Source organism: Cibotium barometz, chromosome 62 (genome assembly GCF_041138505.1).
Source record: "Cibotium barometz isolate CiBa-2024 chromosome 62, ASM4113850v1, whole genome shotgun sequence".
In the NCBI taxonomy this organism is placed as follows: Eukaryota; Viridiplantae; Streptophyta; class Polypodiopsida; order Cyatheales; family Cibotiaceae; genus Cibotium; species Cibotium barometz.
In genome coordinates, this window is record NC_141107.1 from 22,253,374 (window position 1) to 22,325,462 (window position 72,089).

General features: G+C 43.1%; 3 protein-coding genes across 4 annotated transcripts; all 3 read right to left on the reverse strand.

The window, feature by feature from the left end:
* Positions 1-9,261: 9,261 nt before the first annotated feature.
* On the reverse strand, positions 9,262-56,792 carry LOC147604252 (MICOS complex subunit MIC10-like). Of its 2 annotated transcripts, XM_086795741.1 has the most exons (3): positions 56,576-56,788; positions 9,557-9,735; positions 9,262-9,472 (listed from the first exon to the last, which is right to left on the reverse strand). In XM_086795741.1, exons 1-3 carry the CDS (start codon positions 56,706-56,708, stop codon positions 9,467-9,469), a joined length of 318 nt encoding a protein of 105 aa, XP_086651867.1. In that variant the 5' UTR covers positions 56,709-56,788; the 3' UTR covers positions 9,262-9,466. The 2 variants fall into 2 exon arrangements, with proteins under 2 accessions (XP_086651867.1, XP_086651866.1); XM_086795740.1 differs by lacking the exon at positions 9,262-9,472 and having other exon boundaries at positions 9,479-9,735; positions 56,576-56,792.
* On the reverse strand, positions 23,366-24,178 carry LOC147604253 (uncharacterized). Its single transcript, XM_086795739.1, has 2 exons — positions 23,944-24,178; positions 23,366-23,838 (listed from the first exon to the last, which is right to left on the reverse strand). Exons 1-2 carry the CDS (start codon positions 23,986-23,988, stop codon positions 23,416-23,418), a joined length of 468 nt encoding a protein of 155 aa, XP_086651865.1. The 5' UTR covers positions 23,989-24,178; the 3' UTR covers positions 23,366-23,415.
* LOC147604254 (uncharacterized) lies at positions 43,781-46,503 on the reverse strand. The gene is made up of 2 exons (XM_086795738.1): positions 45,016-46,503; positions 43,781-44,892 (listed from the first exon to the last, which is right to left on the reverse strand). The coding sequence occupies exons 1-2, from the start codon at positions 46,437-46,439 to the stop codon at positions 44,031-44,033; spliced, it is 2,286 nt and encodes a 761-aa protein (XP_086651864.1). The 5' UTR covers positions 46,440-46,503; the 3' UTR covers positions 43,781-44,030.
* Positions 56,793-72,089: the final 15,297 nt, after the last annotated feature.

A 72,089-nucleotide genomic window follows, 5' to 3' on the forward strand; every position in this document is an offset into this window, starting at 1 on the left:
AGATTTTTTGAAATTTTTGAATTAAGGTTCCTATGGACCAATTAGATTAATCCAAATGTAGGGAGGAGATAAATTGAAGAATAAAAGGAAATCCCCCCAAAAATGAGTAAATACTCACATAAGATGAAGAGTTGACTAAGGACAAGGTTATTAGTTAAAAAAGAAGAGATATTTAGAAGAAATGATGCATTTTTGACACCTCACTGTGGGGGAATTCGCCTCAGTAAGGAGGCACCTATTTCACATGTGTGGTTGAGTTTTAAACTCACAAATAATGAGATATTTTCATCTCTCCTCTCTCCTGCTTCAACTAGATCCAAAAAGTAACCTAAACTGACGTAAAAATGGTCAAAAATTGACCAAATTGATCTGGAAAATTCTAGAATTAGTTTGCTTGGTTAGAGGCTCATTTTTCCTATAAATGAAGCCTCCCCCTTTATAAATGGTTAATAGTGTTTTATGCACTGTTACTCTACTCCAGAGCCAAAAACAGTGAATTTAATTATAATTCATTACTTTTTGACCCTTTCCTCTTCAAAAGAATTGGTGGCCACTCTTGTTGCAAACAAGAGTAGATCCCTCGAACCATCAAGCCAAAGGAAAGCTCACAAAAATTCATGTAAGCTAAAAATCCTACTTTTTCTTTATTCCATTAAATGGTTTTCTAATTTTTTATTTTCTTTAAAATAAAAAATGATGCTATGCCTTGTTGAAAAGGCTTTCCCCCTCTTTTCATTCTTGAATTCAACCTTTCTTTATCCTAGATGTGTAATCAAATTGTTAGAATTAAACTTTTCATATTATTTCTCTTTCAAAAGTGGAATTTGATTAGTTTAGAATGCTTTAAACCATTTGGGATAATTTCTAAGTAACTTGAGAATGAAAAATGGTCAGCCATACAAAGGAGGTTATGGCAAAATTTTCTTGAATATTGTGAAATAAGTTTTATCTTTTATTATTCAAAAAGAGTAATCCCCACCGCTTGTGTATTCTGAAAGTGTTATTTTTATTCTATGCATAGAAAAATGCATATTAGAAATATTTTTATAATAAAAGTGTTATTTTCATTAGAATTAATTTATATGCATAGAAATATGCATATTGGGAATATTTTGATTATAAAAGTGTTACTTTCATCAAATTTGATTTTTATGCATAAATAGATGCATAAAAGAATTTTTTAATTATAAAAGTGTTACTTTCATCAAAATTAATTTTTATGCATAATTAGATGCATAAAAGAATTTTCTTTTATTATAAAAGTGTTACTTTCATCAAAATTGATTTTTATGCATAAATAGATACATAAAAGAATTTTTTTATTATGAAAGTGTTACTTTCATCAAATTTGATTTTTATGCATAAATGTCTTCTGGATGCCCAGAAAAAAAAGGACAAAATGAACATGAAATAAACTATGAAAGTACTGAGCTAGTGGGGGGGTGTGATGGATGGAGCACTACTGCTAGAGGCTCAGTATGCAACCTATATGCGCAGGGTATACAAGAATGCAATGCAGATCTGTCTAGCTCCAACCAGTACCATAATGGGGGTGTAATATGTGATACATATGCGATGGCGAGGCAAAAATACTTCGGAGCATGATCTCCGAGTGTGAGTGTAAGTGAGCTAGCCGCTCTTGGATATGGTGCTGATGTCGAGCCCGTATTCATTCTTAGTGTTACTATGAAGAATAATGAGAACTGCATTGAGGAAATTTGATCCTAGAACTAGATTGATAAAAAACTTCACCTTCCTCGGTTCCTTCAAAAATGTGGAATACAAAACATGCCAACCACAAAGAGGAAGCGCTGGCCAATATCCCCTTTGCTAAGCTTGCAGACTTGTTTGTTTTCAAGCTCTATGAAGTGATCTCAGAGTGTCACCATACGTTCAAATCTTTTAAGCCATTTTTGGAAGGGTTTTTCGTTGTGGGCTATGTGCTCGAGAATTTTACATGGCACCCACAAGCCATGATCATCCTGTAATTCCAGTGAGTGCGGCATTAGGTGGGTCTCCATGTAGGTGAGCATTCAGCAAATAGTTTTGAGTGCAATCGGATGGTGGAGGTCCAGTCAACCACGCGAGTGAACATAGCGTGTAGGTGCATGGCCTCAGGGAAGTCAGTCTCACATAGAAAGTCCATGAATTGCTCTAGGGATGTCATATGAGGAGGGCTATTTAGGTGCTTTGGTGCTCTAGGGGTTGCACATAAAAACAAATGACACGTGAAAGGGGCCTCGGGTATTTATAAAAGGTTTGTGTCCTATCACACTGGACCCAAAAAAAACCCTAAAAGGGCCTTGGGTAGTTATAGAAGGTTTGTATGAAAATAAACCAACCATACCACAAAACCACAATTTCAAGAAACCAAAATGCCTATTCATTAAATCAAAGTACCGTAGAAAATAAATGTATTTATAAAACCCCATAATGGAGTGAGATTATAGACCCAACTCCAAAATGGAGTGAGATTACAAAACATCTGCCCAAAAAGCAGTGAGATTACTAAATGGACACTTCCAGCTTAGGTCCCTTGAGCCAAAGTGATGTTATACTGCCCCCAATTTGAGGACACCTTGGTGCTTTCTTCTAGCCGCCTTCCAACCTATCCAAACATACCTCATTGTAAGTGAAATACGATAGTTATGAGAAAATACATTTCTTTAAAGAGAAAACAACCCTTACCTTCCTCCCTTGCAATTTGAAGAAAGCATTGCTAATTCCCTCGTATCCCAAGATGCATAGATGATCACAAACATTCAATAGGCTCCAATGCTTGCTTGCTTGGACAAACTCTATCCCCACATTTGGTAAGCATATCGAGAGAGCCATGGGCTCCACAACCTCCTCTTGAGCTTGTAACGGAATCCATCCTCCCTTCTTCCTCATCCATTGCTCATAACAAAATTGAATGTACAAAGTGGCATGTGCTCACAAGAATTGAAAGGAGACACTGGACTGTACTACATTGCACTTGAAATTCTCCCCTTTTTACTCCACCTCCACAAGGTCCCATCCTTGGCTAAGTAAATTTACCATCTCTTCAACACCCACAACCTTATACATGTACATGGTGGGCGTTTGTGTGCACTCAAAGGCCTAAAACATGTGGGCAAACACATGCATAGGGCAATCCCAAGTAAGACCCATTGATCTTGAGGCCTTGGTGTACTTCAAAGAGGCTTGTATATCACTAGCCATCTTTTCCTTAAGAGCAATCATAGTCCAAACATCAGGCATTGACCATTTAGTGCTAGAGAGAGGAGGGGAGGGGATTTCTTCAAGCTTACCAAACTCGTTGGCCTGTGTGGGCACTACATAGTTGTGTGTGTAGAAAAACACTTTCCGACGAGCAAGGTTAGAAGGGGAAATGTTGGAGAGTATTCCATCCCCTATATGAACATGAACGGCATAGAATGTCCCTGTTAGACTTTGTACAGGCTACTCCCCAATGAAGTTGGAAGGGAAAATATCTGGAAACAAACAAACCCATCAAATGAGGTTGAAAACAAGAGACCATGTAAACCAACCTACTAGAGACAAATCCATACAATTACAAGGGAAAAGAGGAGTGTGCGGTTGGGGCCGCAATGAAATATCCATTGTTGAGTACACATGTTGTACAAGGTCCACCAACCCATCACGCCTTGAGTCCTTGAAACCTAGTAGATGCCCCTTCCAATGGTGCTCAACAACATCTCGACATCTAACTCAATGGGGTCTAGTGGCAGTTGGTTGTAAATAGACCCAATCTCCCTTCTGAAAATGTATCCCAAGCCAAGCATCGTGCTCACCCCTCACATTGTGCAATAGCATAGACTCTATTGTACCGCTTGGCCTTTTCCTCGATGAATATGCACTATCCTCCATGGTTTAAGCATAGTAGAGAGAGAGAGAGAGAGAGGCCTGAAAAAGATGAAGGTCTAAGCATAGTAGAGAGAGAGAGAGGGGGGTCACGCGTGAATAAGATGCAGGGTCTAAGCACTGTTGAGAGAGAGGGGGGGAGAGGTACAGAGAGAGATTATTGTAGGCATGAATAAGCTGCAAGAGTACGCACAATAGAGAGAGAGAGAGAGAGAGAGAGAGAGAGAGAGAGAGAGAGAGAGAGAGAGCTATGTAGATTAGAGTTGCTAGTTTTGGGGAGAACGAGAGAGAGATATATAGATATTTGAGTTGCTAGCAACCATATGATGGGATTTCCATCATAATATCTTTGTTTTTTAAAGCACATGCACAGGCACCCATCTTTAATGAACATTCTAAATTGGTGGCTGATGCTTTTGGTGTTGAGGTTTCTTTCATTGTGCAGACTTAGGTAACTTCTTGATTCGCTTCGGAATCCAAGTGTTGGTATTACCTTGGTAGTACCCTTGTGCTTGCAGTAATCTTTTTGGTACCCACACTTGTTGAGTTGTTGGAGTTCTTTCTCGCATAGGCTTTTGTGGGACAATGTTGTGCAATACATTTATTCTTCTTTGGCCTTTGAGTCTTACCTTGAGGAAGAGGCTTTGATTGTTGAGGCACCCAAATTGGATTGGTACCTTTGTAGTAGCTTTAGGCTATAAGTAGCTACTTTTCCACCCACATTTTGATACCATTAAGATACCTTGATCTTGGTTGTCATGGTGGAGTTTCCTTTTTGGCTGAAGCAGAAAGTTTGTGGCCTTCCTTCACATTGGCTGGTGCTCAAGTTGCGGGTTTGAGACTCATGGGCATTGTTTTCGATGAGGCTGGAGTCTTGTATGGAGTGCTACTGATGTTGAGGCTTTTGAGCATGCAGCATTCTCCTTTGGTGAGGTTGGTTAATGAAGAGGCGTTGGCTACAGGGGGCTTTTCCCTTATAATTCTTGTCAGGGGATAAGAGTGGAATGCTTGAGGAAGTTCTTCAAGAGTGACTGTTTGATGAACAAGTATTGACATTGGAAATAGAAGCTATTTATCTTGTTGGTGAAGATGGAGTCAGAGGACTAGATGGTAAATCGGAGTTGGTGAAGATGGAGTCAGAGGACTAGATGGTAAATCGGAGTTGGCTGTTGATGTAGAAGTTAGGTTTTCATGTCGAGGGGCTTCCAAGGAAGAGACTTGTAGCTTTTTGTGTTTAGCATCATAGATATTCATAAGGGTTAGATCCCCTTCCTTCTTGTAGTATGGTATCGTCAACTTTGTGTTGTTGACCATTATGATGACCCTATTGCTAGCAAAGCATAGTGGTGCTTGGGTAGCAATAGTCCATTTAGGCCCCAAGGTCAAATCTTCTTCCCAACACATACTCAACCACAAAGAACTTACAAATAAGGGGGTTAGATTATATATACATTGTTTGTTCAAAAAGTACCCCAAACATGGCATGTTGATGTCTTTTGTGAATTGAATTTTTTCAGGATGAGTGTTGAGTGTGGGTGGTTGACCTAACAAATCCCATAACTCGAGGGTCATGAGATTGTGTTCTCATTCTGGATAAAGCTTGCTTGGTGGTCTGTGGTGATTTTATTATAAAGTTCAAATCCAAACATAACCCTTGGGATATTCTAAGTAAGATATGTTGGAAGTTCCAGCTCCTCCAAGGCCTCTTTCCTCCTATAGGAGCAATTTCACAATGCCTTCAGGAGTGTTCAAGGTGATTGTTTGCATTAGAGATTTTTAGGACTTAATCCCGATTAGGTTTTAGCATTGCCTTTACTTTTAAGGGTTTTAAAAGATATTTTTTTAGAGCACTGATCACAACATTGCAAAGCTAAGACGTGCATTTACTCGATCCTTTATTCATTCTCTCATATATGTACTTGAGTCATACCATTAGCAACATCATGTCATATCATACCATGTCAAATCATATCATACCATTATATCAAAGCATATGTACCAAAGCATAGTTAACAAGAACCATATCATTAAAATCATCATTCACAATCAATACACCTTCATTCAACCATCTATTTACATTGTCATATTTTTTTAAGTGTGACCGTGTGAATCATATCATACACATCACATGCAAGGGAATTATCCTTGCGAGCACTCTTGAGCGGTATACTAAGTTCCATCACACAGTTTTCTAATTACTAATCTAAATAGATTCATGTATGCTTGCAAGCATCCATGCACATCTAAATTATATTTTATCTCAAAAAAGCTTAATTTTCTCTGAGTAGGTCAATTCAATGTTCACACCAACTTTAGGGTCAGAGCAGCTCAATAATCAAATCTCACAAACTCTTCTTAATTGGCTTAATTTATCACTATTTCTCCCTTTGAGAATTAATAGATATTAAGCATACTATGTAAAAGTTATGAAATTTAACCATATAGAGATCTTAATCATGTCTAAGACATCATCTTCATCAATTTAAATCTCATCCATCATTAACCCATCTACTAGTATGCACTAATCTTGGTCCAAAATATCCTGATTAATTTTTATCTAACAAAATCATTTTTAATGATTTAATTAATCATGTGTGCCACTCCAACATATCATTTTAACCAAAAATACAAAGTTGTGAGTTTCTATATTAATTCACTAATATCTGTTAAAATATATTTCTTTATTCATTTATCCAACCTAAGCTTATGATTTTGGTTTTTCTTTGTTTCCTTTTCACATAAGAGTGTCCAAACCTGCATTTGTGGATTTAACAATTTAATTCAAGACTCCAATTAGATTTTCAAGGCTTCTTGCAATTCTGGTGTAATTTATTTGTTTAAAAATGTATTACTAAAAATCTCATTTTTATCCAAAAATCAATTGTTTGACTTTAACCTTTTTTTTGTTGTATCCAACTTAAATCTTGCCCTTTCTAACGAGTACCCACATGACCCCATTCGAAACCCGGCTTGCGAAAAATGTTTATTATCAAATTCAATGAAACTTGGTCACCCAGTGTAATTAACACAAATTACTTTCCAAAAAAAATTATGATGAAGGAAACCACATAAATTTAGAAGAAAAAATACATTAAAAAGCACATTCTCTCTCTAAAAATTTATGTTAACTAAGATATTAATCCATCTCTTGAGGGAGGAGCCAAGTGCTACTTGGATGGTGGTTATTGATGCTACCGGTGCAAGAAGTTCTCGGTGTAGTCTAGCCCTTAAACAGGTTTGTATTGTAATCTTCCCAAGTAAAATTTAAAAATCTCGATTAGAATTTGATGTTACCTTTAATTTTAAGGGTTGAAATTTGTACATTTTAATTCTAAATCTATAATGATTTTCAAGTCTAAATGTTGGTTAAGCCTAAGCATTGCCTTTGATTTTAAGGGTTGGAAAAAATATTTATTTTTTTTTGAGCACTGGCCTATACCCTTTTAAAACTAACTTGCCCTCATGATCATCCCATTTGCATCACATGGTTTTGAAGTGTTCTCAGGTGAATTCCCATCCTCTCTCTGACCTGATTATCCTTGTCACCCCCCCTCGTGGTCAGGGGTCGTGGGAGGATTAATCCTAGCCCTCCATTTGGCAAGCATTAAAAGCAGTAATCACACCTCAGAAGTAGCAGGATTTTGACGAATCGGCACCCGGAATGCCGGAATGTGGAATGCAACAGGATTTTGACAAATCAGCACCCTGAATGCGGAATACAACAGATTTCACCACCTGAATGGCACCACCTCAGCACTCGGAATGCTCACTGCTTCTTTGTTGATCCAATTCCCAAACTCCATATGCAGGCCTGCATTGGTCATTGCTCCTACTAACAAGTTCTTTGTTGATATGTCTTGCGCCCACCACTTCCTTGATTCAGTTCTATGCTTTTGGCTATGAAATCCCTCTCAACATACTCGTGTTTGTGCATTCCTTGGCGTCGTTCTTCATGTTTCGACTTGGCCACTTCATAGTCAAAATCTCTACCCTTCCAAGGTGACTACAAGGCGTGAACAGTACTCAACAAACTGTTCAGTAAGATAAAAGCCAATTTTGATTTTGATATGGGTTCTCCTACTGCATGAAGTTTTGATGCCACTACTTTTACTCTTTTTCCCCTCCTCTCATCTTCAAATTTATTAGCTCTCTTCTCAATGTCAACACAGTAGCAAGATTACTTGACTCAGATGTCCTAGACTCCATGTCCTACTCTGCCTTTTGTGTTTGTGCATGTCCCACTCTGCCTTTTGTGTATGTACATGTCGAACTTCCTCGACTGGCCTATAACCTAGGTGCTCCCTTTGCTGATACTTCATCATTCCCCCCTCAAAATCAAATCTCTCCTGTAACAATATCCCCAAACCCCTCTTCAAGTGTCATTTTCATTCTCCATTTGCAAAGTGGTTAATTATGTCCTATGTTGGATATCATATTAGATTAGTGCCTAATCACAAGTCTTGATGATTTCTTGTGTTGGCTACCATTGCGCTCCTACCTATGTTAACTTTTCTTGCAGTGTTGGTGCTTGGCCAGATCCTATTGTGTAGCAAGTGGTGTGTGTGGGCCCAGGCATGACGTATGCTGTATATCATATTAGATTAGTGCCTAATCTTGTGCTTACGTGCCTTAAGTAGTGATGTAAAATGTGATGCTTGGCAATGGTTCCCAAAAAGAGTTGATGTTTTCATATTACCTTGTGTCATATATATGATGCATGTGTTACCCATTTTTTGGTGGTCAATTCTTGAATTCGTTGCAACTACTTTTTGTCTCCTCTATTTACGAGGGCAATGACATAATATAATATCATAGATTTCTATGAAAGTGCGTCAAAATTTGATACTGCGGGATACAAAAAGCACAGCAATTCATGAAAGAGAGACAAGTTTTATGAAAAATGTCATAAATTTCTATGAGAGAGTCTTTTAAAAATTGACAATGTGGGATACAGAAAGCACATGATGGTACGATAGCCACTCCAGCAAGGGCTACCAGGAGCATTGGTGTTCTACCATACACTATGAAGCTTTTTCCTAGAGAAATGATGCACTTGGTGGCTTTTATAATTAATGGATATAGAATTGCAAGCAATTGGGCCAAATTCACAAATTAGGAATGAAGAGAAAGCATGCTAGAGCGTGTGAGAAGCCCCCAATTGTAATACAATGATAATTTAGGGAGCTCACAAACACAAAAAAAAAAGAATGTATTTTTCCACTACATGTGCCATGCAGTATTAGCTAGGATCCTTTCCATTGCCATTATTACACTTTCTTCCCACCAAAAGAACCCACAAACAAAAAAAACAAAAAAAAACAAAAACCCCACCAGTACTTCAATGCTTTACTGCAATTCTGGTCAGACAAAATCAGAAACCGCCAGCCCATGACAAGCTACAAGCTACAGGGTTTAGATTTCATAACACATCATCATCACTGCTTGATACTAGAGAGCTGCAAACAAGTTACATTATATTCTAGAGCTTTTTTTTGAAGCCTCAAGAAGCTATATCCGCAATCCAAAGATGTTAGTTACTCAACTACAAGACTGGTGATTCTTTAAGTGGCAGAGACCACCCACACTCAACCTGTCAAAATTACTCCTGTCAAGAGAGGAGGGACTAATCAGAATTATCCATGTGAAATGGCAACACTTGAGGTGGTTTCTGCGGGATACTCGGGCATACCTCTGGTGCTACATGGGGTGCTGCAGCTGATACTGAAGGGGTAGCAGGCTGGGAGCCACCCGAGGGCAGTGGCCATTTGGGTAATGCACCAGCCATGATATGGGAACAATCTGTGTAGGCAGATCCAAGGCCTACACCCGCAGCAAAAGCTACAGCTGACCATCTTGTCACAGGACTCCCTAATAAAATAAGTAAAATAGGCATAAATTCACAATAAAAGGATACAGTTCTGAGCATAGAAGAAGCTTTAAGGATGATAAACCAAAAAGTGAATCAGCAAACACAAGCATCTATGCCACATAATCAACACTAAGCATACCGATAAATGTAGGTAAGAACAAGAGAAAAACATCAGGAGGTGCCTGCCCACAGCAGCCTCTACTTGTACTGCTATAGCCATGAAGCTGACTTTAGCAAACAAATCTCAAGAGACTCACTCATGCAAGTATATGATTAAAAAATGTAATCTGATTGATCTACTACACTTAATTTGCAAGTAGTGTGCCTTATAGGTTGCCATTCCTATGAATGATATTTTTCTATGCTCCAAAGTTGATAACAAACGAAAGATTTCTCTGTAAGAAGCCTAACTTTTGGTGGGGGAGGGGGTAGTAGGCGCACAAGCATGCATGTATGCCATGTGTGTTTGTGTGTGCGCGCACGTGCATGAGAGAGAGAGAGCGAGGGCTAAAGGTGGCTGGGTAGTATGAGAGAGAGCATCAATATAACATGATACAGCTATTAGCAAGGATTTTATCTCTATTCCATGATCATGGATGTATTGTAACAGTTTTTGTCTCATAGACCCTTTGGTCTTTTGCACACCTTTTTTTAAAGACAAATTTACAAACCCCCCCCCCTCCCTCTCTCCTTGTTATGTAGCAGTGGGATTGAGCTAGAGACCTGCTCATCGAGACTCCAACCCCCCTCACCACTATGCCAAGCAGGGTGATAGTCGTTAACAATATAAATCTCTTTCTTTTCTTTCTTTCTCTACACTACACTCCTGAGTAAGGGGGAGGGAAAAAGCCAGAAGTGCCCACATCAATGTTTTATTATTTCTTTGAATTCTGGGAATTTTATTCACAATTGGCCTGCTAGTTGTCAAACCACCCTAAAGAACTGAACTTTTACTGAGCAAGTATCTAACAAAAAAAACACGTAAACCTGCCGACGGATTGGTGGCCCAAGTGGTGGAAGGTCTCACCTGGAACCGGGGAGGTCTCCTAGGTTTGAGCCTGAAAGACACACCTGTCTATGGACATGTTTCTACACCGCCTACGCGCGGGGGCTTCTCTACGCATCTACAAGCGGAATATATTCCCCAACGCAGGATCTCTCACCCGGGGGGGGGGGGGGGGGGGGGGGGGACACGTAAACAAAGCTGAAACTAAACTTGCACACAGGGAGCATATTATTGGAATATTTTATCTTGTACAAATTTCACAGGCTAAATATAGCCAGATTTGCCATGATACAAAATGAAAACATAAGATGTAACTTGGTCTCGAAGTTGTCGAATAATGCTCTCCAAAAATTTGAAGTAAACTTGGGATCCCTGTCTATTGTTATCGTCCTTGGCAATCCACCTATGGGGTACCAATGTCGAATGAGCAGGCACGGGACATCTTCGGTTGTGGTCGTTTACCTGCACGGGATCAACATGCAAAACTTACTGAACTGGTCCACAATGGTCATGTACTGTGTTCCAAATACAGCAGGAAGGGGTCCAACAAAGTCCATACTGATGTCTTGGAAAAAGCCTTTGCGAACTAGCAAAGATTGAAGCCACCCTACCTATTTCATATGAGGAACCTTCATTTTCTGGCAAATCTAGCATGCTTGGACATGTTGATAGACATCCCTTCTCATCTTAGGCCAATAAAATGATCACTCTAGCTTCTCCAGTGTACTATTGATATCTCGATGACCTCCGACAAGAGAGTCATGGGCATCGTGAAGAATGCCAGTCGCTTTTACCTTGTATGCACAGCCGGTTCTTGTAAAATAACCAACCATCTTGGATGGTATACTGACCCAATTCTAACTAAAGGGCCAATCTATATTGAGTCTCGAATTCTAAAGAATCCTCATAATGCACCTTTATACTGTCGAAATCTTTTCCCTGTATTTCGCGCACAATGGACTCTTGCATATTTTGGATGGTACCGTTGCGACTTAGCAATGGGATTATTCTTGCCAGGAATGTATTCAATCATACCTCCAAAATGTAGGAAGATATGACTCCATCTAACTTGTCTGTCACTCCATTGGCCACTAGGCGTGGTTTGTACCCATTTAAGTGCCTGATGATCTATCTTAACTATGAACTCCCTCTCGTAAAAGAAAGGTTTCCAATACTTAGAGAGTCGTACACAGAATAACTCTTTCCTGCATCATTTAATTTCTGGTTATAATAAGCCACTGGGTGCCCTTCCTATTGGAGGAGAGCTCCTACGGCTAAATTGATGGCATCGGTAATCACCTCAAAAAGATCATCCCATGAAGCGAACTGAGAACCGAAGACTCGAAGACAACTTTCTTCATTGCATGGAATGCCTGGAATGCTTTGCCCGTAACGGACACTTTTTGCGGACGCATCTTTGAGAAAATCTCTAAGAGGTGTTGCAAGGTCGGAAAATTTCTCCATGTGTGAACTGTATTCTTGACAGAGACCTGCAAACGAGGGGATCTCCAAGGCATTTTTTTTCGAGGAAAAAGATCCTTCAATTAGTTAAAGAAAAAATAGCCACAAAGGGCTAGATACAACCACAAAGGGCTACATACAAACTCGCCTCCTTTAAGGGCGGGAATTGAATGATCATGAGGGGAAGAGACGCTTCTCCTCCGGTTGCCCACTCTGTGAGGAGAAGGCTATCTCATAAGGAGGGGGGAAGGGGGGGGGGGGGGGGGGGGGGGGGGGGCGGGAAAACAACCACACAGGTGATCTGTAATGCCAAATGCGGTCACCTCCTCTATTTGTGATGAAAGGGCCGAGCCTCCAAAAGTCGCAAGAAAGCTTCGCACCGCTTCCGCATGCAGTATGAACCTCCCTGTAACTTCCTTCACTAACCGCAGAGAGTGTGAATGATATCAAGCCATATGCTCCTGTACCCTCGATGGCCTCGCTGCATCTAGCACACCAAATGTGCCAGGCTACTATGCTACTGCGAATCTCCCATCTCTTGCATGACCCTGGCCCCGCCAGTCGCTTGTATGTGGGGCTGTGACTGGTACTGTTGCAATACGATGGTGAGAGATCTTAAGGCCTAGCCCTCCCCCATCCTCCTCATAAGCCCTAACCACTACAGCCTCTGTGGCCCAAGTGACAGTGCCCCATGTGATGATCCGGGTCGATGCCCTGTCCATAGCAAAGATGCAAAGAATCCTCTGCCAAATCTGCCGAGCCTTTGGGCAATCCCAAAGGCAATGTCTCTGAGTCTCCTGGGGGTGGCCGCACCGTGGGCAAGCCGCTGGTCGACCACCAATAACCAGCCAAGTACCGACCGCTAAACTCCTATATGCCATCAACCAAAGAAAGAGGGTGATCTTACTTGGCCGAAAGCTGTCCCACAATCTCTTCCAAAAATCTGAAAGGAAACGCTGTGAGAGGCCCTAAGATTGCCAATGTGTTGCTATTGCCGGTGTGCCATCTATCTCAAGCATCTGGATCCTACGGCCTAGCTGCGCAGTATATGCAAAGAAGGGGGCATCAAGAGTCTCCTCCCAGTCCGTTGGATCATGCCGAGTCCACTCTCCCGGATCCCACTGTAGGCACGTGAGAGGTCGGAACTCCCATATCCATAACCGCCATAATCTTTCCCTGGCCACCTTGGCCGGTGCTAGATCAATATGCCATTCACGTGCCCGAAAACTAATCACCCTCACCCTCTGCAAGGTGCGGCCACTAAAATCCTCCAAGGGATGCTCAGATCTCTCTAGTCTGCCATGGGATCCAATAGAGAAAGTAAGCAGACCAATGTCCTCATTTGCTCCGTGGACCACCACTAGGATATCGTGTTTGCTAAATACGCATAGCCACATTGGGAGAGTTGGGTTTGGGGGAGTCGCCACTCCTCAGGGATAGCTGAGTCGATGTCGATGCTGAGCCTATCTCTACCCCGGATCCCTGTCAGGCATCTCCCCTGCACCTTCGGGGGTAACTGCCTGTGGGGGATCCAATCTCCAAGAGACCTAGCTGGTCCCATGCTCAAGGCGCCCCAACAAACATTCGGTCGGACCCCTAGCATGTGGCCGCTGGGTAAACGGATCAAGGGGTTCCAGACCAAAGGCTGTCCACGCCGCTCCTTTGATGCAACTGGAGTTATCTGTCTGAGGGCGGCGGGCCTAAGGTGCTCCCAAGCACGAAGTAGGCTAGTTGCAAACCTGTCCTCAAAAGCCAGGCTAAAACCATGAGCTCACATATCTGAGAAGATCCATCTAGTACTCGCGGCCAAGGGCCCCCAAGACTCGGAGTGCGGGCTAAAATCCGGGCCAACAAGAAATCCTTCCAAGACTCACCACCGGGAAGGAGGCCTCTATCAATCAACTTGCCCAGCAAGGCACAGCTCTCAATAGCCAGGTCAATGAGGCCTAGCCCCCCTCTGCGCGACGAGGCTGAATAATCATTCTCCATGCCACCTTGTCCCTAGCTGGCCTCCCATCACTTTCGGCCCATAAGAAATTCCAAATCAATTCCAAATCAATCGTTGTACCTAGCCAATATATGCCCGAGAAAAGGCCAGCACAAAGTGATGTACCACATGGTGGCAAGAAGTACCTAGTTCGCCGCCAGCACCCTACCTATCACATGCACTCTACACTCATTGCATGGTGACAAACTGGCTCATCATCAACAGTGCAACACTTGTACATTATTAGAATCCAATAGGATGATATTTGTCGTACGTCGTGACCCCATTGTACATCCTCAGTCCAGGATAAGTCAGGCACGAGCTATGTAGGTCATTTCTCAGCCTTAGTGGGTCAGTCAATCAGTCAAGTCCCTTGACCCACTTGGAGAGAATCATTCATGCATGTAGAGTCGGTAGAAGCCTTAGGGTTTGCATCAGAAAGCACTCTGCATCCTGCATAATATGCATTCATATGCCTGAGCATCATTTAGAACATCCCAAAAACCTTAGGGAATTTACTAGGATTTATCTGGTATTGTTCCCATATTTTATGCTATTTATTTAGCATTTAATGTCATTTATAAATATAAACTTTATTAAATAAATGACCAGCCAACTTGACCAACCCCTAGTTAGTATAAATAGGCTTGCATAGGGCTTACTTCAGCATTCAGTCTTCAGTGTGCTAAGAGCTTTCCTCCTCAGTCCTAGGAGTACCCTTGCCTTCAGCCTAGATTGAACTCCTGCTCCTTGGTAGTTGGTGCCTTCTTGCAGCCCTTCTTGAAGCCCATCTAGTAGCCCTAGGCGCAGCCATCAGACCCCTTCAGCCAACAGCCAACAGCCAACAGTCCTTGTAACGCAGCAGTTCAGCGCTTCAATCCCCTGCAGACCTAGGCGCAGCATACAGTCCATAGGCGCCTGCAATCAGCACTCTTGCAGGCCTTAGATCAGCATCAACCTCTGCGTTTGTGCATACAGCATAACCAGCAGGTACATAGACCAGTACAGCCCTGCATTTGCAGATATCCAGCCTTGTAAACTTGCGTTTCAGTCATACAACAGGTGTAGATCTGCATTACAGCCCTACAACAGCCCTACAAACCTGCGTTTGCAGATTCCCAGCAGTTTCAGCCTTGATTCATCAGTCTACATCAGTATCCAGCATTCAGTGCATCATCCAGGCATACACCAGTCATCTGGTAAAGGTATTCTATCATTCATAAGCAACAGTCCACCGCCTTCTTTTCTCAGCCTCAGGTGTGCAGCCCTTCCTCATGCCCTTGGGAAGAGTGCATAGGCTCGAGATCAGTTCATTGAGGTGTTTCTACAGCCGTGTATAGTTCAGCCAGGCTTCAGATCCTCCGAGATCTTGCGTTTGGCTTATCTACAATCCAGAGTCATTCATAAGCAACAATCTACCGCCTTCTTTTCTCAGCCTCAGGTGTGCAGCCCTTCCTCATGCCCTTGGGAAGAGTGCATAGGCTCGAGATCAGTTCATTGAGGTGTTTCTACAGCCGTGTATAGTTCAGCCAGGCTTCAGATCCTCCGAGATCTTGCGTTTGGCTTATCTACAGTCCACAGTCATTCTCTCTAAAGTAATAAAGCAAATACTATCTCATTATTGGGATAGGGGGGCCTTCAATGGGTAATTCGAGACCCAATCTGGTGTAAAGTTCTCATATCTCTTTAAAGTTTGAAGTATTAAAGTGGATTGCTAAACTCATGAAACTCAGGATACAGAAGACGGTGTGAGCATTTGTGTGACAGGATCCTTCCAATACAAAGACTTCCGCTGCATATCACATTGGTATCAGATTCAAATTGTCCACACACACCGTATCCTAGCGTGGGGGCATCCTTGGATGGTTAGATTGCGTTCCGGCACGACCATCGACTTCAGCATCATGTCTACAAAAGAGAGTACTCATCAGCCGGAAGACGTATTCCCCGAAGGAGACCATGTTCTTCCACCTACATCAGACACCATAGCTCTTCTGAGAGCTCAGAAGAACCAGCTGCTCATGGAGCGTCTCCAACTCTTAGAGGCAGCAGCAACACGTTCTTCTCCGCCTCCAGCAGCACCCGACTACATCTCCCTCTTCTTTCAGATGGAACAACAAAGGAGAGAGGATGAGGCCCAAAGGAAAGAAGAAAAAGCAGAAAGACGGGACTATGAGGAAGCCCAACGCAGGATCGACGAAGACCGACGTCAAGCTGAACTCGCTGATCGGGAACACCAACGTGAGCTTGATCGAGAACGTATGTTACTCGAGCACCAACGGGAAAAGGAGGCCATACACTTGAGGTATCAGCAGCTCTCCTCAGTCTCCCCAGTCATAGGTGTCACCTGCCCGCAGTCCGCAACAGCATCCACCACCGTCATTCGCAGTCAACCAATCTTCAGTAAGTGTGATCATTCATCAGTTAATCAATTTATTCATCAATTTAATGCTCATTTTCCATTAGCTAGGATCACAGACCCACAAGATAAAGTCCACTTAGCGGCTCCCCATCTCACTGGTGAGGAAGTCACTTGGTGGCAGCATTGGTCTAGTATTCATACAGACCAAGCCACAAGTGTCACAGCCTTTGATTGGGACATCTTTGTCCATGACTTGAAGACCAGATTTCTCCCGCCCCAGTACATGACCGGTCTGAAAGATGAGTTCTATGGACTCAGACAGAACGGATCCCCAGTGCTTCAGTTTTCCAGTAAGGTTATTACTTTAGCACAGCAGTGAGGTTATCTGCGCAGGCTAAGATGGAGCAATTCATTCGTGGATTGGACTCTAACATTCGGTTCACAGTTCGTAACTTTGAACCAAGTACATATGACCGGGCTCTAACTCTCGCTCAGAATGAAGAATGAAGCTAAACGGAGGCAAGCCCAAGCAGTCATCTCAGTCCAGTACAAAACCCCAGCAGCAGCAGCAATCAGCTGCACAGACAGGGAAAGGTAACGCTTCTTCTAAAGATGCTAAGAAGGACGGCAGTAATAACTCCAGTTCAAGGGGTAAGAAAGATAAAGAATCTAAACCTAAGAAAACCCCTGATGAAAAGACTAAAGCAGGCATTACTCGAGATTATCTTCCTCCAGAGGAGCAAAGGAAGTACCAGTCAAAAAATAGATGTTTTTTTTGTCATATTATAGGGCATGGTAAGAAGGATTGCCACAAATGGCAAGCAGCAGCACAAACCGCCAAAGCTCCTTCCGCCACAGTTGCCACAACCTCCCTTGCTCCTCCAGCCCCGCCTACTACCTCAAATGCAGTTCAACTTTTACCTTCTATGCATCCTATGTCATCTGTGGTATTTGATGCTAAGTAGGAGAGTGAGAGCGATGCTGCTCAAAAGAGCCTCATCCGAGCTTATGGCTCTGCCCAAGGCCCACAGTTTGTAGTCCTTTTCGATATGGGTAGTTCTGAAGACGCCATCTCTCCCCAGTTGGCTAATAAATTCTTCGAAAAGAATTTCAGCCATAAATATCCAAACCTGATGATAGCCACTCTTGAGACCTATCTTCGAAAAGAACTTTGCACCATTGAGTCGCTCAAGGATATACTCAATCCTAGGCATTGGGAGCCTGTTTTTCACTGTGAGCTGATGGAGTGTCCTGAAGTCCATGCACAATCAAGCGGACTTGTCTTTCTTCTACACAAATAAGATAGGTGCAGCAAAGGGCAAGGATGAGGACCGGATAAATCCAGGTCAGAGTAGCTGGGAAAGCTAATGCTCCAGTTCGCCCTCTAATGCCTTACAAAGGCAATAGGGAAACTTACTTGGCGGTTCTATCCTAGGGACCAACCATAGTCACAAGAAACATTTCAAGGTTTTTTTCATTTCGAGGTTTTTGGGGTTTTGTTTCGAAAGGTTTCGTCCCTCAACTAAGAAACCGCGAGGTTTTGAAAAAATCAATAATTTCATAAAAAATAAAAACTTAAAGAACTTATAGTAGCCATCTAAAAAAATACTGTAATGATGGAAAAATGGTCTCTTCTCACACATCTCGGGAACCATTCTTATTTTGGTGAGGCATTATGGCAATTTAGCTTGATTAGATGCCACAAGTGGTTCAATCAAGGACTCTTAAGAAATTGAAGAAGAGAAGGTAGAAATCGGGAAAGATTTAAGATATTGACGGAAGAAAAAGGGGATAGAAGAGACGAGAAAAAGAGAAAAGGAGAAGAAGAGCAAGGAAGAAGAAGAGGAGAGAAGAGAATGAAGGTGAAAGAACTGGCAGAAGGTGGAAAAAGGGAAGGAGGGAGTGTCACCATTTGGTCCCTTCACCAATCTTGACCAGTGTTTCACACACTGAGCGGAGCCAAGGTGTGAATGGGGTTTTTCCACAAAAGAAAGCTGGAGCATTCACCGGCATATTTTGGCCTGAAAGATGGCAACAAAGTATGAGTACTAGGGATTTTATTTGTTGGTTTGATTTTTAAGGCAACAGGTTCTCACATCATTAAAGCATTCACCGGCATATTTTGGCCCTGGATCCTTGGACAGAGGGAGGCGCCTAGCATAAACTTGGCCAACAAGTTGGTAAAGCACATCAGTTGATATTTTGGGCATATTCAGCCACTTTATCAGTTGATATTTTGGGCATATTCAGCCACTTTTGGCAAAAAGGGGAAAAGCACGGCTATTTATGGCCTAGTCGACTTCTTTAAAAGTAGGAGGAAGGATGCACATGAAAGACAGGTGGCCGGCAGCAGTGGAAAAACGTTCTCTCCCCTGAGCGACTGGCCGAACAGCAGCACCATTCTCTCTCCTCTCCTAAGCGCTGGCCATACAGTTCAGCAGTAGCCTGTTTCTTGTTTCCTCTGAGCACTGGTCGTACAGCAGCTTTCTCTCCCTTCTCATGTGCTGGCCGTGCAGCAGGACAGCATCCTTTCTCTCTTGATGTGCTGGCTGTACAGCAGGGCAGCACTCTCTCTCTCTTCTTCCGGAGTTGGCCACATTTCTGGGGCTGTTTTGGAGGAATATGAGACAATTTTGAGAGCTCTACTGGGGCTGATTTGAGGCTATGTTTTGGGGCTGTTTTGGCACGGAGTTCGGGACTGTTTTTGGCTCAATACTGGGCTGTTTCATGGACTGTTTATTAGGTGATTCATAGGACTGTTTTGAGACAGTTTTTTGGATGGCTTTTGGTGTTGTGTTTCTATCTTGGCACTCGATAGATATTTGGGCAAGAGATTTGCTGACGCTTTGTGGAAAATCCAGTGCTATATGCACCCGCACCTTGGTTTATTGTAAAAGCTTCTCTCTCAATAAAGAAGTTCCTACAGGAGGCCGGCCGTTCCGGCTCAGTGCAGTGTTATTATATTGTTTATGGTTATTCCACTTGTGTTTTCATGCTTTGTCTACTATTCGAAGTATTGGTCTTTTGTTCCGGGTCTCCGCATTTAGTGACAATGGTATCAGAGCATAGGCTTTCTCGGAAGCAAGAGGCTTTCTTCCAACAGTGAGAAAGAGAAAAGATCAAAAGTGGAGACTACACTGACCAACAGTTTTGCTATTGATCTTGTGTGGAAGCATTCATGGGCAGTAGATAGCTTAGTATAAGGATTTATGGATTCACAGATTTTATCCTCAAAGTATGGAGTTGGTTTTATGTGCCCGAGTTCAGCACTTTTTCCATATGGATATTGTGGATTCTATAATCAAGCTTACAGACAAGTTATATGGAGCTATATCTCAAGATATCTTATGAGGGAAAATTTCTTTTGGCTTCATGACGAACCTGGCAAAGAAAAGCTAAGTATACTTTGAGTTTTGCAAAGTTGATGCTTTTTGGCAATTTATTGTAAGTGTTTTTGGACACTTAACCCTTGTACGCCCGTACAAGGAGAATTGTGTGTTGTTTGCCTTGAACTGTTCCACGTAAACATAATGGTTGGAAAGCCTGGTTTATATGGTTTTTCTTACGGATATGTCCAAGGACTATGGACAAAATTTCTGGCATATCTTTGTTCGAGGATTTATACATATATGATGGTTTGGCGCATCTATATGATTATCGTTGGCTTGGGGATTTTTGGGCTTTATATACAGCTCTTTGGCTCCTTTTGCTTGGATGGAGTGTTTTTGGCTCCCTTTATTTGGGATGCAGTGGACTTGTGGAACTCATGGATCGAGGATTTTTCTATGGATTTCTATTGGCGGCCGAAATGCTTGCAAAACTATATGCAGCGGATATGTTTATGGAGCACCAGGATATTTATACCTGTGACTCATTCTCATCGTATGTTCTACACTTAAGTCCACCTCTCCTTCCAAGGTTCGTGATCAGAATACCACCACGGAGTGCACGTGGTAGAGTGAACTTAAGCCCACCTCTCCTCCAAGGTGTGTGGTCATACGCAGCAGATATGTTTATGGAGCACCAGGATATTTATGCCTGTGACTCATTCTTATCTTATGTTCTACACTTGAGCCCACCTCTCCTTCCAAGGTTTGTGATCAAAATACCACCACGGAGTGCACATGGTAGAGTGAACTTGAGCCCACCTCTCCTCCAAGGTGTGTGGTCAGAGTACCAGCATGGAGTGTATGTGGTACAGTGAACTTGAGTCCACCTCTCCTCCAAAGTGTATGCTCTAAGTGAGTGCATGTGGTAGAGTGGACATGACGCCTTGTTGATTGGGGACTTATATATACCTAGATGAATCTAGGAACATGCCCAAATTTACCTTTTAGGAACGTGCATGTTATATACTCATGGTAGTCACCCCACAAGACTATATAACTATCAACTCCATTATGCATAGTATGGACTAGATACTACGACATCCCAACTAACGCCATCAGTGCCTAATAGTGGGTGTAGAACTCTGTATCAAGATATGCTCTCACACACGCACTCCACACACACACACACATAAGAGCATATATTCACACAAAGCCCTCCGTACTGAGTTTCTGTCAAACCTCTACCTTGTTGGTTGGGGACTTATGTCTATACCAAGGGTCATGTGATCTAACATCTTGTTGGCAAGGGACTGTGTCTATGCCAACTATGGATGGATTCATTCATGGAAGGATGGTAGCCCTAGTGTGTCACATGCACTCTGCACTGTAGTGCATGGTGACAAGATAGCTCATCATCAGTGCAACATTGTACATTATTAGTACCCTTTTAGAATGATATTTGTCATACGCCGTGACCCCATTGTAATCCTCAGTCCAGGATAAGTCAGGCACGAGCTACGTAGGTCATTCTCATCCTTAGACACTCAGTCAGTCAGTCCAAGTCCCTTAACCCACTTGAAGAGATGCATTCATGCATGTGGAGTCAGTAGAAGCCTTAGAGTTTGCATCAGGACATGTGTGCATTTATGCATAGCATTCATCCCATATGCATGTAGGCCATCTAGACCATTGAAGAAGCCTTCAGATATCATCTAGCAATCATCAGAATTTATCTAGTATTATTCCCATATTTTACATCATTTATTGGGCATTTTTTACATCATTTATATATTTTGCCTGGACAAGTGCAGTCGGCCAACTCTATAGCCAGCCGACCAGCACCCCTTGTCCATATAAATAGCTCAGCATATCATCCATTTATTCATTCAGATCATAATCACCATCGAAGTCCTCATCGCTTGGAGCCTTCAGCACAAGGACCATAAGCGATTGCAGAATTCAGCACATCAGCCTTCAGCGTTTTCCTCAACAGCATCTAGGAGCATCAACACTTGAGCAATTCAGCCTCTATGCAGGAAAACGCAGCATCTACAGCATTCAATCTTCAGTACCACTTGTGTTTTCAGCATTCATACAGTTTTCAGCACCCTCATATGCATCGTTTTGCTACAGCCACTTGGTGAAGGTAAAACTCAGCATTCATACATAGTCTAGAACAGTCCCAATCAGCCCCTTCTCTCAGCCTCAGATTTGTAGCCTTCCTACATCCATTGGGAAGAGTGCATAGGCTCGAGATTGGTCATCATTGGTGCTTCAACAGCCGTGTACAGTTCAGCCCGACTCTTGGTCTTCCTAGATCTTGTGTTTGGCTTATCATCAGTCCACCATCAGTCTCTTCAAAGAAATAAAGCAAATACTATTCCGGTAACGGGATAGAGGGCCCTTCAGTGGGTAATTCAGGACCCCATACGGTGTACAATTTCTCTCTCTCTCTCTCTCAAATCTCTTAAAGTCTGAAGTCTTAAAGTGGATTGATAAACTCGCGAAACTCGGGATACAGAAGATGGTGTGAGCATTTGTGTGACAAGATCCTCAAATTACGAATACTTCCACTGCATGTTACATTGGTATCAGATTCAACCTGTCCACACACACCGTATCCTAGCGTGAGGACATCCTTGGATGGTCAGATTGTGTTCCGGCACGACACCAACTTCAGCATTATGTCTACAAAGGAGAGTACCCATCAACCAGAAGACGTCTCCCCCGAAGGAGACCTTGTTCTTCCGACTACAGCAGACACCATAGCTCTACTCAGAGCTCAGAACCAGCTTCTCATGGAGCGCCTCCAATACCCATCAACCAGAAGACGTCTCCCCCGAAGGAGACCTTGTTCTTCCGACTACAGCAGACACCATAGCTCTACTCAGAGCTCAGAACCAGCTTCTCATGGAGCGCCTCCAACCCTTGGAGGCAATAGCAGCACGTCCTCCTCCGCCTCCAGCAACCCCCGACTACATCTCCAACTTCTTCCAGATGGAACAACAAAGAAGAGAAGACGAGGCTAGACGGAGAGAAGAAAAAGCAAAAGCTTAAGCAAGAAAGCAGCAAGAAAAAGCAGATAGACGGGACTATGAGGAAGCCCAACGCAAGATCAAAGAAGACCGGCGTCAGCAGGCTGAACCAAGGTGGTAAGGTACGTAGTGTACGGCACGCTATCAGTACGTACGAAACGTACTTCTGTACAGAACAAATTTTAAGGTACGTAAACAGTACGTACCATTTGTAAACAGTCCTAGAAACCTGAATATTTTGTAGACATAGCAACCAAAATACTTAAAATAAAGACTGAACCTCATTACTTAAAGTTTAAATCAATTATCAGTTACCAAGCCCATTACACAATACCTCATGCTAACAGTCATAGTGATATAAGCAAGAACCATGAAAGTCATAGATGATAAAGAGAGTACAAATATCATGTCTACAGCACATGTCCTGGTCCACAAGTGCAAAAAGCAAAACAATGAAACACTACAGTTGTCTAGACTCTAGAGTCTAGATGCAAGAGTCTCAAATCTCATCATCAGATGAAGATGATGAGTCTTCTGAAGAGAGCATGCCTCCATCATTGATACCATTGCCCTCTTCATCGAACTCTGGCTCAGCAGCAACAAGCTCCAGTGCATCCTCGTCACGTGCCTCGGGGATCAGAGTGTGAATGAGTTCGATAGCCTCATTTGCACGCCTCTGCTGGGTGCAACGAACTGGAAGCTTTCCCCTACGAATGCTCTCTCGTCTCACAGAGCCTGGATCTGGAGCTGCCTGGCGTAGAGGAATGCTGAGAGATCGTGCACGTGAGCGGGTCACACAACGATCCACGCTCTCAAGCTCTCTATGTAAAGCTCTCAAAATCTCCTCTTGCTCATCTCTAATCTGCCGATCCACAAGCTCCGGGCTGGGTTCATCTACCATTTTGAGTAGTGTTGGATCAACCTGTTTAAACATGCCACAAATTGCATATTGGACAATGGATATTCATTGAACTAGAAAAAAATTTCTACTTCTAAGTTCTTCTTGAGTCCAAATTTCAATTTATACCTGCTTCGGTGACCCCAAAGCATGGTAGCTTCGCACGAGCCTCATGTTAGCTCTGCAATACACCAACTTCTCTAATTGAGAAGTACTAAGGCAATTCCGAATCTTAGTGTGTATAAGAGAGTATGAGCTCCAGTTCTGCTCACATGCTCCAGCTGAGCAATCCTGTGCAAAAATGAGTGCAATGCGAGCAAATTTGTAAATCTTTTAATGCTAAAACATCAAGCTTCACTTCCGAAGACTATACTTTAGAGATTAATTACAAGTTACCTCAGATAGAACACGAAGAGCAACTCGTGAAAGGTTTGGAAGACCAACCCTTCCATAAGAGTGCCACCATGTCAAAGGGAAGTTCATGGCTTCCTTCCTCAATGACACAGATCTCGCAAATGAATCACCAATACCACTCATGTAAGTAGTGAACTCTCTATCGATCTGAAGTTGCTCCTCCTCTCTCTGAGAACATCCTTCCAACATACTCTGACTGCTTCATGCTCAAAGCAGTATTATTCCATAGCTCTGGCAACCTGTAGAGAGGATGGAGCATGGCAGCCATCGCATGGATGGGACGGCTCATGAATGTCCACCGTTTGTCTACAATGTCCAAGATCTCACCTCGGCTGAAAATGAGAGATTGAAAATACATGTCTTAGGTTATAGTGCTAAGTGTACACATGTCAGTCCTGACTCCTAACATGTCATGAGAATCGAGAATCGAGAAGTCATAAAAATCAAAGAAAGAGGAAGAAATTAGAACTATTGCTTACCATTGAGCAGTCATCATGGAGCACTGAGCAACATGGTCTTTCATTTGCATAAACAAATGAAAGACCAGCCCCAAAGTTGAGCCCTCCATGTCTGTAAGTCGGAGAAGGACATACACAGGCTTAAGTGCAACTGAAAGGCTATGAACTTGCTGCCAAAAATCATCATCCAGGATCCGCCTCTGTAAGTATTTTGTACGCTCATCCTCTGAATGTGCATCTGTCACCACCTTGGATCCACAACTGCTGATGATAGTGAATCTCTTATCTTGTAGAGCCTATCCAAGACCAAGAATATGTAGGCAAACCTGGTCTTGGAGAGTCTCACCATATCCAAAGGGCTATGGCTCCGAAAGATGGCAAGAGCCTAATGCTTCTTGCGGAAGAAGGTGGTGATCTTTACAGCATCTGCAACAATGGGCTGCACCCAACCAAGCTTCCCAATGTCTTCCATAAGTAAATCAAGACAATGGGCAGCACATGGAGTCCACACTATATGTGGAAACTCTGCCTTGACCATTTGACCCATTGCCTTGCAGTTAGAGGCGTTGTCGGTCACCACCTGCACAACATTGTCCTCCCCAACCTCAAGGATAGCCTGTCGAATGTGGCCATAAATGAACTCCCCTGTGATCCTGTCGCCTGCTCTCCCTGCATCCACGGCACACAAGAAATAGGTGCCCAAGCAAGATGACACAAGGATATTGATTATGTGCCTCTTGCGAATGTCTGCCCACCCATCTAAAATAATAGTGCATCCAAACTCCTGCCAACCTGCTTTCACAGGAGTGAGTGCCTTGTCTATCAAGGCCTTCTGCTCATCCAACATGGATGTACGCATCTTCGTATACTCAAGACCTGTCCACGTCTCAGTAGGCCCTACCTGCGCAATTGCTTTCACCATTCTTTTCCATTGGTCTGTCCTTAACACATTGAAGGATATATTACACTCAATAAGAGTTCGACAAATCTCCATTTCTACCACCCTTTGCCGCTCCTTTACCCAAGCTTGTGATGAGATACAAGAACGCAGAGTGGATTGCTTTGATGCCTCCCCTGTATCTCTCGCATCTTGTGGCAGGAGGTCCTCATCATCGGCAATACGTGCCCTCTTCCTGCCTGTGGTGGATTGGGCTGAAGCCGAAAGACTTTCACCCTCATCTACTGTACCTGAACCTGTAACATCTCCAATAAAAGCATCATGGAGAGCATCTTGCGTACTTTCACCACCTCTAACACGGCTTGCACCACCCATTGCAGGACAATTCTCCGCAATCAATTGGTCCCTCACAGCTTGTGGTATTTTATCACATGGACCACATTGATTGGTGCACCCGATACCTGTCATGTGCTTGATGACGCGAGTTATGGTGCTAGTGTACTGCTCCCCGCAATACTTGCATGCCCATAGCCGAGTACCTGACCCTTGCTGAGAAGGGGTGTTAACAACCCTCAGGACATTGGTGTGGATTGCCCAGTTCGGGTTAGTCTTGCGCGGCATGATGAAGTCTGGGCGTGAGAGAGAGCGAAGAAGTTTGCTCTACAGAGTTTTGCAGGTACACATAGGGGACACGATTTTGCAAGTACACACAATGCCCAAATTTTGGTCGCTTATCTACAATCGCATGGTCGCCACACGCCACACAATTTTTTTTTAAATATTTCCGTACGGATCCGTACAGTACGGTACCGTACAGTACGGTACCGTGCCGTACCGTACCGCTGTACCATACTGTACAGATCCGTACGTACGTACGGCATCAACCTTGGGCTGAACTCACTGCTCGGGATCACCAACGAGAGCTCGATCAAGAACGCATGTTACTCGAGCACCAAAGGGAAAAGGAGGCCATGCATCTTAGATATGAGCACCTCTCTTTAGTTTCCCTAGCCTCAAGTGCCACCAGCCACCAGCCCGCGACATCGACTACCGTGATTCGAAGTCAAACGAATTTTAATAAGTATGATGGTAAGTATGATCATTTAGCAGTTAATCAATTTATTCATCAATTTACTGCTCATTTTCCAAGGATCACAGATCCTCAGGATAGAGTCCACATAGCGGCTCTCCACTTTATAAGTGAGGCAGTCACTTGGTGGCAGCATTGGTCTGGTCTTCGTGCAGACCAGACCACAGGTGTCACAGCTTTTTGCTGGGATACATTTGTTCATGACCTTAAGACCAGATTCCTCCCGCCCCAATATATGACCGGCTTGGCAGATGAGTTCTATGGACTCGGACAGAACAGGTCTCCAGTGCTTCAGTTTTCCGGAAAGGTTATCACTTTAGCACAATAGTTAGGGCTATCTGAGCAGGCCAAGATGGATCAATTTGATGTGGGAGAAACAGGAATTAGGGTTAGAGTTCATTCATGGGAGACATACACAGAGAAGCAAGGGAGAGAGAGAGAGAGTTGTGGGGATAAGTCAACTCATCAAGTGAGTGTGTGACTCCCCTATCACACATGTATATTGCACTAGTACACATAGTGCACTTAGTACATTAAAAGTACTAAGTGTACTATGTACTATAACTTATGGGCTTGTACACACTATAAGGGTGGGCATAACGCCTTTACCCCAACAACCTCCCACTTAAAGGCAAAGTGCCCTTAAGTAAAGGAAAAGAAAAAATCAGCATGTACATGATAATATACAAGGCCATATCAAGGCTGAAACTGGCCTCATCCAATGCCCATCAAGTGTCTGCAATGAGCAAACCACTCCGGAGGCAAACTCTTCGTCAACAGATCAGCCGGGTTGTCATCCGTATGAATCTTAACAAGCTGAATTTGCTTGTTCTCTATCACCTCTCTGATGAAGTGATACTTCACATCCACATGCTTCGTCTTTGCATGAAAGACAGGGTTCTTTGCCAACTGGATGGCACTCTGACTGTCACAATGTAACAATGGAATATCCCCTGTATAGCCCAAATCAACCACTAACCGAGATAGCCATAATGCCTCCTTGCAAGCCTCTGTGGCTGCAATATACTCGGCCTCTGTAGTAGATAAGGCTGTGCACTTCTGCATCCTGGATATCCATGACACAGCACCTCCTGTGAATGTAAATACATAACCGGTAGTAGACTTCCGGTTATCTGGATGACCGGCATAATCCGAATCCGTGTAACCATGCACTAATGCATCCTGTTTGCCAAAACAAATGCACATATCCTGTGTGCCCTTCAGGTATCTCATGACACCTTTCACTGCTTCCCAATGCTTCTTGCCAGGGTTGGCCATGTATCTAGAAACCACTCCCACTGCAAATGCAATGTCCGGCCTAGTAGCAACCATGGCATACATGAGACTGCCACAAGCTGAAGCATACGGAATCTTGGCCATATCAGCCCTGTCTCTATCTGACTGTGGGTTGTCCATAGCACTGAGTTTCACATATGGAGGCAAAGGAGTACTAGTCTTCTTCCCCCCGTCCATATTGAACCTCTGCAAGACTTTGCCAATGTATTCCTTCTGAGACAAATACAACACATGCTGATTTCTGTCCCGAAGTATCCGCATACCCAAAATGTGATTTGCATCACCCAAATCCTTCATATCAAAGGTTTGATGCAGCCTCAGCTTCAAGGTATCCATCTCCTTACGAGATTTTCCGGCAATCAACATATCATCAACATACAAGATGAGGATCAATAGACTGCCATCCAAAGCTTTCTTGGTGTACAAGCAGTGATCTATGTCACTTCTCCTGAATTTCTGTGATTTCATGAATGTATCAAATTTATGATACCATTCTCTTGGTGCCTATTTGAGCCCATAAAGACTCTTTTTCAGCTTGCATACAAGCTTCTCCTTTCCACTTACTGCATAACCCTCTGGCTGCTGCATATATATCTCCTCATGGAGATCACCGTGAAGAAAAGCAGTCTTCACATCCATCTGAATCAAGTCCAGATCATCATGCGCAACCAAAGCCAACACAGCTCTAAGTGTGGTCATTTTGACCACTGGAGAGAAGATCTCCTCAAAGTCCACACCATATTCTTGCTTGAAGCCCTTAGCCACTAACCTGGCTTTGTATCTTGGCTTTGCATCTGGTGCAACTTTGAGCCTGTATACCCACTTGCATGGCAAAACCTTCTTGCCTGCAGGCAAATGCACCAACTTCCAAGTTCCATTTTTATGCAGAGAATCCATCTCTGACTTCATGGCACGCTCCCATAGAGCCTTGTCTGCCCTCTGTAAAGCCTCTTTATAACATGAGGGCTCCCCACAATCAGTGAGCATCAAGTAGTCAACCCCTGGAACAAACCTGTCAGGGGCTCTGGAAGGTCTTGTGGACCTCCGTACCCAATGACCATCATTTGCAGGTTGCTGTCCAGCCTGCATATCACCCATTGGTGGCTCCTGTTCCATGCCATAAGGCTGAAAAATCATGCCCAGTATCTCCTCTAACTGTGGTATATCCATAGGGATATCTTCTGCCATCTTTGGCTGTCCATTTGGACCATTTTCAGCACCATTTAAGGGCTGGTTTTCCTGCTGTAATGGCTGATTTACAGCCCTTGGTTGTTGTCCATGATGTCCATCATCATCAAAGATGACTCTGCCAGGCTCCTGTTGCCTTGCAGGCTCCTTATACATGCATGTTTCATCAAAAATGACATCATTGCTGCGTATGATCTTTCTATTTATGGGATCCCAAAGTCTATACCCCATTTCACCTCTGTCACCATATCCTAGGAATATGCATTTGTGAGACTTAGGATCAAGTTTGGTGCGCATTTCCTTGCGTATGTGCACGTACGCAACGCAACCAAACACTCTCAAGTGCTTGTATGACGAAGGCTTCCCTGTCCATACTTCCTCTGGCACTCTCCCACCAAGCCTCGTGTTAGGTGACCTGTTTATAAGGTGAACGGCTGTCATAACAGCTTCAACCCAAAAACCATGAGGTAATGCAGCATGTGACAACATAGAACGGACCTTCTCCTGTATGGTCCTGTTCATCCTCTCTGCTGTCCCGTTTTGTGGAGGATCATAAGGAGTAGAGAGTTCCCTCTTGATGCCTTTAGCATCACAAAAGTCCTGAAACTGTTTGGACATGTACTCTCCACCATTGTCGGAACGCAAAGCTTTCAGTGTTTTGCCAGTTTGATTCTCAACAAGAGCAACAAACTTCTGAAACACTGAGAATGTATCACTCTTCAAACGAAGAGGATAGACCCACACCTTACGTGTGGCATCATCAATAAAGGACACAAAATATTTTGCCCCTCCCAAAGAAAGCTGAGGCATCTCACATACATCTGTATGCACAAGCTCTAACTGAGCATCTTTTTGTCCAAGAGCTTTCTTGTGGGGGCACTGTAGTTGCCTACCATATATACAATGCTCACAAAACTGAAAACTTGAAAACTTTAGAGAAGGCAAGTAACCCAAACGAGACAATTGCTCCATTCCCTTGACACTCATGTGTCCCAACCGGCTATGCCACATAGAAATTTCCGGCAGCTCGGTTGCATTTACATTAGCATGGTGACAAACACCTGCATGCATAAAGTAAAGAGTAAGATCAATTGCTGATCATACATGGTACATTGAGACACATGAAGGCATCCAGAGTGTTCACGATGCTTCCCCCTGGCCACATATACATCAAATACATGAAAGCCCCTTGATTTACAGGCACATTGAGTGCTTGTAAGGCATCAGCACATTATCCACAGCATCAAATGCGATTGCCTGCATGCAAATCAACCAAATCGGCACAAAAGCCCCTTGATTTGCACTGCAATTTGCTGCAATTTTGCCCAAATGTGCGATTTTTCACATCATACAGCATGTATGAGTGCTTAATTGCACAATTACATCAAAAGCCCCAAATTTCGACATCCAATTTCCTGCAAATTGATCCTGATTGTGACCAATTTCCTGCAAATTGATCCTGATTGTGACCAATGTCACCCAATTTTGCCAATTTTGCTCAAAATTGAGCAATTTGGGCACCTGTACCTGCTCAATTGCTTGAATTGATAAGAAATTCCCAAAATATTGAAGGCAAATACCTCTGAAATTTCTGATTTTTCTGAGTTTCTTGACTTGCAGGCTGAGACGGAGGCGGTGGTGGCGGCGACTTCGGCGGCGACTTCGGTGCTGGGCAGCCACGTGGGCTGGCTGGGTGGGTTGTCCTGGGCAGCCTGGTTGTCCTGCGTGGGTTGATTGGGGCAGCTGGTTGGGTAGCCCTTGTTGGGCTGCGTGGGCTGTCGTGGGCAGCCACGTATGCTGGCTGGGCTGTTGGCCGCCCCCCCTTTGTGCTAGTCGCCTGTGTTCGCTCGACTCTGGTTTGACGCCTTGTAGCGCTACGAGTCTATCCGCCTCGTGGACCAGCCGACGACTAACGCTTAGCAGCCTTCGCTCGCGTATATTACTCGCTCACGTCGTGTTCGCCTGGCTGCTTAGCCTACTGTTGACGCTACACGCGACTTGGGCTGGCTTTCGCTTTGCTTCGCCGTGCGCCTTCTACACGCCTGAAGTCGACTTCGCTTGCGTATCTTTACGCCATCGCTCCCAGCTGCAATCGCCTATGGCTCAACGCCCGTCAACCTTCGTTCCACGGATCCAGCGCTACACGTAGCTAGCCGTCGACCTTCAATGTTCGCCTCCTTCCTGCGTTACTAGACTGGATGACTGTAAAAGCCATCAATGCAGGAAACCCTATTCGAGCAGAAGAAGAGATGAATAGCACCGCCTTCTAGGCTCTGATACCAGTTGATGTGGGAGAAACAGGAATTAGGGTTAGAGTTCATTCATGGGAGACATACACAGAGAAGCAAGGGAGAGAGAGAGAGAGTTGTGGGGATAAGTCAACTCATCAAGTGAGTGTGTGACTCCCCTATCACACATGTATATTGCACTAGTACACATAGTGCACTTAGTACATTAAAAGTACTAAGTGTACTATGTACTATAACTTATGGGCTTGTACACACTATAAGGGTGGGCATAACGCCTTTACCCCAACACAATTCATTCGTGGATTAGATCCCAACATCCAGTTCGCAATTCGCAACTTTGAACCTAGTTCATATGACCGGGCTTTGACTCTTGCTCAAAATGAAGAAATGAAGATAAACGGAGGCAAGCCCAAGCAATCATCACAGTCCAGTACCAAACCCCAGCAGCAGCAATCTGCTGCGCAGCCAGGGAAAGGTAATGCATCTTCTAAAGATGCTAAGAAGGACGGCAGTAATAACTCTAGTTCAGGGGATAAGAAGGATAAAGAATCTAAGCCTAAGAAAACCCTTGAGGAAAAGGCTAAAGCAGGCATCATTGGAGGTTATCTTCCTCCAGAGGAGCAAAGAAAATACCAGTCAGAAAACAGATGCTTTTTCTGTCATATCATAGGGCATGGTAAGAAGGATTGCCACAAATGGCAAGCAGAGCAAGCCTCCAAAGCACCTTTTGCCACAGTTGCAACAACATCTCCAGCTCCTCCAGCCCTGCCTACTACCACAAATGCAGTTTAGCTTTTACCTTCTATACATCCTATGCCATCTGTGGTATTTGATGCTAAGCAAGAGAGTGAGCGCTATGCTGCACAGAAAAGCCTCATCTGCGCTTATGGCTATGCCAAGGGGCTGGCAGTTTGTAGTCCTGTTTAACATGGGCAATTCTGAGGATGCCATCTCTCCCCAGTTGACTAACAAGATGAGCTGCACATTAGTACCATATCATTTGGATGTGGAAGGGTTCACACTTGGTCTCCGCACCCACATATCTCAGAAGGCACAGCAGTTTGCCTTTGAAGTTCGGAAGGCCTCATTCCAACGAGATTTCATCGTCTCTCCTCTTTTGGGATGTGACATGATCTTAGGAATCCAACGGTTTCGCCAATATGAGTCTATTCTCGATTAGGGGCAGGACACTTTTACTATCTGTAAAGGTTTTCTTGAGCCCGTCATGATTCGTGGGGATAGAAGCATTCTTGGCATCCCATTGATTTCGCACCTCCAAGCCCGACGAGCTATACGCAAGGGAGCGGAAGGAGCACTACTTTATGTTCGTACTCAGACAGCCTCTATCTCATCGGTAGCACCTGTCCCACAGTTAGCAAACCTCCTGTCCAGACATCAGGACATAATGCTTAGGGACGATCTTCCGCCCAGTCTCCCTCCATCACATCCTAAGGACCATCATATCGATTTGGTCCTTGGATCAGAACCTCCTAGCAAGTTCCCCTATCGTCTTTCCAAGACTTTAGAGGACAAGCTAGAAAGACAGTTATATGAGCTCCTCCGAGCCGGATTTGTTCGGCCTTCTTCCTCACCATTTGTTGCACCCATCCTATTTGTCCAAAAGAAGGACAAGTCTGCACGCCTTTGTGTAGACTACAGGGCATTGAATAAACTCACCATTAAGAATAAGTTTCCTATGCCAAGGATTGAGTACATTTTGGAGCGTTTTGACAATGCAAGCATTCATCCCATATGCATGTAGGCTATCTAGACCATTGCAGAAGCCTGCAGATATCATCTAGCAGTCATCAGAATTCATCTAGTATTATTCCCATATTTTACAGCATTTATTGGGCATTTTTTACATCATTTATATATTTCGCCTAGACAAGTGCAGTCGGCCAGCTCTGTAGTCAGCCGACCAGCTCCCCTTGTCCATATAAACTACTGAGCATATCATCCATTTATTCATTCAGATCATAATCAGCATAGAAGTCATTGCTTGGAGCCTTCAGCACAAAGAGCATAAGCAATTGCAGAATTCAGCACATCAGCCTTCAGCGTTTTCCTCATCAGCATCTAGGAGCATTAATGCTTGAGCAATTCAGCCTCTATGCCGCAAAACGCAGCATCTACAGCATTCAGCCTTCAGTACCACTTGCGTTTGCAGCATTCATACAGTTTTCAGCACCCTCATATGCATCGTTTTGCTACAGCCACTTGGTGAAGGTAAAACTCAGCATTCATACATAGTCTAGAACAATCCCAATCAGCCCCTTCTCTCAGCCCCAGATTTGCAGCCTTCCTACATCCATTGGGAAGAGTACGTAGGCTCAAGATTGGTCATCATTGGTGCTTCTACAGCCGTGCACAGTTTAGCCCGACTGTTGGTCTTCCTAGATCTTGCGTTTGGCTTATCATCAGTCCATCGTCAGTCTCTTCAAAGAAATAAAGCAAATACTATTCCGGTAACGTGATAGGAGGCCCTTCAGTGGGTAATTCGGGACCCCATACGGTGTATAGTTTCTATCTCTCTCTCTCTCAAATCTCTTAAAGTTTGAAGTCTTAAAGTGGATTGCTAAACTCGCAAAACTCATAATATAGTACACGGTGTGATCAATTGTGTGACAAGATCCTCAAGTTACAAATACTTCCGCTGCATGTTACATAGTGAGTGATTCTGTGAACTCATGGAAGGGTGGTAACCCTGGTGAGTGTTTCATGAACTCATGGAAGGGTGGTAGCCCTGGTGAGTAAGGACTCGTGGAAGGGGAAACCCTGGCGAGCATGTTTGGTTTCATGGAAGGGTTGTTGCTCTGGCGAACCGTATGGACATGTGAAGCATGTTTGGCTTGGGCATGCGTATGGATCATAGGAGTGGCAGTCTTATGCAATCCGATGGCATGGCAAGATGTTTGGTGGCTATGTGTTCTACTTATTTTCTTTTTGCAAGTACTTAAAGCTACTTATGGATTTATAAATATTTGGGACACAATTGGCTCTTGTGCTTGTGTCTCATTAATATTAGAGTTGTTGACTCGGCTTATAGATTTATGAATATTTGGGACACAACTGACTCTTATGCCTGTCTCTGGTTATTATCAAGAGTTGTTGACTCTGGATATGGGTAAAGTTTCTTTCTAGATACGGTTGGCTCTTGTGCCCGTATCTGACTTCAAATCGTGGCTCTCGATTTATGGCTTTAATCATAGTCACAGGGGACGGAGGGGACGGAGCCTTGGAACGCTGGGATCGCGAAACGGGACGGCGCAGGGACGGAGACGGACGGACGTCCCCCGACGGACGTTTCTCACAAGGGACGGCGCAGGGACGGGGATGCCTGTCGGGGACGGCACTGTGCGGGGACGGCAAAGAGCCGTTGCGCCTGCCGTTGCTGCGTTTTTGGCCGTTGCGCCTGCCTGCCACCTGCTGCCTGCTCCTTTCGAGCCGTTTATGGCTGTTGGGCCTTGGCTCTTTGAGGCTTGGCCCTCTCTCTCTCTCTTGCCCTTGAGGCTTTCCTCTCTCTCTCTCTTGCCTATCTATATAAGAACAAGCCTCTTGCTATTTTTCTTGAATGAATTTGTGCCTACCCGTTTCTAGCCGTTTATGGCTGTTACTTCTTGTTGCTATTTTTCTTGAATGAATTTGTGCGCTCAGCGCACAAAATAATAGGATGTTTTGTTGCCGACCATTGAAAAAATCATCACGATTTTTTTGAGTTCGTTTCAAGCTTCGGGGGTGCTGCCCCCAAACTCCCCCGCCAAGGGGGGCCTAAATGGCTGCCGCCGGCCCCCTTGGATCCCCCCGGCGGCGGCAGAAATTTAGAGATTGTGGTGTAAGAACATGCTATCTATATGGTGCTGTCTCAAACACATTGCATAGACTGTCCCTCTAGCCTCTAGTCTTCAGCACTTTTTTGTCATTGACTCATTTGAGTCCATCCATGTATTTTGCCTCCTTAAGGCTTAGTCCTGACTCCTGAGTCCTGACTCTTGAGTCATGACTCATTTTGTATCTACTTAATTATTAATATGACTCAAAAGCTTACCATTTTAGTGTAAATTTGTGCTCATTTTGATGTACTTCCAAAGTAGAATAAGTGTAGAGTAGAAAAAAAAAAGTTATTTTTTGAGTGCCGTTCCCTTCCCCGTCCCCGTTCCCTACTTATGGCCGTCCCCCGTCCCGTCCCCGTCCCCCGTCACCGTCCACCGTCCCTTGTGACTATGGCTTTAATGCATGGATTATGAAATATTATAAATTGGCACTGCATATGCTTTATTTGAAGAATATATATATATATATATATATATATATATATATATATATACTTTCATAAGATCAAAAAAATCTGAACTTACATATTGAGAGATTTGAGAAAGAAATAATAGTGAAGAAGGACAAAGACAAAAACAAAGCATTTGAAAGATCAAAAAAATAAATAAATAAACTAACAAACCTAGCTACTAAGGAGAGGAAATCAAAAGATAATATCAAACAAAGACTTTTAATTAAGACATTAACAAAAACAAAAAACAAAAAACAAAAAACAAAACAAACAAACAAAAAAAACAAAACAAAATAAAAGAAAAACAAAACAAAACAAAAACAAAAAACAAAAAAACAAGAAACAAAAAAACAAAACAAAACAATTACATGAATGAAAGAAACTTTTTTTTTTAAAAAAAACACACACACACACTTCTTCTTAATAAGAACTTAAACCTTTTGAGCGGAGATACTAAACAATGACACAAAATAGCAAAACAGAAAACTATAAACTCTAGACCTAAAGCACTAAGAGTCAGAACCAAACATTAAGCTAAACTTTAAAAAAGACTTCGACTCAAAAGTGCAACCATTAACTCCAATGTCTATCCGAACATCACTCCGAAGCAGTTCGAGGGCGAGCTGCGATAAAAAGCAACGTACCCAGGAGATTGTGGACACGTGGTTACATAAGTGGCAAGTCCACTTCCAGTTTCATCTATATGGCAATGATAAAAAGATTCAGTTAGCAGCAGGTTTCCTCTCGGGCAAGGCTTTGCTCTAGTAGAAAGAACTCAGACCTAAACCGACAACTTGGGCACAGTTTGAAGAAGTCTTCAAGGAGGAGGATGACTACAACATCGTTGCTCAGTTTGCCAGTTTGACCATGACCTCGCAAAACCTCACTTATGAGGTCTACCTCCAAAAATTTAGACTCTTTTTTTTCGACTGGCCTTTTGGCCCAAGATCCTCCCATAGTTACCAAATTTCACTGTCAATAGACAACCTAGGCAAACGCCTTCACCACTTGAGCTATCACCTCATTGACCAGAAATTTAGAGACTTGCCGATGAAAGCTATGAAGATGAATTCTACTAATCTATTGGGTTTCTTCATAGCAGGATTACCTGACTTGTACCGTTTACAGATCAAGAATAATAACTGTAAAACTCTGGATAAGGCTATTCACTCTGTGCATATTTATGATGATACGATGGTCTCTTCTAAAACCAAGACCGTAACCGGACATGGGAACAAGTACAAAAGGAAGTTCTCCACACCGATAACTAACACGACAGAAGGAAAAAGTCTTTGGACCAACCTTTGAAGAATTCTAACTCGACTCCAGCGAAGAAAAACCATCTCCTCAAGGCTTTGAAGCTCAAGGAGGGACATTGCTTCATTTGCGAAGAAAAAGGACACATGCGTAATGAGTGCCCGAAAAAGAAGGGTGCTAAGACAAACGCAGGACCCAAGACGAAGGCAGCCAACCAGTTGTCTTTGACAGGTACTTTCAGTCAATGTGCTTTCTCACCCTAGTTCATGTTTCGATTGTCTGTTCAAGGTTTTCGGCTTACATGATCTTCTCCGAGTTTATGGAGAAGTGTACGACCATAGAATACACATTCTTTTGGACCTCGGAAGCTCACACAACTTTATCAATTACAAACTTGTGCAAAATTTGAGTCTAGACACGACGCCTATTGATCATACCTACGAGGTATGCCTACCTGCGGATCGGCAAGAGTGGGATCGGAAGATGGAAAAGCTACCGATCCGGATTCAGGACTACAGAGATATTCTGGAGTGCTATGTTATGCGCCTAGTACATGTAGACTTACTATTAAGGATTGAGTGGTTTAAGATCCTTAAGGTCCAGATAGATTGGTTTAGTCATTCTTTTTCTTTTGAACATAGAAACACCCAATTTTGCATTCAAGGTGATTGTATACATCTCTCTCAGGGACCTCTTGTAAATATAGTTGATTTCGGAAATATAATGGATTTTTCTTTGTATATTGCTTTCCATTGTGTTTTCATTCCATTTTCTTCATTTCTCGTCCCTGTGATGGAAGTTAATGAATTAAGTGTGTTTGAAAGAAAAGAATTAAAGTTACTTGGCTCATTTCAAGATGTATTTCCTAAGGAGCTACCATCGGGTTTACCACCCGAAAGGCCCGTTAATCATCGTATTGATCTAGTCCCTGGTGCTCAACCTATTAGCATTCCGCCATACAGGATGAGCCAGGCTGAGGAAGATCAGTTGGCTAAACAACTCGCAGACTATTTGAGGATGGACCAGATCCATCCAAGTAAATCACCTTGGGGTGCACCTATGTTACTTTAGGAGAAAGAAGGAGAACACCTAGCGAATGTGTGTAGATTACAAGAGATTGAACAAAGTGACAATCAAGAACCGTTATCCTCTCCCTAGATCAGATGACTTGATTGACTTTTAGTGGGAGCGAAGTATTTCATGAAAATAGATTTACGTACTGGCTACCACCAAATACGTATTCATGAAGGGCACGTCGAAAGAACTGTCTTTCGGACTAGGAATGGCCATTATGAGTTTCTCGTATTACCTTTTCGGTTGACCAATGCTCCAGCCACTTTCCCGCAAATTATGAACGATATTTTTCGTGAACATTTGGGAAAGTTCGTGGTGGTATTCCTGGACGATATTTTAGTTTACAGTTGTACTCTCGAGGATCATGTTAGACACCTCACAATTGTCTTTATTATTTTAAGACATTGTCTTTATTATTTTAAGACAGAATCGATTGTATGCTAAATTTAGTAAATGCGAGCTTTTTATGACACAAATCATTTACTTGAGACATAAAATCACACGAGACAAGTTGAGCACTGACTATGACTGAATACAGCAGGTTTTGGCTTGGCCAATACCGCAGATGGTGAGACAACTTCATTCTTTTCTCAGTTTTGTTGTTTTTCTTTGGAAATTTGTGCGGGAGTACTCTCAGCTCACACTGCCGATGACCGACTTGTTGAAGGGTCGTGGACGTAATTCGAATCAGCCTATCACTTGGAATAACGATTTGGATACGACCTTCAAACTTTTGAAAAATGAAGTCAAGGAAGCACCTACCTTAGCACTGCCCGATCCTAGTCGGCCTTATGTTCTTGAGACCGACGCGAGTGACTATGCGATCGGGACCGCCCTATACCTGTTGCTTTCGAGAGTCGAAAGCTGGATGACACTCAATCTCGTTGGCCAACCCTTGAGAAGGAGCTTTAGGTTGTCATTTACGCTCTCAAGGTTTGGAGGCATTATTTATATGGCTCCAAGTTTGTGGTATTGACTGATCATCAGTCAATCAAGTATGTGTGTGATGCGGATGATTTGAGAGGATGAAAAGCTAGATGGACAGAGTTAATGCAAGATTTGATTTTGAGATACGCTATCGCAAGGGGTCCATGAATAGTGTAGCAGATGCGCTTAGTCGGATTAGAGAGATGAATACTTTGTCGTTCACCGAGATTTCCACTGACTTATTTTAATCATTGAGAGGGCTTTGATGGACTGATAGTTATTTAGGTCCATATTGGCAAAGGATCTAGGATAGGAGCTCATTGATTGACCAAGACTCGATGACTGAGCAGCTTACGATTCAGGTTGCGGGAGGCCAGTGGATGATTCGGAATGGTTTACTGTTCCGTAATGACAAAATTTGTGTACCGTAGGTCCCGAACATTAAGTCCAAGATTCTTAAGGAAGTGTCACAACGCCCCCTCTGCTGGACACCCCGAGATACACATAAAGAGAATGTGGAAAAGGGAGAGCTTCAAACCCTAACAAGCAAACACACACACACACACAAGAGAGAGCAAGACACAAGAGAGAGAGAATGTGGAAAAGGGAGAGCTTCAAACCCTAACAAGCAAACACACACACACACACAAGAGAGAGCAAGACACAAGAGAGAGAGAGAGAGAGCTGAATTTTTTTCTATCTTCTTCTTCTCTACTCAACCAACATAACATAAAGATAAGAGTACACACTATATGGATTAGTACTCAACTACTACAACATACAAGGATCGGTCCATAATGTGAACCCCACTAAATGAGCTAGCACTATAACTATGCCAGTCTCTAGTAATCCAAAATGGCTGTCACACAGCCTGTCATCCCACTGGCCGCATATCACCCATAATCTCACCAACCATGCTAGTGGTGTAGATGCGGAAGCTATCACCCAGGCAGGTCATCAATGTCCGTCGTAGCACTAGTTGAGCTCGATACCTCAACACTCCACCTCGAGCTCAACTCCACACACTACACTCCAAGTAAACTCCTAAACATGTGGTCCAAGTAAGCTCCTAAACCTGTGGAGCTTCTCTGTACCCAATGCCTTCATGAAGATATCACCAACCATGCTAGTGGTGTAGATGCGGAAGCTATCACCCAAGCGGGTCATCAATGTTCGTCGTAGCACTAGTTGAGCTCGATACCTCAACACTCCCCCTCGAGCTCGACTCCACACACTACACTCCAAGTAAGCTCCTAAACATGTGGAGCTTCTCTATGCCCAATGCCTTCATGAAGATGTCAGCCACCTGATCCTCTATGCTGACATATACCAGATCTGTATCTCCTGCTAGAACCTTCTCCCTCACAAAGTGATAATACAAAGTGATAATGCACCTCAATGTGCTTCGTTCTAGCATAATATACTAGGTTACTGGCCAACTGTATGCTGCTCATGTTGTCACAATATATGACAACTGCCCTATCCACGGGCTCTCCCATGTCACCAAGTAGCTTCTGAAACCAAGCTACCTCACAAGCTGCCATAGTAGCACACCTGTACTCTGCCTCTATACTCGACAAGGCAATTTTGACTGCTTCTTGCTGCTCCAACTCACAGCAGCACTCACAAATGAGAACATAAAACCACTGGTAGATCTCCTATATGCAATACTACCAGCCCAATCAGCATCTGTGTACCCATGCAGCTGTATCTCTACGCCAGCCTCATAGAAAAGTCCATAATCAACTGTGGACTTTATGTACCTGAGGATCCGTCTAGCCGCATCCAAGTGTGGCTTCCTAGGGACCTGCATAAACTGACTCACAAGTCCAACAGCCTGGTCACGTAGATCAAACTACCCACTATGTGTCTGTATGTAGTGGGGTCCTCCAAAAGCTCACCTATATTTGCGGAAAGCTTTGTGTTCTGGTCCAATGGCACTGAAATAGGCTTACAGCTTGTCATACCATACTTGGACAACATGTCCAAGCCATACTGCCTCTACAATAACAAAATGCCATGAGGTGATCTCACCACCTCTATGCCCAAGAAATACCGCAGCTTACCCAAATCCTTCATCTCAAACTTCTGCTTTAAAAGCATCCTGACATCATGTATGTCTACATCACTATCACCAATGATAATCAAGTCATCCACATAGATGACTAATAGCATGATCCCTCTATCCGTCTTTTTCACATATAGTGAAAAATCTGCATTGGATATCTAAAATCCAATGGTAACAAGATACTCCCCGATCTTGTTTGACCATGCTCTAGGTACCTACTACACACAAAATCTAGATGTGCATTACTCTCATAACCTGGTGGCTGCATCATGTACACTTCTTCTTGCAAATCACCACGCAAGAAAGCATTCTTTACATCCATTTGATGTAAAGACCAACCCTTCGTTGCAGCCATAGCAATGACAGCTCTCACGGTTGCCATTCTTGCAACTGGGCTAAATGTCTCCTCATAGTCTATGCCATAAGTCTGCGCATAGCCCTTGGCAACCAATCTTGCCTTGTACCTGTTCACTGAACCATCAGCATTGTGCTTGACTTTATACACCCACTTATATCCAATTGCCTTCTTTTCCTTAAGCAAAGTCACTAACTTCCATGTTGCATTTGCATCCAATGCTGCCATCTCCTCATCCATGGTATCTTCCCATTTCTTATTTCCAATTGCCTGCTCAAAGCAAGTGGGCTCAACCTCCTGTATTGCTTTTACAATGTAAGCATAATGATGGGTTGTATTGTATATCCATCATATCTCAGCCTGTCAACAGGGTATCTAACCCTCGTAGATCTGCGTACACCTGGATCACTGCCAAGTGTCCTCAAAACAGTCCTAGTTCTCCTTACACCAGGAGTAACCACAGACGGAATGCCAAGCTCCTCATCAAGGCTCTGCTCAGAGCCACTAGAGTCACCATCCACATATGAGTGGCCTACTGATCTAGCTTTTCCTTCCCTTTCCGTGATACATGTATACCTACATCATTCCTCAACTGCCTAACCATGGACTAACATTGGATCCACTGCTCGAGGACTCCCCAGGTCCACTCAGCACCTGTGATTGTTGCTCTACATGTGGTGCAACATAAGCAGTTCTTACATCTGCATCTTTTGTTGCCTTCATTGCCAGGTGTCCTCAAAACAGCCCTGGTTCTCCTTACATCAGGAGTAACCACAGATGGAACGCCAAACTTCTCATCAAGACTCTGCTCAGAGCCACTAGAGTCACCATCCACGTATGAGTGGCATGCTGACAGATCAGGCACAAAAGGTTGATCTACCTTTTCCTTCCCTTTCCGTGATACATGTGTACCTGCATCATTCCTCAACCTGCTTGACCATGGGCTAACATTGGATCCACTGCTCGAGGACTCCCCAGGTCCACTTAGCACCTGTGACTGCTGCTCTACATGTGGTGCGACATCGGCACTTCTTACATCTGCATCTTCTGTTGCCTTCACTATTGGTGCATACCAGCTACTCCTCTCATCGAAGACATCTCTGCTTACTCGCATCTCACGAGTGGTAGGGTTATAGCATCTATAACCTTTTTGCTCCATAGCATAACTAATGAAGATGCATTTCTCTGCCTTTGGATACAACTTTGTTCTCACTTCATCAGAAACATGTACATATGCAATACACCCAAACACTTTCAAGTGAGACACATCCAGTCTTATGCCTGTAAACTTATGTTCAAGAGTCATACCATGAACAGCTGCAGTGAGTGTCATGTTCATAATGTACACAGCAGTTACTACTGCTTCTTCCCAAAAGTAATGTGACATTGCCACTTCTGCAATGTGCCTGTTTTTCCTTTCTGCAACACCATTCTGTTGCGGAGTGTACCTACACGTAAATTGCCTCTTGATTCCCTGCTTTCTCAAGAAATCGCTGAACTCATTGGAGAAATATTCGCTCCCACCATTTGATCTTAGGCATTTTATTTGCATGCCTTTTTCCTTCTCGACCAAGGCTTTAAATCTTTGAAAGTGAGAAAACACCCCACTTTTCTCCTTCATGAAATAAACCCACACTTTCCTAGTGTGGTCTCATCAATGAATGTAACATAGTACCTACAACCTGTAATTGTTGCAGTCTTGGTCGGTCCCCATATATGTGAATGTATGACATCCAATGGCCTTGCACTGACATGCTTTTCATGTGGGAAAGCATGTTTAGCCTGCTTACCAAGTTGGCATGCTTCACATACCTTATGCATACCGTCAACCTTAAACTTTGGCAAACCTGCAACAATATTTTGGACCTACATAGACTTTAGTCGCTGTACATTCACATGACCAATGCGCTTGTGTCATATGTCAATATCTGCAATGACACCTATTCCATACGCAAACATGGCTGCCTTTATCTCAGGCACGTTCACATCCAAAGTAAACATCCTACCATTTCTGTTATCCTTTGTAACCAAGCGACACTTATTTTTGAAGTCTTCCACAAAACATCCTTGAGGATTAAACCTCACTTGCAGACCCTGCTCAGCCATCTGTCCAACAGAAACCAGGTTCTTTGTAATCATAGCAGCCAGGTACGGGACGGGACGTATAATACGGCAAAGTATAATACGCGTATTATACGTCTTTTTCGCGGGGCCAAAATAAAAAACGCCGTTTTTTTAAAAATAAAAAACACTAGTTTAATTACATTTGGTCGAGACATGTCACATACATGTTACAAGTTGAAACTTGAAGTGTTGAACTTTAAGACTCAAGACTGGAGTTATAACTTATGAACTTATGAACGTTTAAACTTTAAACTTTAATTTTGAAAGACAAGGAGAGACTTGAGTTATGAATCATTATCATGCTTAAAGAGATTAGAGAATACAAGATAATCATGAAATGTACTGAGTACTCATGAATCTAAAATCACAAAATGGGAATCTTGAATCCTGAATCCTAACATAAATAAGGACGAAGCCGCAAGTGGCCCGCAACATAATAACAATGAACATATGTCATACATAAAAATGAGCCACTAGTCTGTAGATACTGGAATGTGGCATACAAAATGTGACTCATGAGTCATTCATCAGAGTCAAGAGTCGGACTCTGAGCTAGAATCATCCCCACCATGGTCACGGTCATGCTCATCCTCCTCACTAACACTCCAATCACTAATGCTGGCCTCTCCCTCTGGCTCGGGCTCTGCCTCTGCCTCTGTCCCTGCCTCTGTCTCAAGGCCCCTGCCCCTGGCTCTGCCTCTGCCCCTGCCTCTGCCTCTGCCTCTATCCTTGCCTCTGCCCCTGCCTATGGTGCCGGTCCTCGTGCGAGTCTGATGTGCAAAAGAGGCTCTCTCTGCTGCAAGGAAAGCCCACACTTCATCTTCTTCGTCACGAGGGTGCACTAGCTCCTCCATGCGAATCTCAACCTTGAAAGTGTCGGGATTGATCTCATTGATTGCTTTCATTTTTTCCCTCTTTCGAAGAAGCTTCAGATTGGAATTGACAAAGACAAGACGCTTTAATTGTGCAGGCAACAAGCAATTTCTTTTCTTTGTGTGTATGGCCGCAAACAAGCTCCAATTTCTCTCACAAGCGCCGGAGGAGCAATCTTGTGAGAGAACCCTCATAGCAATGCGCTGTAGCTCGGCACAGTCACCACCATACTTCTCCCACCAACTGACAGGTTTAAGCTGGGCATCTCGAAGACTAGCTCGTGGTGAGCCAAAATCAACATCATGCATGTCGCGAAACCGAAGAAGCTGGGTCTCGAGAAGATCTTGCGTTATTGGGTCTCTCTCCACTTTGGTGGTGTACTCTCTCCATCCCACATTTAGCTCGCGATCATGTCTCTGAGCATCTTGTCTCCAAAGTGGATGCAAGATGTGGCTAACAGCATGAATTGGACGATGAAACCAATCCCATCGTGTTTGCCATATCTCCTTGATTTCATCCATCCTTTTGACATAGAAGGTTAGAACAAAAGACAATAAATTAGAATCTAGAATACATTATAAGAAAAAAGACTCAAGAGTCAAAAGCAAAGAACGACTTACATCCTACAACTTGCAAGTAGCATACCTATTATCATCAAAGAGGTTGCTTGCATTGAAGGCCGTGCCCACCTTCTCCATGAACTCGTAGATGAGGCCCATGGTGCATCCCTCCGAGTCGCTAAGGCGTAGTGCTGCGACGATCAATGGCTCCATGAATGCTACAATGCACTCCGCATCATGCCAAAAGACTGCCTCATAGATGAGATCCTCAAATCTTTTGCCCTTTTCGGTGCGGCTACCATCCCATGAAATCCATCTGTCATCCGTAATCATACGCCGCAAACCACGTCGACATTTTACCAATTTTTGGAGGACAATGAAGAGGTAGGCAAAGCGGGTACTTGAAGGCTTTGCGAGCTCGGTCTCACAATTTGCCCGATAGATACCAAGAGCTCGTTGCTTTCTTGTCACATAGTTTACCATAAACTCAGCCTTCTTCACCACATCCGCCACCCATGGTATGGCTCCCACATCTTCAATTAGAAGATCAATCGAATGCGAAGCACAAGGAACCCAACTGATTTGTGGATAGTCTCTCTCCACTAGTGCGCCGGCAGCCTTGCAATTGGATGCATTATCTGTGACTACTGCAACCACATTCTCGCTTCCCACTTGTTCTATTGCTGCCTTTAGATGCCCATAGATAAATTCAGCTGTATGTGCCTCCCCAGAGCCATCTATGACAGTCAAGAACATGGTGCCGAGACAACAAGAGACAAGGATATTTAAGAGTGGGCGGCGTTTGGTGTCCGACCACCCGTCACACATAATAGTACACCCATACCTTGCCCATGCCGCCCGTATTGGTGCTAGCTCCTTCTCAATGTCCATGACCTCTGCCTTCAATTCTTTGGTGCGAAGAACCTCATATGATGGAGGCTTGAATGTGGGCCCCGCATCCGCCACCGCACTAAGCATGTGTAGAAAAGCCGGCTTGCGAGCATGGTCAAAGGGCACATTGCACTCGAAGAAGTATTGCCGAACTCTTCGTCTTGCATTCTCATGCTTGATTTTGGCCCAACTTTGTTGAAGAGACTTCTTTGGTACATTTGGAGGTGGAGGGCTTGGGGTGAAAGATGGATGTGCACCACCGCTATGTGGATGAAAAGAGGCTAGAGCTCGAGAAGAACCGGCAACTGATGATGCGGGAACATCCTGTTGTGGTGAAGTCTGGGAGGAATCTATGATGGAAGGTGCCGTACCTTGAACCTCAACTCGGGCTCTCTTTCTGGCACGAACAACACTTGGATCTTCACCCAATTTCTGAATGACATCATCGGGAATGTCGCTGGGACACACATCAACTCCCTGGCCAGTAATGTGGAGAAGGTGAGCTCTAACACGTGGTGCACTGCCGGTGTAGACAATGTTGCAATGCTTGCACCGCCAATTTTTGTCGGCCTTGTTCTCGATCACTTCATCCCATACTGCTAATTTCTTTCTCCCCATGTTGTGTCTCACACAAGTGCCGCCGCCTGCGTAGCCTGTAGGTAGTAATAAGTATGCATGTGTGAGTGTGCCGCCGCCTGCGTAGCCTGTAGGTAGTAATAAGTATGCATGTGTGAGTGTGTGTGTAGATAGTATGTAATATGTATTGAGACGAGAAAGAGAGAGAGAGAGAGAGAGAGAGAGAGAGAGAGAGAGAGAGAGTTATGTTGCTGCCTTGGGGGCCTGAGCAAGGGTGGGTGGGGAAAGGGGGCCGAACACACATGCGGGAGTACAGTGCGCCGTACCGGCGGCCAGCACTGCGAACGGCGAACTAAGCGACAGAGGGGGGAGCAGCGAGCAGGGGCGAACGACCCCCTGCGAGCAGAGATGAATGAATGAGAGAGAGAGAGAGAGAGAGAGACGTACCGGGTACCGTACCGGAGAAAGGGGGGCGGCAGCGAGGAAGCGAGCGTGAACGTGGGCGTGCAGGTTCGGGAAGCAGCAGAGCGCGCACGCGGATCACAAAAAAATCCAGGCATAACGTTAAACGTTAGCCTGGCAAATTTTTTAATAAAAAAAAAAACCTCACGTTTTTTTTCAAAAGGACGTTTTTTATCCAAAAAAACGTCCCGTCGAGTATTTTTTATAAAATACGCGTTTTATAGCTGCTATGTTTGTAATATTCGGAACATGAAGTACATCAGCCAAGTACTTCATTTTGCCATCCTGCATAGACAATGGCACTTTACCAACATGCGCAATGGGATGCGCAGTATCATCACCTATTTCCACATAACCTGGTTTTTTCATTTTTTGCATATCTCTAAATCACTCAGCATGACTGGTCATGTGGTTAGAGGTGCCAAAATTCACATACCATATATCTTAAGATCTTAACACATCCCTTGTTATGGAACTAACCATGTGCTGCATCACAAACAGCTGCTCACTTCTGTCATCACCTCCATGTTTGCTAGATGATACATAGTTGCCTTGCTGCAACTTCCCACTTTAATGTCATTCTGCTTTTTGTAGCAGTCCTTTGCCATGTGTCCTGGTTTGCCACAGTAATAGCACTCTATTATGCTATTTGCATTTTAATTTCTTTGCCAACCGCCTCGGCCTCTTTGGCTTCCCCTGCCTCTAGACCGGCCTCTTCCACCTATGTATGATTGTTGCTGTGAATCATTGGAATGTTGTTGTCCAAAATTCTGATTTCCTTATCGGCCACCACCTTGGCCTCGACCACGGCCTCTGCCTCTGCCTCTACCTGAATTAGAGTAGAAGATCTGTTCCGATGTGTTTTTACTTTGTGAAGAAGAATCCTCACCTAAAGCCTTTTCTTCTATGATCAGCATAGATATCAAGTCCCGAAAGTTGGGAATATTCTCCCTAACTGCAATGGAGGTCTTGAATGGCTTGTACTTTTTGCCAAGCCCATTCAGACAGACACTCACCAAATCATCATCCTCCACCACTGATACATTGATAGACCCAAGCGATTCAACAATGCCCTTGATCTTTAAGGCATATTCATTGATAGACATGCTTTTCTTTTCTACAGTATGCAACTCTTGCTTTAACTGCAACTTCCTTGCCTTTGTGTTAGTCTAGAACATCTGAACCAGATTCTGCCATGCAACTGCTGGAGTGTTTGCATCTTGTATGTGTCCTATTATAGGGTCTGTGACACTAATTGAAAGCCAATACATGACTTTTCTTGCACCCTGATTCCAATCCTTGAATGTCTTTATATCTACAGGAGTGGCATTTTCTCTAATAACTCTAGAGGCTCCTCATTGTCTCCTTCTACATAATTCCAAAATCCTTTATCCCCATTAAGAAATTGGTCATTCTGAACTTCCAAGCATGGAAGTTATTCTTATCCAACTTCTCACTAACAATCTGATTAATTCCGTCAGACATGTTTTCCTGCAGCAATCAAATAACCTGCAAACAGACAACTTATGTATACAACCTGTAATACAACAGTATCTCCTATAACTGCTGTAGCAGCGGTACTTCAGCACAGCCTATGTCACCAAATGTGACCAAAGTACATGTACATACACCCAATATCAACAATACATGTGCAAACCCTGTCTACACTTCCAAAATGCACTGCTGCACTACAATAACCAAATTTCAAGCAGAAACAGTTCTCTACCAGAACTTCCAGAAAACTGTCGAAAATATCCTACAGTGACAAAACGGGGACCGTAACACGTCTGAAACGCGAATCTATTATCTGGCACAAAAAATTTTATCCAATAGGATAATATATCTGTCCTATAGCTCTGCTCTCGCAAAGACAGCTCCTCAATCGGAGATGTGTAGCTCCCAGAGCTACTGAGGGGGTGTTATACCTAAACCAAGAAGGGGAAAGAGATGATGATGCTCTTACTCGTGTAGTACCATGCAAGCAGGAGTATTTGCTTGTATTTCTTTCGAGAACTTTGTACAATGACAATGAATGATGACTGAGGACTGCCCAACGCAAGGACGAAGTAGACCAAATGCAGGCTGAACGCTATGCTGTCCAAGACACCTTGAATAACTCTTCAATGACCACTATACAAGCCCAAAATTGAGGGATGCACATATGTTGACTGAATGCCGAAGAGGATCTTTGGCATTTCACTGAAGCCTTGGGACTGTAGCACAATAAAGTGTTGATTGCTGGAAGTATGCACAAGAGGTCGGAGGCTCTAGGCTCACACAACTGCTCTTTGATTGCTTGAGAACTGATTTGTGATGAATGAATTGAATTAAGCTATGGGCTAGGTGTATTGATATCTGTTGTTGGTCGGTCTGTTTACAGGGGCTGTCGGCCTGTTGTGGACAAGGGAAAAATGCTTTTATTAGCATTAAATGCTGCACTTAATCCATGCTTGTCCCTTGTGCTGGCCGACTCGCTGTGCTAGCCAACTCGCTGTACTGGCCGACTGGCTGCTTGTTAGCCTATGCAGACTGCCAACTCGGTGCCCATGGTATATCCATGATACACAAATGGTGGCTAACTTGCTGAATAGGGCAGGAAAGCTTGCCAACATGCTCATGTGAGGTGGCATAGAGTGTATAGAACCATATGCAAGGCAACCCCCATAATGACCTGCCTTCGGGGAATGGCCCATGTGCAAATGCCCCTAAGATGCTTACTAATGCAATAAATACTACTATGGTTGACCTTTACATGTACTTATCTGATGAATTCTCCAAGTGGGTAAGAGAACTGACACATGCAAACATTCTATGGCTTTTAAGATTGACCTACGTAGCTCGTGCCTGACGTGTCCCAGACTAGGGCTCACAATGGGGTCACGGCATATGACAAAATGTTCCCAAAAAGGTAAGCCTCTTGTACAAATGTTGAACTAATGTCTCTAGCCAATGTGTCACATAGCATTTCAGTGCAAGGTGCATGTGACACTGAAAACAACTTTTGTCACAATGATACTAGGTCCTCTAAGCTATGAACAAGAGACCTCGTACCTTGCCCTCTTTGACTTTCTAATCGCGTGCAAGCCTAGGTATGGACTCCATAGGGTAGGAGCTGGAAGCTCCCAAAAGCCTCCACCAAGAGAGACCCCCTTGGTCCGCTTTACTGCCATATTGTTGTGGTTTAGATGCAATAGTCTTAGATTTTCCATGGTTGTGTTGCAGACAACGGTGTTAGAAGTCATCTCCTGTCTTTATCAGACACCAGGGCCTCTGTTGTGGGTGTGCCCGCCCTGTATAGGTGTATTATCATTTTTCCTCACTCCCCGTATTTTTTCCCCATTTTTTCCATGATGTGGGTGGCTGCTAACCACAGGCTAGCAGGAGCCTCTGATGCTAGCCGACTGCACTCATGTGTACCAGGAGCTGGCCGACTTCATCAGGAGGGGTCGTGGTATTTTTCTCTGCTGGCCGACTGGATGTGCCCAGTCGTGAGGGCCACTAGTGCTAGCCGACTGCATGATGGGGCCATATAAATAGGCCCCATTGCCCCACATTGTACTCATTCAATTATTTCTCGGGATCTTGTGTATAGAGAAGAGGTATACGCCTATCTCTCTCCTCTTGTGCTGTCTATTTTCTGCACTCTACTTGCTCTTGTGGTCTCAAGTTTGGTTATCATTTCCGCTGCGTATTTTGACATGGTATCAGAGCCCTAGGCTCTTGATAGATCTTGGGAGTTTTCTGAGCAAGAGGGGGATAGTTACGCTGCTCATTGGTGGACCATTTGGACTGTTCGGGAAGAGAAGTTGCAAGAGGAAGGCAGGCTAAAGCGCTGGACAGCCACTTGCAGGTTTAGAGTTTTTTTTCCCACCCACCCACCCTTTTTCAGTTACATCCCCGCGATGGCAGATTTGTTAGAGATGGCTGAGAAGCATGTGAAGCTCCCGACACTCCCCACGTTCCCAGTGGACCGTCAATTGGACGGGAATAACTACGGCATATGGAAGGTTATGATGGAATCTGTTCTGGAGTCTTACGACCTCGCTGATTTCGTCATTGTTGGGGTTCCACGGCCGGAAGTAGAGGAAGGGGAGTTACCGTCGATCCGAAAGGACCGGGAGGCTCAGACACAGATGTGGGATCGTGTCAACGCCAGGGTCCGTTCGTTTATCTTTCTCAACTGCACACCACAGGTAATCATTCATGTAAAGCATATGACGCTAGCCAGAGGTGTATGGCAGCATTTGGCTTCTCTTTACAACAGGGTATCGTCCATGAAGAGGATTTCCTTGGAAGTACAGATACGGGTTATGAGTCCTGCAAAGTCGTTGACGATGCGGGAGCATATTAACAAGCTGCAAGCTCTTCAGCGGGAAGTTCTTCAGGCTGGGAAGGAGATATCGTCAGAGGACATGGCCATAGCGTTGCTGTACTCAGCATTTTACTCGTCTTTGATTACCAATGGCAGGCTCAGCACCATCACACAGGAGGAGCTTGTGCCCATGGTCTTGGACCAGGAGGAACGATTCACGAACCCTCCTCAGGGTGGAGGTTCGGAGGCCTTAACTGGCCAACGGTCGAAAGGCCGTAACACGGGCAAAGGGAAGGCTTCCTCGAAGAAGTCTTCTGAGAAGAAGTCCGACGCTGACCACGAGAAACTAAAGGCAAAGAGGACCTGTAATGATTGTGGCAAGAAAGGCCACTATTGAAGGCACTGTCCCAAGCGGAAGACCGAGAAGGGTGAAGATTCCTCAGCAGCAATCATGAAAACTCCGGCTTTTGTGCACCTGGAGGTGATGGACACCGATGTTTCATTTTCTTCGAGCAGGGAGGAGATTGGAGGATTCTCCGCAACGGATACTCGGGAGTGGATTCTAGACAGTGGTGCTTCCAGGCACATGACTCCTTCCCATTCGGATTTACAGGATCTCTACAGGTATTCTGGTCACATTCTTACTGGGGATACATCCACTATCCCAGTTCACAGTGACGGCAGGTTGGAGATAGTTCCCGATGGCAGAGAGGGGGGGAAGCATTCCTCCCGGGTGTTGTATGTTCCGTCACTTGCTTTTCATCTGTTGTCAGTGCATCAGGTTTGCAAGACTGGAGTTCAGGTGGAGTTTGATGAGCATTTTGTTGCTCTCCGGGACAAAGCAACAAGCCAGATGGTTTGGGAAGGCGGAGTGGAGAATGGAGTTTACAAGCTTTCAGCACTCTCTCCCAAGTCCTCAGGTTTGTGATGAGTGGCAGTCTGGTAATGGCCACTTAAGTGTGGATACGCTGCAGGTACAGGCTTTCTGAGACCAGATGGTGGATAGCTTGCCAGTAGATGGCAACAGTTGGCAGGAACTCTCCTGTACTGATGTTGGTAGTTCTTGTGTTCGTCAGTCAGAGGAAACTGAACAGGTCACTTATGCTCTGATGTCTCGTAGTATTCGAGACAAAGAACCTCCTGTAGATGAGGATGTTCTTTCCACGGGGACCTTTCGGAAAGCCAGGTAGGTGGCAGTTGATTACTTGCAGAAGGAGGTGCATACCCCAGGCTTTGTGGTTCCGGATTCAGAGGGGGTGGTTGACAGGTTTCAGAAGGCCTTGCATGGTCTTCAGCAGGTTTCCAGGACTTTTCACCGTAACAGGTGTTGATCCTTGTGAGCAGTGTGATGCCTCTTTGACTCAGAAGTAGAATGGTTCATTGATCTTGTTGATAGACACCAGATTGGACGTGAGCTTCCTGATGAGGCTGTTGAGCTCATGGTTGCAGATGACTCTTTGGGAGGCAAGATTGCGTATCCTGTGGTTTCTGCGCAGGATTGATTGATGGAGTCCGACTCCATGATGGGAGTGACTCAGTTTGGGGAGGAGATCCGGACACGAGGAGATCTACTTCAGGCCCAGGAGCAGTTTTATGGAGCAGTAAGAGGCAGTCATCTTTTGCCTTGTCGACAACAGAGGCAGAGTATCGGGCTGCTTGTGATGCTTCTTGTGAGGTGGTGAGGTTGCAGAGGTTGCATTGCAGGATTGGGCTTCCACTGGAGGAACCCATGGTCATCCAGAGGCACTTTGTTCGTGAACAGATCATTGCTAATGACATCTTGCTAGAGTTCTGTTCGACGGAGGACAGTACGGTGGACCTCTTCACGAAGTCGCTATCTCAGGATTTGCTCAGGCGGCACCCCAGCTCCCTGTGGTTGGTTTCACAGCCAGGAGCCGAGAGGGGGTGTTAGAAGTCATCTCCTGTCTTTATCAGACACCAGGGCCTCTGTTGTGGGTGTGCCCGCCCTGTATAGGTGTTTTATCATTTTTCCTCACTCCCCGTATTTTTTTCCCATTTTTTTCCATTTTTTCCATGATGTGGGTGGCTGCCACAGGCTAGCAGGAGCCTCTGATGTTGATGCTGGCCGATTGCACTCATGTGTACCAGGAGCTGGCCGACTTCATCAAGAGGGGTCGTGGTGTTTTTCTCTGCTGGCCGACTGGATGTGCCTGGTCGTGAGGGCCACTAGTGCTGGCCGACTGCATGATGGGGCCATATAAATAGGCCCCATTGCCCCACATTGTACTCATTCAATTATTTCTCGGGATCTTGTGTATAGAGAAGAGTTATACGCCTATCTCTCCCCTTCTCTTGTGCTGTCTATTTTCTACACTCTACTTGCTCTTGTGGTCTCAAGTTTGGTTATCATTTCCGCTGCGTATTTTGACAAACGGGACTCAACTTCTAAATGAGCTAAATACTATGGTGGCACAAACCGACATTTTAGATCCACAAACATTGGGTCGTCCCACTAGTATACCATTTTCATCGGTATTGGCCCTCAACCAGTCTTATGATCGTATGCAAGCGTCAATGGTGAGGTGACCATTAAATAATGGCACTTTTTCCCCATCCAACCTACACACTATAGAAAAATAAGACTCAAACCGATGCAACCAAGAATGAAGGGATGCAAGATCAAGTTTACCATCATACTTATTTAAGGTCACCTTCTCCAAGAACGGGTTGACTAAACCGGTGACGGCGGCTACGATGAAACTATGTACGTGTGCAAAAAAACGTTGCATGTTCCTCCTTATGGTGCTCCTTATCTACCCTACTACTTGCCTTCCAAAATCTTCCATTGAGCCTCATCCGCTAAGCAAGCCTTTTTGGCCTCCAATGCCCACATGTGGTGGGATTCATCAACCTCACGTGGACGTTGTGCTCCTAGATTTGGTATTGCATTCTCGCTCACTCATGTCATTGTCACTCTCATTCCATCTTGGCATCCCCCTCGGAGTGTTAATCACAAGGGTAGATTGCGGTGACTTCAACTCCAACATAACTTGGACAAGCTATTTAACCATTGCCACCAACTAACCGTCCGTAAGTGACGTATTGCTTCAAATCGCACCGTGTGAAGGTGTCTTTACATATGGATGCGATTCATCCAATTCCTTGCGCTCTCTAGTCTCCTCCAACTAACTCATAGTGCGAGGCTTAACCATCTTTCCAGAGCGCAAACAAACCATCCACTAAGAAAATAGTGGGTAGCACATGGTCCTTACCCGAAACTCAATAAACCATCCACTAAGACAAAACTTTCTTTGGTTCTTTTCTGCATAGCTCACCAGATCAAAGCTCAATAACAATGTTACATGCGCGGAAGTCTGTACTTCTTATTAGAACACTTACTCATTTTTATTCAAGAAAGGGAGGGATAGAGATACTACAAAGTGCACCACATTGGTGGTTTTTTTTTTTTTTAACTGAGAAACCTCCGCCACACCACGAATGGTGTATTTTCTGATACTGTTGCAGGTTACAACCAATACAACGGGCTGATCTGGACTAATCCTGCCGCTAGACTAAACCTGGCATTCTTCCCTCAAAAAAATAACGTTGACTAGAACTCACGCTAAGCCAGGATCTGTTGTAGGATTGGCAGCCTTTTTGGCTTGCACATGAGATCCAGTGAAGATGATTTTTCTCTCTTTTTGGGGGGGCACTTAAGCCGCCCCTGTGAAAGAGGGGCCGTCTGGTCAGCCTGCTGGTCGGGCCAACCCAATTAAGGTCGTGTAGTCAACCAGTCCCATAAACCCATTTATGGGTGCACACAAGGCGGTCACCCTCGAGGGTTGTGCCCATGCCCCATGCGTCCACATGGGCTGCCCAATGTCTTGGCCGCCCTGCCCAAGCATCCTACCATTCTCTATGGCTGGAGTTAGTAAATCCTATTGACTATTCATACCCACGCCGACCTAGACATCATCAAGACTGACTCGACTCAATCATCTGGTGCTGCCCGACAATACATTTAATAAGCATCAGAGACTCACCTGTAGACAAGGGCTCACAAAATGCACAATGTTCAGCCTCAGGTCTTTGCACTTGTTTGTACGTAATCCAAGTGCGGGATGCATGTGACACTGCTTCTGCCTTGACCACAGGCCATCCATATCCTACCGTCAAAGGGCTGCCACATGTCAAAGTAATTGTCTAGCTGCAATTGCCAGGTGTCAACCTCCACCTGATCCTGTGAGCTTTGAAGAGGAGACTGCTTTAAGAAGCTTTCGTCTATTTCATAGGATAATGAGAGAGGATGGCCTGGGTGGAGCTGCCGGAAGATCTGCCTTGCTCTATAGAGGTCGAGCTCGAGGGAGCCACCTGTTATTGTCTCTGGTACAAGACAGTACATGGAACTGAGAGGTGGTATGCAAGCTAATGCCTTTAATTTCTCTTACTCTCTACTGTGTGTGCAGTTTTTGCTGGCTATCAACCTCATGATTGCACATAAGAGATGCTGATGATTGAGTAGCCATTAATGCTTGCAGTGAGCTAGTTAGCTCTCTCTCTAGGCTTCCACATCTTATCTTCTCCACAACTTTTTTCAATCATTCCAGAGTGTTCCTAACCTTTTACAAGTCAGTACTCAAAACAACCTTAGAGCATACAACCATACAAAGAACCACAATCAACTACAACTTCACATTGAAATTTCAACAACCCTGACTCTGATCCATACCAAATGCCCAAGGGATCAAGGATCTCTGCCATTTGCCCAATTAAAACACCCAGCACTCTTCCTCCGCATCATCAAATTGAAACCTACCTTAAGCAATGATGAGGCACTTCCTGCGGAAAACCGTAGCAAGAACGGCGACCAGGAACATGACACACATCAGAACACGACATCCTCCAACAGGTATGTATGTGCACTTGCATTTGCACTAACTGTGTCAACAGCCTGGGTGTTCAGAAGTCCTGAACACAGCACATATCCAAATTAAAGCCTTAGACCTAGAACTCTGATAATCTCACTGGTCACTGCCCACGCATTTCATGGTGGTCCAATTTCTGGCCAACCTTCCTTCTTTTTGGGCAACCTTTGACTTTGGAACTCTGATTTCTGGGCAACTTCCCCAATCTGTAGATAATGGGCACTGCCCATACATTTGCGTAATGAACACATGAAGTGCAAAGCATTCTGCTGTAGGACACGGCATTTATCTAAAAAAACAACAGATCGTTGATGTTTCCAAAAGATAATGGCATGCTGAGAATCAGATTTACCTAACCGGTTGGAATTCTAATGCAGGGAGTGTCCAGCTGTATTAGAATTCCAACGTGCGGGCATCGAAGCACTGCAATCAGGAGCCTTTGCACTTACTGAGACCCTAAACGCTAAAGAAGCATTTGCAACTGATGATACAAGAAAAAAAGACGCTTTTGCACTTACTGAAGAAGAGGAGGCTTGAGGCTGCTCCCGCCATGGAAGAATAGAAGAAGCGGCGCAGCGCAATGTCGTGGCAGGCATCCCACTTTGCGTCCAGGTTGAGCTGGGGAGGGAACTCCGGCCGCTCGTCCGCCATAGCCGATTTGCTCTCCCCCTCTCTTTCTCTCTCTCGTTCTCCTTTGTGAGTCGCTCCCTTTCTCAAGTTCTTTCCTTCTAGAGAACGGTAAAAAAAACGTTCCTTGAATTTGAAGGCATAGATAAACTTATATCTAAAATATAGAGATTTTCAAAATAGTGGCCATTCTTTGGCTTTCTTTTGTAACCCTATTTTCCAGGAGGCATGCTCTAGAAGATTTGAAGGGCTTTGATGTATTGTAAAGGCTTCAAATTTCAGCACTGAGCCCAACGCCTCTTTTATTGGGGTATTGAAAAACCGAGATAGAGAATATATATATGGAAACAAGGACAGAAAGAGAGAGAGAGAGAGAGAGAGAGAGAGAGAGAGAGAGAGTTTATGAGGAAAAGCACAACAAAGGAAAGTGTGTATGGGAAGAGAGAGAGAGAGAGAGTAGGGAAAGATCAACCCTATTCTTTTGTAGGAAAAGGCTGAAATTTCTTAGTCATCAAGGAAATGGAGATTGCCGAAGGCGAAATCAGAACCATACAATCAACAAGCTTTTTTTCAAAACTTGAATCCTATTCACCTACATGTCGCCATCCAATTCAAAAATTCATGCAGTGTGACTGATCAAAATCTGATGTAATTGTCATCACTGTCCACAGCAAACAGCCTAAAAAGCATGAAGATGATGATGTATCTATCGAAAGGCAGATAAACCTTCAGTACCAAATTGTGGGATGCTTCCATGCTAGAGGTGACGATCTAGTTTTGTAGGAAAAACCATTAAAGGCACAATCAATCTTCAACATGATACAACCATAGCCGGATTTGGATGCCTATGGTGTTGGAGAATGAGATTCCACTTGTGTAGGAAAACCATAAATATTATAGTTTTGGAGGGTGGATCAAAAGTCAATGATCTCTATGATGTGCCACTTAGGAGGATCCAGCACCCTTCTCCATCAATGATCTCTATCTCTATGATGTGCCATTTAGGAGGAGCTAGCACCCTTCTCCATAAAAATGGCAAACTAACATATGTGAAACCATTAGGTTTAGTCTAAGGTATGGATATTCAAATTGCAAGGTCTATGTTTCCTATGGTCTTCATTATGCTAAAGATTGTTAACCACTTTGCATTTTAACACGGTTTCACTTTCTTGACCTATGGTCTTTATTGTTACCTTTGCATTTTAACATGGTTTCACTCGCTTGACCTACTATGTGCTTTGCCATCTTACCCACATGTAATGGTTGCCTAATTCTTGTAAGATGATGCTTGACATTTATAAATTGGAATTACCTAGAGCTTAATGCTAAATAAGGAAGTTACTACCTTTGTGTGCATACTTGCTTATAACTAGAACTAGTGGTCGTAAACCATTTAAGTTTTGTTAGGCCTAGTGCGAAAGCTAGAATTTTGTATATAAGTCAATTTTGACATTAAGTAATACACATCCATTCCCTTACAATAGAATAATTTTGTATATAAGTCAATTTTGACATTAAGTAATACACATCCATTCCCTTACAATAGAATAATTATGGTATCTCCTTTTTCTCCCTGCCCACGTGCTTCTATTCTTTTGAATTTTGCTTGTGTTCTATTGGATCTTACTTGCTTGATGGATGCTTACTAATAGGTTTGATTGTAGGATCTCTCTTGCATGAGCTTCTCCTCTATATCCACCTCTTGTGTGATTGATCCATAATGTAGGAAACCTTCTTCTCATCTTCATCAGGGTGATTAAAGCTCTACTTTCACACCCCATAGCCATGGAAGTATTCTGGTGTGACAATGGAGTGAGGACATGATGCATAAGCTAACGCACCCATAAGAGAAGTTGCATTTAGAGCTCTACAAAAAAGTACCAAAGGAGACTTGATTTGGCAAGGTTACGGTAAGCTCTTAACTTAAAAATATTTGGCACCGTCAATGGAAAACTCTAGGGCTTAGCTCCGTTTGTCAGTCCATTCCAAGCTATTGTGATCACCCAATATTTCTCGGTGTTAATTAGGAGGTCATACTCTAGAAAACATATGGTGTTGGAGCTTTGTATGTGTTAGTTTTGTTGCTTTTTAGAGTTTGTTTTGAAGCTTGTTTTACATTAGGTTAACATTCTATTTGCAATATTGGAAGGAGAAACCCTACTTTCATTGGTGATTTGCATTAGATTTGAGCCCAAGAGGCTTAGATTTCACTACATTAAGCCATGAAGTGGCTTAGCTAGTGTGATTAAGAGTGACTGTCACTCTCAAAACATCTTAAGCCTCAATTGAGTGGATTAGGGTGTGATTGCTCTTTTTTCTTTGATTTTGTTTATGCATTGTGGAAATTGGTAGCTTAGAGCACATGTAGAACTAACCAAATTAATTAAATAATACTTAATTACTTATATAATCATCCATAATTAGGATTAAGAACGTTAATAACCCCTATACAAGTCCAAGAAACCTTAAAATATAAAAAACCAATAAAAAACGCCTCTTACGAGTAGGAGACATGAGTTCAGAGTCATTCAAAAAATCTATAAGTGTGAGATATAACATATGTGAGCATGAGCTATAACAGACGTGAGACATGAGTCAACCACCAGGACATGAGCATGAGCTATAAACAGACATGAGAAATGAGTCAAACACTAGGACGTGAGCATAAGGGGAGAACTCTGTTAAGTTAAAAGGCAAAACTTCTTCAAATCTACCTCAAGCAAGAAGCTTTGGGATAAAATGAGCCAATTAAATATAGATGTGAGTGAAGGAACAACAAAACTCCTGGAAACATGAGTTGCCACAATCCTCCAAGCCCCAAATTTATCAATTGTCTTAGTAAGAAATGCCATAAACTTTGTAAAAAGGGCATTAAACCACCATATCTTTGGGCAACACTTGAGTGAAGGAGTGGAAGGAGGACTAGGAACTTGAAGGCTTGCTCCCTCAACAAGTGGTCAAACCATGTCAGGATGCCACAATATTTCAAACCTTTGGTGCTAATTTTGAGTTAGGTTTGTCCCAAATTAGCCATGGCCAAGAAGCCCAACCAAAGTTATGACAATTAGGATATGTCTCCTTTAAGTTAAAACACTCAAAGCACACAAGGTGCAAGCAAGAGTCCCACCTTCTTAAGGAGCCCATATAGAAGCTTATTCACCGGAACCAAGTTCTATTTTGTCTATGGTTTGGATGAGGAATAGGGAAAATGTCAAAGGGGAAACGATAGGGACTACCTCAAACCCAAGGGGTCCACAAGAGCAATCACATGATGTGTCCTCAGTTGTCGCAAGTCTATAGCCTCAAAGCTGGGCTAGTATAGGACAAGTGTCATTAGAAATCGCACAATCAGATCCCAAGGGAGTAAGAAACATTAGACCGTGAGATAGAGCATTTTGCACAACCATTCCCTTTATAACAAAATTTGATGGAATTGGAGATCCTATTTAATACCTAGAAAAGTTCAATCAAGTTTGCAAAGCCATGGGAAGGATTAATGATTCCACCAAGACCTGCTCATTTGGAATTTTCCTTAATGGCAAAGGAGGGCAGTTTAGGGCATTAAAAAAGGCCCGCTATGAGGTCTTGAGAGAGACTTTCATTGTGAGATTCTCACCCCCACTCACCCAATGGAGCCTAGAGGTCTTGTAAGAACCCAACTGGTACATTGAGTACACATGCTCACCAAGATCCTTGTCATGCCATTGACAAAGAGCTTCCCACCTCGGTGCCTTGCCTAGCTTGTTCATGCCATGCAATGCCCCGTTCAACTGATACCCCCAAGCCCCCCACCCTCTTCCAAAGAAACCTAAATAAGAACCATCCCGTAATCCATCTGTTTCTTCCTTGAGGCTCAAGCAACCTTCAACCAGCCATACCACCACTTACAATTGGATCCAACCCAATCATGACCTCAACCTCCTACTGCCACCTTCCATTTTCCCCAGTCCACCCAAGGTGAAGAAGCTCCTCTTGGCTCTACTAGATATGTTTTAGCCTCATGATTTCTTCACCCCTAACCCATATCCAAGGGCCAGAAGAGGCATGTGGATCCCAAGATTTCACCCATTGCCAAGGGCCAGAGAGGCATGTGGATCCGAAGATGTCACCCATTGACCCATGAAACAACTCTCACCACCCTCCCCAAATCCACCACCCATTCCCACTTCATCCCAACCTCCCCCATATCCACTTTAGGGCGGCCTTCCGCTCAGGGAAACAACCCATACCCACCTCCATGACACCCTCAAGGATGTGATTGATTGGTCTCTCACGGATAATCTCTTTCCCCTAGAACCAGCATCCCAACCCGAGTGGTGTATGCCCTATCTCCTCGGTGATCACCAAATGTGGCACGAATACATGAAAACGCATGGAGAAAGCCACTCACCCCAAGTTCATGCCAGTCCACACCTCGAGAAATTCACTAACCCCAAGTTCATGCCAATCCACACCTAGAGAAATCCACTGACCCCAAGTTCATGCAAGTTCTTGTGCATGGAAGGCAAAGGGACCATTTACAAATTTTCCTACAAGGCCCTACACCCCTCACCACCATGGTGATGTGGCTTTGAATAAAGAACTTCAATGACCTTTACTATGCCAATGTCCTTAACCTCGCTATCGTCATTAATGCTAATTCTTCCAGCTCATCATCCGCATCCTAAGAACCAATCGTGGATGTTAGTGGCCTCTTGCCCCAACAAAAGAAAAGAAAACACAAAGAAACAAAAAGAGAAGTAGTGGTATCCATTGTAGCTCTCAGAAAATCCATAGTCGTGAATCAATCATCCCCCGTGAATGCCCATACACAAGGTAGTAGATGAATACCACCTAACCCTGGTGCGCCTAGCTCTACAATAAAGTGCACCGACTCACTGGCTCTGACATCCGACTTGGCTTACCAGCTGTGCAGCTGTCCGGTTGCCAACACTTGGCACACCCGGTGGGTCATATTCCCAGCCTGATGACCCGAACCCACAATCAAGGTCATGCCAGTGCCGTGCACATAATATGAATCTTAGTGCAAGTATAGTGCAACCATTTCATGGCAACATGTCAGGGCAGGGAACCCATCAGATAGAAGGCTATCCACCCATGATCATACAAAATGAAAACATAAAACCAAGTTTCCACAAGTATGTCCAAACTCCATTGGCACGGAGTAGACACAACGTAGGCATAACACTGCCCCCATCAAAAAGATATGGCGATAAAGCTCCTCCATCTACTATATGCTGATGTACCCCAAATGGTACAACATCTCAAGCTCGAATCGATGAACATGGCACATCATCTATGAAGAAATCTGCTAAATAGCACAAGAGTGTGTGCATAAGCAGCCAATTAAGCACTCTATCCACATTCACATCATGTTGTGTAGGCTCAACAAGAACACTCAAACCATGCTCCATTGCATCCGGCATAATCTACATGATCCACATCCTCTTCTAGCCAGGTGTCAAACCAAGCTGCATCAACCTCTACAAGGCTATTGTGAGGTCCCTGCCCCCTTCGTGGTGTGCCCATGCCGACGGCGGAAGCCTCCCGTGCGAGGGGCGGGGATCCACACTCAGGGCCTCGCTCTTGCGGATGTTTGGGACGAGAGGCTAGCGTGGGTGGTCCCTCCGAGACCGAGCCTAGAAGACTCCCCTCGCTCGGAAGGCACGGGCGATTCCACCATGGGAAAACCTTCTAACGGGGGAAATTACTCTAACGGGTCAAAGTCTTAACTAGGTAAACTGATCTGACCGAACCTGAAGTCACATAGTCTGATCAAGAAGAGACTTGCACTTGGTCTATGGAATCACCGCTTTTTTTCCTCATTTACGAGGCACAGCCAACTGATCCCCTCCCACAGAACAAGGTCTTCTCAGGATTTAAACTAATTAACGTAACTAATCGCATCTAGTTGTTTCTTAGGAATCCTTCGATGATCCAGCCTCCATCCGCGCCCCATGGGTCAGCCAACCACCCGACCACTGTATTGGTGGGATTCCTTAATAAAGATTTGGTTGTGTTTTTGCCCGAGTACCGAGGAAAAGAGTTCCCAGGCCCCCTAGCCGGCGATTCATGCAAAAATTAAGGTAGACATACCACGTACACACCCAATATGAAATTACCATTTATAACAGATTCGGCTGGCTTTAAAACAATCCTTCAATAGAAATCATAGTTCTGATCATCATTTTCCAAAATTCCGAGTCCATTGTATTACAATAATATTCTCTGGACTCTCCGTTGAAGACTAGCTGGCCAACCAATGAGATCCAGTATCAAAATTTGGTTCCCAAAAATCTTTCCTTTTAGTCCATCCGAAATCTTCCTCGATGTACGCATGGGTGTCCTAGCAACCGCGAGCCCGTGCATCGCCTGGTCAGAACCCTCTAGGATCCTCCTTAGGTGTCCTAGCACTTCACTTAGGGACCGCTTCGTCGGTCCTCGCCCATCGTACCAAAAGCGTGCGCACCATTTTAACCGTACCGAGGCTGGTCAAGACCTTGGTAGGCTTTTCTGCAAGCGACGTCCCTTGACGACTCCTCGCCGGCTGTTTCAACGAACCTCCTCTTAGAAAAATATAAGCCAAATGCTTCCTCCAACATTCTGGCATAAAACAGTCCTTTGAATAATAAAAAAATAGAGGTTCCAATGCAAGTAAGATTCCAGTTTGAGATTGGTTCCAAAAACCCTTTTTCCATAATTCCCAGTTTCATAATGAGAATCCTTGATCTCTCATCATCAGGGTAATCTACCCATCATTCAGTCTGATTGTTCAACTAGATTCTTGATGAGTGGTCAGGAAAAATTAGTTTAGTTCCGGTAGTCTATTCTTTGTGATTAGAACTGGAATTGGCATGAAGTTTTTACTTGATTCAGATCGAGAGATGGACAAGTAGGTTTCTGTCCGTCCCTCTCGTAGTCTAACCAAATTCATTCGGTTTAGTTCTACAAGGATTCCCTTCAGATAAACATCTAGTTTTTGGGTTAGTATCCTTTTAGTGATTTTACCAATTAAAATATCCAAAGATATTCCTTCTATCAGATAATTTCTCAACCTTAATTCATTAGGTAGAATTATGGTGGAAATTCATCTTTTGACACTAAGATTTAATTCAAATCCCTCTTTTCTTAAATATCATAAAATTTCTTCTTTTAACTAAATACCAATACCTATTTTTTTGAAAAAACTTAAAATCCCTCTTTTTCTCATTTTAATGAGTGCAATCCAATTATCATGGGAATTCCTCTTTTACCATAAATTAAATCTATTTGAAATTCTTCTTAAAAATTACATAAAAATATCCATTAATTTCATTAAGCTAAAAATTCCACTTTTCTCATTTAAATATTTGAATTCCAATATGGTGGGAATTCCTCTTTCATCATTTAAACTTATCTATGCAAAAAGATAAATTTAACTAAAATCCTTCTTTAATTTTTAAATAAAATATACATTATTTTAGCATCACAAATTTTCTCTTATTTCATTGGAATGCATGGATTTCCATTGTCATGGGGATTACTCTTTTAACATAAAAATGGATGATTAGAAATTTCTCTTTTTTCTATTTAACTATTTATGTATAAACATAAAAATCAAATTTTCCATGATTATAATGAGAATCATTCAATTAATCTAGGATGATTAATCCTAGAATATGGTAGGAAGTCCTCTTTTCATATTATGAATGAAAATGATTTATGTGTTAATTTTTCTGAAATTTTGACATAGCTCCGTTGCTATTACTGATAACTCTCAATAATTTGAAAGCATAAAGTTTAGTAATATCCCTATGATTAGAATAACCATTAATTGGATCAATATCCAATTATGGACTGAATTCTTAATTTTTTCATAAATTAAATAGCATAAAAGCATTAAAAAGCCATTTATTTGGCCTCTAATTTGACAAGCATAGAAATTGCTTTTAGATTAGAGAATTGCTTCATGAGAAGCTTCATTTGAATATAGAATAGGTCATAGGAATGACCATTCTTTGGGGGAGAGAGAGAAATGCTTAAAAAAACATTATAATTTAAGCATAAATGAAAATTTATGTGTTTTATCATTACAATTTCATTAAAGAACTTCAATTGTATTCAAAAGCCATTTAATTGAATGCTTCTCAAGCTTGAGAGAGGTTGAGAAGAGAGAAACATTTGGAGATTAAAGAAAAAAGACCATAAACCACATTTTACCTTCTAGATTGCTTGATTCTTTGATCAAAGTAGAGGCCCCCAACCAATCAATTGGTTTGGTATGTTGATGAAGTTTCCAAGGAAGATTGAAGAGAGAGAGAAGCTCCAATCTTTTCAATTTGTAGAGGGTTTTTAGAGGATAATAGAAAATAAGCTTATCTTAGAGTAATACAGGCATAGTTTAGTTCACAGATGAGAATACAAAAGAATTAGAGTCTATTTATAGGTGAGGGAGGCCACTAACCAAGTCCAACTGAGTTCTAGAATTTTCTAGCTTCAGTTTGGCTGAATTTGGACAAGTTTTGGACCAGTTTGGCTCCCTTTTTTATTTGGTTTGATCTAGGAGAGAGGAGAGATAAAAATATCCTATTATTTTTTAGTTTAAAACTCATCCACACATGTGAAATAGGCACCTCCTTGAAGGGCCCCCTTCTCCTTACCAATGTGTCAAAAATGAATGATTACTCAAAAATATCTCATTTTTTTATTAATACTTCATAGTTTTTAACTAATAAATCTAGTACTTCGTCAACTCTTCATCTTATGTGGGCATTTACTCATTTTTGGGTATTTTCTTTTATTCTTTGGATTTATCTTATCCCAACACTTGGATTAATCTTATTGGTCCATAGAAACCTTAATCCAAAATTTTTAAAAAATCTTGACCCTTAGGCTAAGGTCTTCTAAATCATTTTTAATTAATTCCAATTGCACCTTGAAAGATCTATTTTGATTTTCAGTTTTAGGGAAACATTTTTTTGATATTTGTAGAATTTATTTATCCAAAAATATCCCAATATTGATTTACCACTCTCTAGAAATTTTTATCGCCAAACAAGGAAAAATAATATTTTCTTGTATTCAAAAAAATAGAATGATTACAAGGGATTGAAGTGGAGGCTTAATTGTTATTCAGGCTGAGAAGGAATCTTACAGCTATCACCATGGACAGGCACCGTCACATCGGCAAGCAACATGTCAAACCAGTTTATGTCATCCTCTTGAATGACTGAAACTAGAAACTGGATTTTCCAGACTATCTACACCATGAGGGAAACCCGATGCAAGGTTAGAGACATCCAAGGGCATTACTTAGCTCTTTCGGCCTTCATGCTCCTTCCATGCTCTCTCAACTCTTAGCATAACCATCCCATCATCATGGCTAGAACTACCACCTAGATCATCTGAATCTCCCCTGCTTAACATCCGAGCATAAACTGCATATTGGTGATTCACCTGCTTATCCATCCAAGGTGTGAGGGATTTTCTAGGCTTTCGCAGCCACTTTGCTCCTCCCTGACCTTACCCTTATTTTGATGCATCAAAGCATCCTAGAGATCATCCTCCATGCTATCTTGCATATCCGTCTGAGGGGTCTCGTCGTACGAGGGCATTCTTGGGCTCTCTCGACCACACAGCTCCTCCACTTCCTCTCCCTCTTCCTCATCCATGGGTGTATGCTGCAACCCATCCTGATCATCCATCCGAGCATCCTCAAGGCAAACATACTGCTCATTCATGTGAGCGTCCATCATATATGTATCCTGCTCCTCCATTTGAGCATGCATCCGGTAACCAAGCTGCTCCTCGAGCTTCATCTTTGGTGTCGTGGGGCTATTCAACCCCCTCTACTCATCTAGATCGGCATCATCTTTGATCTCAAAAAGAGTTTGTTGCTCCTCAACAGGTTCAAAGATTCCATAGAGGCAATTTTGCCCTATCATGCTGCTCCAAGGCAGCCATAGCATATGGGAAATCTCGCTGCTCCGATTGTCTTTGTCTTTTGCTGTTTCTTCCGCCATCATGGCACATTGCACTTGTTCCAAGCAATCCAATGCTTTCTTACTAAGCCCTTCATCAGCATATCGAGAGATCAAAGCATTCCGAGAGACTGCCTCTCGGACTAACAATGTATCGAACACCTCTTGTGCTTATGCAAGAAACCCAGATTTGATGAGAACCTTCTCATCACTTGAAAGTAGATCATTCTGATCCATAGCAACCCAAACATGAGAATATGGGGGTTCAAGGCAATGCTCATTTAAGGAAGTGGCTTGGACATCTCCTTCTTCCTGCCCCTTCCATGGACATATCACTAGTCCACATATTTACCTCTCCACATGTACTAGATGAACCACCAGGTTATCAGAACCATCATGAACTACATCATGGGCATCTACCACTATTGCTTTTGCAACCGGGGCATCTCCATGTGGGCTGCCAATGTCATCGGGTTATCATCAACCAAATTGAAAGGATCCCAAAGCAAACCTTCCCCACATACATCATATGCATCTGTTGCAGAGCAAGAGTTTCCTCATCTGGATCATCCAGTAAATCTGCCATAATTGTGCATAGGATAGAGACTTTGCAAAGCAAGAGTTTCCTCCTCTGGATCATCCAGTAAATCTGCCGTCAATTGTGCATAGGATAGAGACTTTGCAAAAGCTTTCTGCAGAGCAAGAGTTTCCTCCTCTGGATCATCCAGTAAATCTGCCATCAATTGTGCATAGGATAGAGACTTTGCAAAAGCTTTCTTCGATGGATTGATAGGATGGGCATCCTCATATACATGATGTTCATCCACCACATGGGGACATTGTCCACCCGACAACACCTGCTCCAAGGCTAGGCCAAAACCCAATCCAAATTGATCATACGGATGTCGGTATGTAGGAGGTACAAAATCGGGATTCGAAAACATCTCAGCCCAAGTGTTTATGACCTCTACTACCCCGCTTTGTGAGAACATGTACCATACATCTGGTTCATCATGGGTATGGGCTTCTTTCGGAAGTGATATGGCATCATCCTCATCAGGAAGAGGGACTTGTTGCTCATTCAGCTTATGCCATGTGCGTGTGGGAGGTAAAAATTGGCCTTACATGGGTCATCATAGTCATCAAAATTTTTTCTTCAAGCTGATTAATGACTTCATTTTGTCCCCTTCACAAACACCACCTCATAGGAGGGGAGATTCATGACACATTACTTACATGTTGGTAGGTCTCCAAGCCCACCTGTGAGAGTAAATATGAATATTGCCTACGAGACATAGAACTCCTCATAGCCTTTTTGTCCTCGGAAGTCCAAATCTCAATAAGTTCTCTACTTTGCAAGGAAATTCTTAACTTTGGAGAGACTTATTGGGTCGGATAAATGGGAAGAGAGGAGGATATTTCATGCCACATTGAGCATGACCACATTGAATGAATGGGATTCAAAGAGCTCACAACACAAATGAAATTGAAGAGGAGGAGGATGAGATGTGCCACATTGAGTTTCAAATCTCCATAAGTTCTCTACTGCAAGGAAATTCTTAATTTTGGAGAGACTTATCAGGGTGGATGAATGGGAAGAAGATAGGAGAATAATGTATGCCACATTGAATGAATGGGAATCAATTAAAAAACATTGAGATGTAGTTTACACTAAAACATGGCATTTATAGTTTTTGTCATCATTTTGAGATGATTATTTGAGGGCCTTTCTCAAGGTCTTTTCAAGGGCCCCATTGTGTGAGATTTAGTATTTAGATAGGATAAGTGAAGGTAGTGATAGCATAGTAAAATTTTGAATAATGTGTGATTAATGCTTGCTCAAAGTTGAGCAAAAATACAAGTTATAGGCAACTCAAGACCATCACATTATGATGCAAAAAGTGATAATGTATGTGATATATGGTGAATGTATGTGGGATTAGTATTTTATTGACACTAAAAGAGTGTTATAAAGCTATAAAGCTTGGAAAGCCTTGGATTAATCATTTAGAATGCATATGTGTATTAAAGTGGAAACACAATTACATATAGTGGTGGACAACTTTGGCCAAATTGAATCTATGGTTGCTCATGTGTTGGCATTGATGTTGTGAATGCCATTAGATGCTTGTTGAATTGTTTTAACTCTTGGAATATTATTTTAGACCTAATTTGCATAGGTTATTTTGTTGTAACTCACTAAGGTGAGTTCAAGAGAAGTGGTCTTGTGTTCAATTGTAGTGGTGTTTTGCACAGTGTTGTTGGGAAACCATGGCAGAGTCAAGTTTATCTCCACATGTGATAAATTTGGCGAGAATAATTTCCACACATGAAACTTCATATTAAAAAAATCTAATTGGGAAAGGCATTTGGGGATTTATTACAGTTAATGAGAAAGAGGTAAGAGAGAAGGCTCTTGTATTGGATGAGTGCAAAGTATGAAAAAAAGGGCACCCAAGGTGCTACATTGGGTTTATGTAAGTATCAGTGACCATATGATTATGTATATGCAAGATGTACAAACTTAAAGAGAAGCATGGGACATTCTTTTGGGTCTCTACAAAACAAATTCGAAAGCTAGGAAGATGCAACTCAAGCAGGAGTTGAATAGCATGAAGAAGGGTACCATGTCTATCTCAGAGTATATGCAAAAGTTGAAAGGTGTTGCAAATGCATCTAGGTACCATTGGCTCACCCATTCACGATGATGATCGTGGTGCATCCACATTAAATGGCCTTGGAAAGGATTCTAGAATCCATTTGGGACTTCCAACAGTGTTCATGAGAACTATCCAAGTTTTACTACGGAGTTGGTACCTCTCCCTGTGATGAGTGAGAAAAGGAGGACATACTAGTCATGCAAGTGGAGATAGAGGTAGAGAAAGCAAGGGGAGAGGCTCCTCTCATGGACGTGGTATAGGTACAAGTAGAGAAAAACCCCAAAAATTATAGTCTTTGAAGATGTGGCACAAAAGGATTGGTCACATAGATGTTGAAGTCTATGCATACAAAATGAAAAATGAAAGGATTGCCAAAGTTCACTTGATGGTATACATGGTGTATGTAGGACTTGCTAGTTTAGTAAGAAAGCTAGGCATCCTTTTTTGTAGCAAGTAAATGTAAGCAAAAGGCCTTTGGAGGTTATACATATAGATGTATGGGGATCTACACAGATAGCTTCAATTAATGGTTGTCATTACTATGTGTCTTTAATAGATAACCATATAAGAAAGGTATGGGTGTCTTTCATGAAGGAGAAGAGTGAATGATTTGGGATTTTTCATAAATTTAAGGCCCTTGTTGAGAAGAAAAAAAGGGATGTATATATTACATGTCTAAGGTTAGATGGAGTTGGTGAGTACATCTCTAATGAGTTATATACATTCTTGAGAACTCATGGTACCACGAGATAGCGTATATGTAGGTACACACCTCCGCAAAACGGAGTTGCTACTTGAGGAAGAATAGGCATATTTATAAAGGTTGAAAGAGCCATAATGAATGAAAGTAATGTAACTCATCATTATTAGGAAGAGGATGTCCAAACTACACTGTAGTTGATTAATAGAACACCCACATATGGCCATGCAAACAATAATGTACTTGATTAATAGAACACCCAGAGTGGTAATACATGGTTTAACTTTTAAGGAGAGTTTCATGGAATACAAGCGAGATATAAGTCACTTGAAATTTTTTGGATGTGTGGCTTATGTGCATGTGCTTGATGAAAAGAGGTCAAAGCTTAACCCCCTAAGGCAGAGAAATGTGTATTTATTTTGACATTCACTTGATCAAAAAGATGATAAGTGTTACAATCCACTCTTGACAAAACAATGGTGGAAAGGAGGGATGTTGTCTTTGATAAAATGAGTGGTTGGTATATGAATATATCAAAGGATGATGATTCAAGGTGATTTTTGAATGATGGTGTGGCTAGTTAGGAAGCTACATAGAGTATATGTACCATATCAAGACCACATGATTTATCATGTGGGTCCACAATTACTTCACTATGGATAGGTAGATTGTAGCAAACTAGTCCATGTGTTGTGCCAAGTGGAAAAAGGGAATTAGTAGTGGTGGTAAAAAGGCAAATGTGCATGCCTCAAGGAAAGGAAAAGAGAAGATTGATGATTAACTTGAAAATATACATGACATGATAGGTGAAACTGTAAACATTGGTGATATATCTAATGGGCTAGATCAAGACCTAAATGAAGAATTTGGGATACCATGTATCTAGACATGCGGTGTAAGGAAGGTGAGGTTATATACATGCACCAAGAGTTCCATCAAGAGTCAAATATCTAGTACACATACTTACCTATGATGGTTTTGGTGCTATAAATTATGCATACATGGCACATGTTATACATGATGTTGAGCCCACTTGTGTGGAAGAAGATTTGGGCTATAAACACTAGCGAGAGGGAATGGATGATGAGATGAATGCACTAGATGAGAATGGTGCTTTGGGATCTAGTTGAGTTTCTTAAGGATAAGGAAGGGTTTAAATGGGTGTTTAAGATTAACCACAATTCGAATGGTCTCATAAGCAAGTACAAAGAAAGGTTGGTTATAAAAGGGTTTTTACAAACTTCTAGGATTGAGTATGAGGAAACATTTAGTCCGTTGCAAAGATGGAAATAGTGAGACGTGTTGGTGGCATCTAAAGGATGTACATTACACTAAATGGATGGAAATAGTGAGACGTGTTGGTGGCATCTAAAGGATGTACATTACACTAAATGGATGTCACATTTAGTCCGTTGCAAAGATGGAAATAGTGAGACGTGTTGGTGGCATCTAAAGGATGTACATTACACTAAATGGATGTCAAGGATGCATTCTTAAATGGTGTATTATAAGAAAAAGTGTACATGGTGCAATAGGTTATGAGCATTTGAAACACCCTAATTATGTTTGCAGGTTGAAAAAGGATTTAACAAGCACCACATGCTGGGACAAATAAGATTAATCACTATCTTGTCTCTATCGGGTTTAGCGCCAGTGTTAAACATTCTTTATATGTGAGAAAGAAAGATTTTGGACTCACATGTCATTGTGGTTTATGTGGATGATTTGATTGTATAACTAAAGACAGTGGTGATGAGGTTATATATATAAAGCAATGGTTGATGGGAAAGTTGATTTGGGGTAGTTCATATATTTTCTTGGGATTGAAGTCTCAAATACTAAGATAGGTATATGGTTGTTGCAATGATATTATGGCTTGGATATGTTATCCAAGTATGGTATGACAAGTTGCAAACCTATTATTACTTGGAGCATAATCTGAAGCTCAAAGTTGATATGGGAGAGCTTCTCGAGGATCATATAATGTTTAGATAGATTGTGGCAATCTTGATTTATATAACCATATACAAGGCCAGATCATTTATGTAGGTTCTGAAAATTTGGTTTTGACCTTCCTTTAATAGCA

Excerpts from the sequence above, each read along its gene's own strand:
- LOC147604254 (XM_086795738.1), bottom strand. The coding sequence starts at position 46,439 with ATGGGGAGAAAGAAATTAGCAGTATGGGATGAAGTGATCGAGAACAAG. Across the intron at positions 44,893-45,015 it reads AACCTCTTTGATGATAATAG|GATGGATGAAATCAAGGAGA; the intron begins GTATGCTACTTG and ends CTATGTCAAAAG.
- LOC147604253 (XM_086795739.1), bottom strand. The coding sequence starts at position 23,988 with ATGAGGCTCGTGCGAAGCTACCATGCTTTGGGGTCACCGAAGCAG. Across the intron at positions 23,839-23,943 it reads CTTTGGGGTCACCGAAGCAG|GTTGATCCAACACTACTCAA; the intron begins GTATAAATTGAA and ends ATGTTTAAACAG.
- LOC147604252 (XM_086795740.1), bottom strand. The coding sequence starts at position 56,708 with ATGGCGGACGAGCGGCCGGAGTTCCCTCCCCAGCTCAACCTGGACGCA. Across the intron at positions 9,736-56,575 it reads CTCAAGCCTCCTCTTCTTCA|GGAGTCCTGTGACAAGATGG; the intron begins GTAAGTGCAAAA and ends TTATTTTATTAG.